General features: G+C 39.8%; 3 protein-coding genes and 2 long non-coding RNA genes across 8 annotated transcripts; all 5 read right to left on the bottom strand.

Moving 5' to 3' along the window:
- Window positions 1-18,108: 18,108 nt before the first annotated feature.
- LOC111570233 (alpha-amylase-like) lies at window positions 18,109-26,075 on the bottom strand. Of its 4 annotated transcripts, none has more exons than XM_055014307.1 (9): window positions 25,875-26,074; window positions 25,396-25,542; window positions 24,961-25,158; window positions 24,410-24,640; window positions 19,927-20,060; window positions 19,502-19,724; window positions 19,304-19,425; window positions 19,047-19,172; window positions 18,109-18,613 (listed from the first exon to the last, which is right to left on the bottom strand). In XM_055014307.1, exons 1-9 carry the CDS (start codon window positions 26,040-26,042, stop codon window positions 18,424-18,426), a joined length of 1,539 nt encoding a protein of 512 aa, XP_054870282.1. In that variant the 5' UTR covers window positions 26,043-26,074; the 3' UTR covers window positions 18,109-18,423. The 4 variants fall into 4 exon arrangements, with proteins under 4 accessions (XP_054870282.1, XP_023128654.2, XP_035805156.2 ...); XM_023272886.3 differs by lacking the exon at window positions 25,875-26,074 and adding an exon at window positions 25,723-25,868; XM_023272878.3 differs by lacking the exons at window positions 18,109-18,613; window positions 19,047-19,172; window positions 19,304-19,425; window positions 19,502-19,724; window positions 19,927-20,060 and adding exons at window positions 21,957-22,216; window positions 22,653-22,778; window positions 22,910-23,031; window positions 23,108-23,330; window positions 23,533-23,666 and having other exon boundaries at window positions 25,875-26,075.
- A 5,541-nt stretch (window positions 26,076-31,616) lies between these two features.
- On the bottom strand, window positions 31,617-35,671 carry LOC111570226 (alpha-amylase-like). The gene is made up of 9 exons (XM_023272864.3): window positions 35,475-35,671; window positions 34,873-35,019; window positions 34,277-34,474; window positions 33,785-34,015; window positions 33,254-33,387; window positions 32,785-33,007; window positions 32,572-32,693; window positions 32,340-32,465; window positions 31,617-31,850 (listed from the first exon to the last, which is right to left on the bottom strand). Exons 1-9 carry the CDS (start codon window positions 35,640-35,642, stop codon window positions 31,661-31,663), a joined length of 1,539 nt encoding a protein of 512 aa, XP_023128632.2. The 5' UTR covers window positions 35,643-35,671; the 3' UTR covers window positions 31,617-31,660.
- A 10,296-nt stretch (window positions 35,672-45,967) lies between these two features.
- LOC129349816 (uncharacterized) lies at window positions 45,968-47,156 on the bottom strand. The gene is made up of 2 exons (XR_008602949.1): window positions 47,083-47,156; window positions 45,968-46,617 (listed from the first exon to the last, which is right to left on the bottom strand). It is a non-coding gene; the product is annotated as an uncharacterized LOC129349816 (long non-coding RNA).
- A 191-nt stretch (window positions 47,157-47,347) lies between these two features.
- LOC129349815 (uncharacterized) lies at window positions 47,348-49,142 on the bottom strand. Its single transcript, XR_008602948.1, has 3 exons — window positions 47,900-49,142; window positions 47,609-47,714; window positions 47,348-47,481 (listed from the first exon to the last, which is right to left on the bottom strand). It is a non-coding gene; the product is annotated as an uncharacterized LOC129349815 (long non-coding RNA).
- Window positions 49,143-56,677: 7,535 nt separating this feature from the next.
- LOC111574172 (alpha-amylase) lies at window positions 56,678-64,131 on the bottom strand. The gene is made up of 9 exons (XM_023278605.3): window positions 63,926-64,131; window positions 61,715-61,861; window positions 61,232-61,429; window positions 59,510-59,740; window positions 58,409-58,542; window positions 57,940-58,162; window positions 57,727-57,848; window positions 57,470-57,595; window positions 56,678-56,911 (listed from the first exon to the last, which is right to left on the bottom strand). Exons 1-9 carry the CDS (start codon window positions 64,091-64,093, stop codon window positions 56,722-56,724), a joined length of 1,539 nt encoding a protein of 512 aa, XP_023134373.2. The 5' UTR covers window positions 64,094-64,131; the 3' UTR covers window positions 56,678-56,721.
- Between the last annotated feature and the right edge of the window lie 7,958 nt (window positions 64,132-72,089).

Here is a 72,089-nt window from a genome sequence, read left to right as displayed (position 1 = left end):
ATATGGCTATTAAAATCCCTTGAAAATGCCTACATTACCACTTATCAAAGCATGTGAAGGTAAATGTTGACTTGCTGTGAACAGATCAATAGCAAGCTGACCTTTGTCACAACCCACAAACTACACAACGTTTAGCACCTTGCTTTAAGGTCATTGTCGGAGATCCTGGTTGCTGCTGCCCCATTTGATCTTTTATTGTGGTCTTTGATGAGGAATATTAAAACAGGTCATTTGCTTTATGTCCCTCTCTGTCCCATCAGCAGGCGGATGATGTTGGCTCCACTAAAACTCAAGCCAGAGGTCGACGTCAGTGAATTAATTGTTGGGTGCAAGAGACGCTATCCCCGGTCAACATATTGATCCCAGGATGTTGAATATGCTAAGCATTTATCTGACAGAGGTGCTTTGAAAATCAGTGATACTAGCCCCATAGAATACCAGGACCGAATCTGAAGGGAACAGTGTTAAATTATACTACTAATAAAGGATGCAGAATTTTCATCATCAAGCATTTAATCATTTGTTCCTTTGCTTTTGTCAGCGGCAGTTACTATGTTAAATAAGTCCATGATTAAAATTCTTAATACCACCATTATTGATGTTTGCTTTTGTACTGAACAGGTCTCAAAATGGCTTTTCTGTCTGAGACATGTAATCTCATAGGGAAGATGTGTGCGCACACATTCTGCTATTATTATACATATACTAGTGTGTATACACAAACTCTCCAAGAAGCTCAAAGAATCTAGGACCCTGTAATCACGCCAACTTTCAGGTTCTTCATCTTGTTATAAGATAGAACTTACCAGACAGAGATGGCTTTTAACATAAATTCATTCTCCTTAAGCATTTAATTTTCTCTGTAGTTCCCTTTGAGTAAAGACTGTTGCATCTAATGGCATTCAATTCAATTCAGTTTTATTTATATAGCGCCAATTACAGTCAAATTGTCTCAAGACGCTTTACAGAACCCATATGCCTGACCCCCAGAGCAAGCCCAAAGGCAACAGTGGCAAGGAAAACACCCATTTAACATAAAACACACAATTTGATACATGCATGATAAGACAGATGATACACGCAAAGTGACAACTGACATGGAAAGTGATTATAGTTTACTGCTAGGGTGTACGGCTCTGGCATTAAATATACTACATATATAGCTGGTAGTAAAATTCAAAAAAATGTAGATGAGCATATCAAGTATAGTAAGGGCAATGCAGAGTAGAATGGTGGAAATGGGCAGCTGGAAGCAGTGGGCTGGAGGAAGGTCAGCAACAGCATCCCACAGGTGGAGACTAGGCCAGTTGGTGGGAGAACAACCACAGATCTGAAGCATCCAGCTCTGGGACCAGGGACACTCAGAGAGAGGACACAGGGAGAAACAGAGTGAGTGTAATGCAATAGCGGTATAGAGATCTGAGCATTCCTCGCTGCATTTAACTGCATACACCAGGTTGCTCTTCTGACTGTGTGGTGTGGGGTCTTTTGGTGGACCAGTCTTTGTCTGAGGGTGTTATTTGGCTTAAAAAAGACAGGGATCTGGTGTTTGTTGAAGATCCTCCTGAGTTTTTCAGACACTTCAGGCACATACGGGATCACTATGTTGTTTCGCCTGTTCTCCTTCGCTTCAGTCCTCACTGGGCTGTTCTCCTTTCTGGATCTTGTGTGAGCCTTCACAAAGGTCCAGTCAGGATATCCACAAGTTTTCAGTGCCCCTTTCAGGTGTTTGTGTTCTTTTTCCTGGCCTTGGGTACTGGTGGGTAACTTGTTGGCCCTGTGTTGCAGGGTCCTGATGACCCGTAGCTTGTGCTGCAGTGGGTGGTGAGAGTCAAAACGCAGGTACTGGTCCATGTGTGTTGGTTTCCTGTATACCCCAACACTCAGACTTCTGTCCTCTTCTATGTGGACCTCACAATCCAAAAAGGGCAAACTGTTGTCCTTTACATCCTCTCTGGTGAACTTGATGTTGCTGTCCACAGAGTTGATGTGTTCGGTGAAAGTTTGCACCTCATGGATTCTGATCTTGACCCATGTGTCGTCCACGTATCGGAACCAGTGGCTCGGTGTTGCTCCATTGAACGAGGTCAGGGCCCTGTGTTCATTTCAACGACCCCCATTGTCACTCCCTGGCTCCCAACGACCACCGTTGAGGAGCTGGATGGGCCTTGGCAATGGTCATCGGAATATGAATAGCGCACCTCACAGAGGTTATAAGCTGAGGCAACATCAACCATCACCAGAACTGAAGAAGCCTCTTGGATGAGAGGTGAAACGTCTTCAAGGAACTTTCTTAAAGTCCAGTTGGATTGATTTAAACAACTTTGGATTGTGCAATGAAGACTCCAGCTGACCCCCTCAGGGCCCCCCAGCCAGCCCTAACTGTAAGCTTTGTCAAAAAGGAAGGTTTTAAGCCTGGTCTTAAAAATAGAGAGAGTGTCCGCCTCCTGAACCCAAACTGGGAGCTGGTTCCACAGGAGAGGTGCCTGATAACTGAAGGCTCTGCCTCCCATTCTACTTTTAGAGATTCTAGGAACAACAAGTAAGCCTGCAGTCTGAGAGCGAAGAGTTCTGCTAGGATAATATGGTACTATCAGGTCTTTAAGATATGATGGAGATTGGCTGTTAAGAGCTTTATATGTCAAAAGAAGGACTTTGAATTCTATTCTAGATTTAACAGGAAGCCAATTAAGAGAAACCAGTATAGGAGAAATATGAGCTCTTTTGCTAACTCCCACCAGTACTCCGGCTGCAGTGTTTTGGATCAGCTGTAGATGTTTGAGAAAGCTATTGGGACAACCTGATAATAAGGAATTACAGTAGTCAAGCCTAGAAGTAACAAATGCACGGACTAGTTTTTCTGCATCACTCTAGATGTTCCTGATTTTTACAATATTTCTCAGGTGGAAAAAGGAAGTCCTACAGATTTGTTTTATATATGAGTTAAAGGACATGTCCCGTCAACGATGACACCGAGGTTCCTCACAGTAGTACTGGAGGACAATGTAATGCCATCCAGAGTAACTATATGCTTTGAAAGCGAGTTTCTAAGATGTTTGGGGCCAAATACAGACTTCAGTCTTGTCTGAATTTAGTAGTAAGAAATTACAGGTCATCCAGGTCTTTATGTCCTTAAGACAATCTTGCAGTCTTGCTAGCTGATTAGTTTCATCTGGCTTCATAGATAAATAGAATTGAGTGTCGTCAGCATAACAATGGAAATTAATACAGTGCTTCCTAATGATATTGCCTAACGGAAGCATGTATAATGTGAACAGTACTGGTCCTAAGACAGAACCCTGAGGAACTCCATGATTAACCCTAGTATGCTCAGAAGAGTCATTGTTGACATGCACAAACTGGAACCTGTCTGAAAAGTAGGATTTAAACCAGTCCAATGCTGTCCCTTTAATGCCAATACAATGTTCTAGTCGCTGTAATAGAAGTTTGTGGTCGATTGTATCGAATGAAAGATCCAATAAAATAAGTATAGAGACCAGTCCATTGTCTGACGCTATGAGAAGGTCATTTGTAACTTTCACCAGAGCTGTTTCTGTGCTATGATGCACTCTGAAGCCTGACTGAAACTCTTCAAACAAGCTATTCCTTTGTAAATGTCCACATAACTGATTTGCAACTGTTCTTTCTGGAATTTTAGAGAGAAATGGGAGGTTGGATATCGCTCTATAGTTAGCTAAAACATCTGGATCCAGAGTGTGCTTTTTAAGTAAAGGTTTGATTACAGCAACCTTAAAAGCCTGTGGTACATAGCCTGTTACTAGAGAGAGATTAATCAGATCTAACATTGAGGAATTAATTAAAGGGAAAGCCTCATTGAACAGTCTCGTTGGGATTGGATCTAAAAGACATGTTGATGGTTTGGATGTGGAAACTGTTGAAATTAGTTCAGAGAGATGTATAGGAGTGAAAAATTCTAAATATCCATCTGGTCTTACAGCCACTTCTAAAGCATCTGTATTTGATGATACATCTGTGACATTTGTAGGAAGGGCCAGATTAATCTTTTCTCTAATCATGACAATTTTATCTGTAAAGAAGCTCATGAAGTTGTTACTGCTCAGAGCTAAAGGAATTCTGGTGCTGGACATTTGGACATCTGGTGCTGAGTTTGTGGAAATTTCACTGAGTGACTGGGTGTTTAAGAAGTGATCCCTGCTGGAATGTGTCCAGCTGTCCATCATGAAATCTTGAGCAACACATGCACAGAACAACATGAACACTTAATGTGTGAGCCCCCCCGCCCCCCAAAAAACATGACAAAAAAACAGCCTTGTATTTCAATAAACTAAAGCATTTTCTCTAGTCACAAGCCCTGCAGGATACCTTGTCCGTTTTTGATGTTTAACTTTGTCCCGTTGACCTGAGTACTCATCAGTCTGCAGTCCATAGTTTGTCTGAAGTCTGAGTGAAAATGTTTTCAGGTTCCAGCAGTGTGGAATCAAATAATGTAAAAGCTGCTTAATTAAGTCCAGCTCATCCAAGGTCTGTCTCAGGACTTTTGTTCCACTGCAGAGTTGGGCGCCCCCACACTGTGCAGCCTTCTGTGATTGAGAAGACATGTTTGATACGCAGTCATAGCAATGCTTTTGGAATCCCTGGGAAGGAAACGTGACAGTTTTCTTTTGATTCCTGGAATCAGAGTATCAAGAAATGTAGATTTTTAAGATCTTGTGGAATTTTAATTAAAACTCCCTGCAGTTTATTTCAGTGTCAAACAGAACTTAATAATTATTGTTGCACATGATGACACCAAAGAAACACCTGCCAGTGATTTCAAACTAATCACATATGTACAGTACCTAGTTATGGTGTTTTTGATTTCATGTGTTGTTATTTCCAAATCCTGAGAAATATGGTAAAACAGTGCATTTGCTCTGACTAAAAGGGTAGTCCTATGATTTTTCCTGCATTTCTAAAAACAAACAAACAAACTAACAAACAAAAAAAGCTCAATTGTAACAGGACAGGGTCAGACATTGATCTTAGTGCCTAGAATGGGTAAACCACCAACCTTTGCTCCATCTTTATTTTGTGACCCAGGTGTTATGTCAGAAGTGGGCAGCTGAAATTTAAACAGGAATTATATCACACTTAACTATTGACTCTACTGGCAAAGTTTCTTCTGAGCCACCGAAGACAGGACGTGCTGTCATATGCTATTGGTACTTAATGTGACTATTAAATTGACGCCTACAGTAGTAGCATTACCCTTTAAAACATTCACCACACTTTGTTTAATCGTAGTGATTTGAGGATTTGGACACCGGACAACTTGCTTTTACTACACCAATGTGATGAGGAAAAGTGACTGCATTGTACATACTATGACATTGGCCCTTCAGTTATGAAGTTTTTAAAGTAGATGAACTCTGAACTTGCAAAAAATACCAGACAATTCACTTGACTGTTTGTGGCCTACAGTAACTGTGTTGACAAAGTCACTTCCGCATTTTACCAATCCAGTTACATCTAAAAAGTTTTTCATTTGAGTCCAAAAACATGCTGAGGTTAATTGGTACTTCTAAATTGTCCGTAGGTGTGAATGTTAGCGTGATTGTTTGTCTCTATATGTGATATAGATATCTGTGGTAGACTGGTGACCTGTCTAGGGTGTCTCCTGCCTTCACCCTAAGTCAGCTAGGATAGACTCCAGCCCCCCTGCAACCCTACAGAGGATTAAGCGGTGTATAGATAATGGATGGATGAATGTTTCATTTGAATCCCTCTTGGATTTACAGCCCACCCACATATCGAGTTACTCAAAAACACAGTATGCCCCATTATGAAAGCGGAAGATGCTCTAAATTGTTTGTTCACTGTTAGTTTGATGTGAACTGGTTAGATTTTCTGCATACCCGAACAAAAATCCCCCCCCCCCAAAAAAACCTTGATAAACATCAACCTCTAAGCAGCCCCCTCTACTGTTTGTAACCACAGCTTTAACTATGGTATGTTAACAGCTAACTAATAGAGAAAACTGAAATTCTTTTGTAGATAATGGCAAAATACTGTCAAGCACAGGTCAGAACTAATGAGAGAATAGACCTAGTAGCATTAGCTCATTATGCTTTTCCTACAAACTGGGCCAGAATCAAAGGTCTACTGGGGAAAGAGTGCTAGCCACCCAGATCAGAGTGGCCAGACCACAATCTCTAACATGCCTTTGAGAGACCTCATTTGCCACATACATCTGAACTCAGATCTGCAACATGTACTAAACTTCAATTTTTAAAATATCTGAGTCAAGGAATGCACACCAGAAACAGAAACAGAAATGGATGCTGAATGAATTGTATGATACACAAGCTCTCTCAAAACACATACATACACTTAAATAGGAGCCTTTGCCCTCCTGCTGGGAGAAATATTCTCAAGTACGCCAAGATAATAATGTTATCTTTCCTCATGTGAAACGCTACATTAAAATTTACTGGAAAGCTCTAATATGTGTTCCATTTAATCTTGGAATTCATGGTAAAAGTGGATCCTTAGATTTTCAGAAATTCTTCCAGTAAATTAAACTGCCATGTTTAGAATGACAGGAATCCTCACTGAATCATAATTGTGAGCCTGTGCTATGTTTTTATTTCTTTATCCTGTTCTCTCTTCTCCTATTTCATTATGCATTGCGCGTCCCAGTGACTACACAATGCAAACTATCCATTTCTCCAACTAACATCATTGTCATGCAGCAGCTCCCAGTTCAGTCATATTCTCCCCTCACATCTCTGAACTAAAGCCCCCTCACAAAGCCTTATAAAAATCTGTGCCCCGGGAGAGAGCAAACTGCGGAATACCAAAGCATGCCAGGTGCTGCGTTTAAAAAAGCAGGACTGCTTAAACAGAGATGCATTATTTAAAAGACAACTGAGAGGCATAAATAGAGTGAATGCATGACAAGGTCCCACAATCTGTAGCCCCTAATAGGCCCCTGGTGGTCCTGGTGTGGTCTTCTTGTGTGAGATCAGTCGACTTGGTTCCCCTCTGGCTCAGGATAACATGCTGTTTGTCTTAGTTTGACCTTGAGCGGCAATTTCCCAGTCATACCATGATAATTTAGTTCATTCAGGCTGCAATGTGAAATCACAGAGCAATGTTGAATGGCAGTAACAGCCACTGCAGTTATTGTATTGCGCTGAATGAACTAAATGCCATGCCACAGAGGAACTTTGATCCTTTCCTTCAAGACATCAAGGTCAAAACAGTTATGTATACAGCGCTGTGCTGTGTCTGAGCTTTCCCCCACACACTGCACATTATTATTCCCTTTGATCTAACAAAGATAATTAACATTTACAGATTAAACTTCCATTTAGACTGTTGTGCAGCATCCCTCTGTCGGTGACACAGTACCTGTAATGTTGCTATCACCATTGCTGACTCAAACAATTACAGCATTGTCATATGACAAAAGTGGTCCAAAGGCAGCTAAGTGAAGCTGCAGGCACATGGCAGAAATAAATTGCTCGGAGTCAGCCATGTGGAGGGCAAATGTCCAACTAGCTACTACCGAGGTCCAGATACAGATGCCGTGAGCCACAATCCACTTGAGGCCATATTCAATCTGTACAGCATCCTACTGAAAGCCAAATGGACGTCAGACACATAAGAAAAAAAAAACATTAAAAATAACACCTGATTAGTTTTCTGTTCTTCATCATGAACAGAGGGAATGTCCAGCTTGTGCTGCAAATCAGAACTTTAGTCTAAAGCTGTTAGGTTATTGCACTTACTACAATAGTTCATGAAGTCAGGGCCACAATTTAGTCACTCTTGGACTTTTCTATTGCACTTTACACAGACTTGTCCCCTTCTAGGCTCTAGTGAGCAATCCTCACAGAGATCACTAGAGTGCAGGTGTACCACAGAGACTCACATCTCATTAAAACATGCATCACCCCCATCTTGTCTTCCTATCTCCATTCCTACCCTGCCCTGCTGTAACCATATGGACCACATACTGACTCTCATTATACGGTATGAAGGGAATTCATTCCCAGGAACACAAGGAAGGCCCACAAGCGTTTATGTGGTCAGAGTGCAATGTTTATAATCAGATCTAAATCTGAGAGTGGAATAGCTGTTAGGCTGACTCATTAAATTGTGTCTGATAACAGGATGGTATTTCTTATTATAGAAAACAGGAATGTTTGAAGACGTACATTACCTGACTCTAGTGTCACATAGAGTAGACTGATTACTATCAGGTTATTACTGATGTCATTTATCCACAATCATTAGGTTTCAGTTAAAAATATATATTGCAAGTAGCAACCACTACTGGCAGAGTACTGTAGTAGTTTAACTGTGCCGCCATTGTTATAGCCAACATTTAATGAAATGGGACTAAGCATGTGTTGACAGCTTCTTTTATCTTCTCAAAAAATTATTGTTGCAACAGTATCTGCTGACATTTACTTTACTGAAGCTGTTTTATTGTTGTTCACAGTGATTAAGTAAAATGCTATATTTCTGCTAAGGTAGGTTAGGTCACATTGACTCAAAATATATTTGCATATACTAGTAGTTGAAAATATATACACTACCATTCAAAAGTTTGGAGTCACTTAGAAATGTCCTTATTTTTGAAAGAAATTTTAAATGAAGATAACACTAAGTTAATCAGAAATCCAGTCTAGACATTGCTAATGTGGTAAATGACTGTTCTAGCTGGAAACGGTTGATTTTTAATGGAATATCTCCATAGGGGTACAGAGGAACATTTCCAGCAACCATCACTCCTGTGTTCTAATGCTACATTGTGGTAGCTAATGGTGTTGAAAGATTAATTGGTGATTAGAAAACCCTTGTGCAGTTATGTTAGCACATGAATAAAATGTGAGTTTTTGTGGAAGACATGAAAATGTGTGGGTGACCACAAACTTTTGAATGGTACTGTATGTGAAAGCACAGATACATTTACATTTTAAAATTTATAACACCCCATCTCTAAACATGTTATTCTGAAGGAAAGGCGATACAGACAACATGCAGGTAAACAGATTGCACAGAGTGCATATGGCTTTTAAAAATTACCCATGCACATACATGTACCACTCAGTCCATCCCTCTTTTTTAATCCATTACACACACTGAAGTTGCATGTCCCACGAGGCGGGGGTGCACCAAAGCACTCTCAGGCCTCAGTGATTAACCCCCTCTCCATTTGCTGACATAACAAAGTGAACAACTGCATAATCAGATGACAAGTGATGGAAAGAAATGAAGAGGGTAGAATGGGCAGTGCAGGGAAGAAGATTTCTTGAGCTTTCCTTTAAAGACAGTGAGCAAGAGGCTGCTCATCAGGAAATTGGGGTGTCAGCTAGCTGTCGAGGTGCATTGACCTAACAGAGCAAGTGTGCCGTGCAGCTGTCGTTAACATGTCAATCTTGCTCTCAGCCAATCAGTCTTTGGCAGGAATGGTAGCAGGGCAAAGGAGAAGACCTGCCACTGATCCCATCATGTATGCTTCAAATAGTATCAGTATCTTTTTTTAAGCACAAAGATGAATAAGAAACAGAGCTCCAGACCATTTCAATCACTATAATTATTGACATATACACTACATGAACTTTACTTACTCTTCCAAATAAGCAAAGTTGACTCTTTTCTCTCTTCATCTTAGCCCACCAACCCTCCTGTTCTCCTTGAACGTCCAGCAAGTGCTCTGGGAAAGTGTGTGCTGATCCAGAGCAGAAGAAGTGTTGCATGTGTTCAGTTTTGGCTCTGTCTGGGTGACCACGAAGCTTCCCATCTCCCCCTATTGCTCTGCTCCCCTCAGCCTGGTCATGTCAGCTTTCTGGGCCACAGCCGCCTGGCTCCCCAGGGAGAGGAGACAAAGAAGACGGAGGGGGAGAGGGGGGAGTTGGGTAAGGCATAAATAAAATAACACTTGTGTTTCACCTTGGAGAGGCCGATTGCCTGTTGTTGTTTTCTCCTATGCAGATTTAAATCCCGAAAAATTCATGAATATCCCCTGGAAATGTGACTTCCTCCCTTGGGGTTACATGTCTTCAGCCCATGGTTTGGTCATTGTTTGGAAGTCCTGCACTGTGACAGGCAACTTGTCAACAACTTTTGATTTGCAGCAGTTTTTAGAGTTGACAGGTAAACTTACAAATGTAATTTTCATAGCAACATACAGTACAGTAGTAAAGGACATTCTTAGTGAAAAGCAGTTGGAGCAAATGTGGTAACCAGTTAACACAAGATGCTGTACTCTGTACATAGGAAGCTGATCATCAGATTCATGGGGATATAAAAGACAATGAAAAAAATGATGCAGAAAAAAGTAGGACCTGATTTTTGTTAGTAGAATTTTTCTGTATTTTGGAAATAACCTTACTGCCTTTTTTTCTACTAAGTTTGACATGGATCAGTTATGTTCTTATATCTGTATTGTAAAAATGCAACTAGGATAAATTAAGCTGTCATTAGCTTTAAAAAAAAACGGAGCTGTAAACATGCTTATAGTTGTTGTAAATTGGTGCTGTATGGTGATTGACTGCTTGTTTTGGAAAAAGTTTTTGGAACTTGACTTTCAGCCCTGGAGGTAGCCATAAACATTATATTCTTTATGCTAGTTTACCATGTTACCACTTGCTAATTATCCCTAAACACAAACTATGACTGAGGCTGATGGGAATGTGTGTGGAAAAATTAAAGGATCACTAAAGGAACATGAAAACCTATAACAACAATCATGACAATCCATCACAATAATTGTCAAGACATTTCTATGAAAACTGAAAATGTCTCCCTCAGATAGAGGAAAATTCAGTCAGATTGCTTTGTGATCTGTGGTCCATGAATGGCTGTAGAAAATTACAGATGGTCATTTACATCCACACATGCCATACTTAGAATCCATTGCACCTGGGTGATATTTTGCTATTTATGGGACAAAGCAGTCTTAATTCTGTAATATAATATATTATTTACCTTATATTCTGCTATATATCCTAAATCTGAATCTGAATATTCATTGTAGTATTTTCAAAACACATATGATTTCTATTCTCTAAATGTTCATTAGCATGCTCTGAGCTGCTTTTGACAGATGGCATGTTTTTTAGATCATTAAACTTTTCTTTCTGAGTGAACATATGCAGCGTGCACACCAGTGGATACGGGCTCCAGAAACAGTTGTTGTAAAGTGATTGTTAAGCAGATTGACTATTAAACATCAATGTAGAAGGTATAGGAATTCATTTATGACACAGGTTCATCCTTTCCAAATGACTTCAACGGTTTTTGTAAATTGGGCAAGGAATACGGTAGCAGAATATGGAGCTGAGCTGGGGTCACAAAACAGATTCTGACATATTCTTTCTAAACCAAGCCATACAAATTTAATGTTATATGTTGCCCAGGGCTGCCATGTATAATTAAGATGTTTCTGTGGGCTTTCCCCCCACCTCCCACCAGTAGAGAGATAGGGAATTAGGTGGGAGATGAGTTTTGGAGTCACTTGCGGAGAGGAAAATATGTGCTGATAGGTGTGCAATTGTGATGTTAAAATGTAATCCTAATAAGATTTGAACTAAACTCTAGTTGTAGAACTATAATACGTATATATGACCAGGTGACTGATTTATAACCTTTATTTTTCACAAACATAGCCCGCAGTGACACACAGAGACAAACATATCCAGTATAGCAGTATTCAAGAAGTCCACTCCTCTTGAAGAAATCGTAGACCATCATTACCGGATATTCAACTGTCAGAGTAGCAGTAATGACCTTGATGATTCTGCCACTCTGCAAAATCCACTGATGATGGTGCCATTTCAGCACATCAATTATGAGAGGCATTTGTTGAGGTAATGTGCTGCACGCAAGGCAATGGGCGGGGGTGGAAGGGACCTGCTGCACTATTCATGTCACCATCTGCTCCCTTTCACAAAGTCTTGCTCCACAGGTCTGTGGGCTCTGGAACCAGGCTGTGGGCTGTGTCCCTGGTCCAGTTCCTCCAGCAGTGCATGGAGTCACTGCACAAACATGTGATTTAGACCAGCCAGTGTCGCTACCGTCACTGTTTTGGTGTTAGCTACACCACCATGTGCAGTACAAACAACCAGGCAGCGCACCTCTGTGACTGGAATCTTCTGGAATTGGGGGAAAATGTGAATTAGCAGATATAAGCGGCAGGGGAGTTCCACAGCAATAACAGGGATCAATAAAGAAAGCCCTAGGGTGAGAGCTGAAAAGGGTCATCACATAAGATTCCAAAGTCAACACATGAAATATAAATGCTGCTGAAATAGACTGGATTTCTTTTTGGAACAAACTGTCGTAGATTAGATGTTTCTTTGCTATTTCTGGTCAGTCTGTTTGGTACGTCACTTCGTATAGCAACAAGACTCAGGAAGCTGTTAACCCACTGCCCAATTTGTTTTGGTGGTGATTAGCCCCTGGTAATGGCCTCATGAAAAGCCTTAGTTTGCATTTCTCTGAGTGTGTTTGTAAAGTAAATCCATGCTCTGATTAAAGTTAATATCCACAGTGAATGTCTATGGGAGGGGGCTATGTAATCTGATGGAGGCATCTTATCAGTATGCAAATTGAACAGCTCACTTCGCTCATTATACTAAATGAGCTGAGACTGAATGAGTTTGTCTCAATTATTTCAAAGTTGTGCTGGGTGCCTGTTTCTCATAGTGATATTTTAGCTGTGTATTATATTCTTGGTCTAAAATTCAGGGTTAAGAAGGGCTTGTCACACTCTACATTTAGGATGCCTGGGGTACAGACCCCACACAACCACAGAACTATACACACACAGACACACAGACACACACACACACATGTGCACACATATCACTCTGACTAAATATTGGCCACCCTGTGGGGTGTCAACTATAAAAGATGACTTAGCTAGGCAATGATATCATTAAAGAGTAAAGCAGAGCAATGCATGAGGATACAAAAGGCCAACCTTCACACTGCTCTGTGTGCTGCTGTATAATCTGTTGGTGGGGGGTATGAATAAGCTCACTGCAAGGACAGCAAAGGTGTTGGAAAAGGGTAACTGTGACACATACCCATGTACTAATGGATATTTCCTAATTCTGAGGATTAACTGGTGAAGGTGATGTGTATGAGGAAAAAAAACTTCATCAGTCTGATTCTATTCATTTTTTTTAACATCTATGATCATATGATATATGATTTTTTTTTTCAAAAGAGTGAGCCTTATGTGTGCTGTACAAGTGAAATCTGAGTACACTGTCGCATACTGTGAAAAAAGGTTCAGCATACATTTTGTAATGTTTATTGCATGTCAAACTTCTTTTTTTTGCATTATGTAAACATATGACCGAAACAATTCTACTGCATGAGGAATATATCAGCAAAGAATTTATTGTCTCACAATCAGACCTGCAAGAAGGCAGCGTGAAAACATTGTTTCAGCAGTAGGATAAGATAAGACAACTGCAACATGCTGAAGACAGTATGAATGACATGCCTTTCCAAAACTATATAAAAAATGTAATAACAGCACTTTAGAAATATCCTTGTTTGTATTCAGACAACATAATATTCATTTAAAGTCTCGGGACAATAAATAAATAAAAAAAATCAAACCACTGTTGAGAAAACTCAACTAAGCCAAAAGAATCCCTTAGGAAAGTAAGTATGTTTAAAATGTGTCACACCACGTTTCATGGTTTTGAATGATGCCATTGCATTTTATGATTAAAGAATGTCAGAATCAGAAAGACATAATTGATCCTCAGATCTTCAACATACAGTCATGAAAAGAAGGAAATAATGAAGCAAAAAATAAAAATAGAGCATAAAATGTATTAATAGTAATAACAATACACTCACAGTAAGTGCCAGTGTTTGAAGATAATGTACAAGATACAATCACAGCAAAGAGTCTTTTCTTGGAAGATCATGAAGAAAGCACTGAGGTGCAGTAACAATATTTTTTATTATAATTAAAACAGTTTCTTTAATCTATAAACAAATGCACGACTCCTTTCTATTCTGGAAAATCAAGTAACATATTTTTGTCCAGATAAGATCAGCTACAAGAGACATGTGAAATCTCATTTCTAAATCTTTCTGAATTGTCTTCAAGGTACTTCCAGGCTGCTGATTTGTAGATGCACAAGTTGCCATAGAATAGTGCCATGCTGAAAGTGCCACAACACCGAAAACATAGAGTGACAGCTTTAGGGTGAGAAAGCTGGAAGGTTGATGGGACTCACCAATGACCAGAAAATAAATGAAGATTCTGTCAAGCGCTTGGGATCGATACCTTTCTGCACGGAGTTCTTCATCCGAATGACATGATTTAATAAATTGACATTAATATCACACCAATGCAAACAATGGACTCCTTACATTATTGAAAACTAAACTGAGAGCAAAACACTGACAACAATCTGCAGTTTTGCATATTTTAAGCAGTATGTTTACATGTCATCTGCATCTTTCACTCTGTCATTTACAATATACGGTACATAATACAGCTCAGTCCTTCTTCTTATCAATACTTTCTTCATCTTGAATAATTCTAAATTAAATTTAAATCTGAATTAAATTTAAAATAGGAGAGAAAGCGCACAAAGAGCAAGATGTACTGTGGACCTTTTAAATCTTAGTTGTTGTATTTTTTTTTTTTTTTTTTGATAAGTTCAAATCGTATTGTTTTTGTTTCAACACTGCCCCCAAGTGATAGGACGCAGAAAATAACCAGGTACACACTGCATACAAGAGATTTCATATGTTCTGAAATATGTTCTGAAATAAGTGAAATACGACCATGTTAAGGTAGTCATTTAGACTTAAAAATGTGAGATTTTTTTATTTACTATATTTAAACTGACAATGTTAAAAATGATTATTCTTTTTTCAGTATAGCATGGACCTCAGTGTGGAATACTGTGGATCCAAAAAGTCTGTTGCTTTATCTTTAAGTTGATAACTGTCTTTCTCCTTGGGTGATGTGACAGGCAGGTCTGGTGCACCATATGAAATATACAACAGGATGGGGACGCCGTTGACAGTCATGTCACAAGGCATCAGTGAGGATGACAGGACCAAAGACCCTAGCCTGCTACACTGACATCTCTGCAGCTAATCGGAAGGTACAGGTCCTCACAGCTGCCGGACCAAAAGATGGAGAGAAGGTCAATAATTTAGCAGATGCAATATGTTGAGGCTAGTCCAATGTTAAGGTCTCCTTCTATCCCTGTCTGCCATGCACCGTCTCTCTGACTTTCTCTCCCCTACATCTTGTGAACAAAGATGCATCACCTGCCATTTAGTGAGTTACATTAAACAGCACTTGACAACTTCAAAAGACCACAGAGCTTAAGCTGCATTCTGAGGTGAGGTGAATGTTTTCATTGTTTTCTATTATAAATTTCATGATTTGAAAAGTGGTTAAAGTATCGATGTATTGTGAAATCACACACTGCACATGACCTCTCAGTGCTCACACTGTACGTACCAGCTAAATTTCACTCTTTTTTTCATTCATTTTCTCTTTTCTTTCTGTGGATTTTTTTCCCCCGTTTTTCTCCGCTCATGTGCTTTGTTGCCATGACAACTGGGATGAGCTGAACGTTCTGGTAGGTATCACCTCTGCTGTCTCACCTCTGATGGCTGGCACTCCAGAGTCACAGGTCCAGGTCTGCTGATGGGGACTTGGTCGATAGGCTGGGAGAAAGTGAAGGTGATGGGACATGACAATGGCGAGAGAGATAGAGTGAAAGACCTAAGGATGGATGGTTAGTTCATTAGCCCACAGCTACTAATGTGGTTAATGATTATAACTATGTATGTTTACTTAAAGTTACATTTTGAGTGCAGGACTTTTTCAGTGTGGTATTTGTTACTTCTACTTAAGATAAAGGATGTGAGTACTGCCCATGTCTGTCTATGAAGGTAAACAAACAATGAATATTATTAATATTAATTATATGAATTAAGGGCTGCACAGTGGCTGGGTGGTTCCCGCCTTCCCGAGATCTTTCTGTGTGGAGTTTGCATGTTCTCCCTGTGCATGCATGCATTCCTCCGGGTTCTCCAGCTTCCTTCCACAGTCCAAAAATATGCTGAAGTTAACTGGTGATTCTAAATTATCCCTAGGTGTGAATGTGAGTGTGATTTTTTGTCTCCATATGTAGCCCTGTCTCCATATGTAGCCCTGTCTCTATGTGTCCCCTGCCTTCACTCTAAGTCAACTGGAATAGGCATCAGCCCCCCCGCAACCCTAATGAGGATTAAGCAGTGTATAGATAATGGATGGATGGATATACAGTATGAATTAATAGCTATCCTGTTTTATAACAAGTGAGCTGAACATACCTTCAGCAGTGCAGTACATCCTCTGCAAGGAATGTGCTGATGCAGACGACAAGCTTTGTTGTTGAAGTGAGTCCGTCCTGGAGTGTGACAGAGGAAGCAGCACGCTCCTGCAAAGTGTTATTAAGTATTAAGCGTTAAGGGCAGTTAAGTTACTTTAGTCTGCTGGACTGTGTGTGGATAAACTGTACAGTTACTGAAAGACTGTGGTCTTCTGTTTCTGTTCATATTACTATGGTCCTCCTGCATTCCGCATCATAGCATTAGCGATTATGGTCTCATTTCTGGTTTATCCATCCATCCATCATCTATACACCGCTTAATCCTCACTAGGGTCGCGGGGGGGGCTGAAGCCTATCCCAGCTGACTCGGGTGAAGGCAGGGGACACCCTGGACAGGTCGCCAGTCTGTCACAGGGCTACATACAGAGACAAACAATCACTCTCACATTCACACCTACGGGCAATTTAGAGTAATCAATTAACCTCAGCATATTTTTGGACTGTGGGAGGAAGCCGGAGTACCCGGATAAAACCCACGCATGCACAGGGAGAACATGCAAACTCCATGCAGAAAGATCCCGGGAAAGCCGGGACGCGAACCAGGGATCTTCTCGCTGCAAGGCGAAAGTGCTAACCACTACGCCACTGTACAGCCCCATTTCTGGTTTATATTTTCATATTTTTATGCTAGTCGGATCTGGCTCTAAAGTAGCATTTGCTGAATTAAGGTGATTGTTACGAGACAATCACACAACTATCCTGAACAGGAGAAGAGAATAATCTGTCAGGAAACAGAAAGGCCTGCAGGCATTCAGCTTGCAAAGTGCAGACAATTATGTTTTAGCCGTTAATAAACTAGAGTGAGTGAGAAGAGCTGAATCTAAATTAAATGCTCCTAATGATCCCTTCAGAATGGGAACTTTGGTACCAATTTTTCATGTCTAACCCTAGCAGTGGCAGTGTAGCACTGTAGTTATTTACAGATACCCAGAGAGCAACAGTTTATAACTAGTACAACAACAAACAGATCAAGAAGGTGAGTTTGACCTCAGGCTTCCTCAAAAGGTAAATTGTGTAGCAAACATGGACATTAAATTGGTACCTGATCACACAGACAAATTGGGCATTTAATCTGAGTAGCAGAGGAGAAGAATGTTGTAAATTGTTTTAGTTTAAATGCTAAAATTCATACATTCATTTAAAGAGAAGATTTTTTTTCTGGTAAAGTTCATGTGAAAGTTCATTTATTTAACGCGCTTTTATTTTGAAGTGAATGGGAAGTAACTCTTCCCCAGAGAAGTATGAGTTACTCAAAGTAATGTGCAAGTATTCTTCTGTAACTGCAGCATCTAATGTTCAGTAAAAATGAGTAGAGTTCTGCGCGGAGCCTCTCTGGATTCATTACTCCGCCAAGCAACATGGCAGAGTTATGTGAAAATCGGCATTGGTTTGTCTGTTTGTCTGTCTGTTTGTTTGTCTGTCTGTTAGCAACATTACTCAAAAATTGGCTAACAAATTTGGATGAAATTTTCAGAGAAGGTCAAAAATGACACAAGGACCAAGTGATTAGATTTTTGCAGTGATGCAGCTTATAGTCTGGATCCATGGATTTGTTAAGGATTTCTGTATCATGGCGAGATGGCAGCACGGCGTCACTGTAACTATGACTATAAATGAACACTACGTCATCTGCCTGTGTAGCGGTTATATACTCTCTCTCTCTCTCTTGTGCTGTGTTAAGAATCAAGCAGAGCATTCTCTCTTTGGCATCAAATCCAACGTTTATTTGCAGGAGCTGGTAAAACACTGAAGTTAAATCGCTCACAGTCGCACTCGTGGTAACAACTCCAAATAATACACAGAAACAGGATACAGCAGACTGAGAATAATGAATAATGTTGCATATGAACATGAAACAAATGAAACTTTTTTCAAAGTGTCTCTAAATGGCTTTAAGTTCCATTGTTCTTCTATGTCAAAGTGAACTTGAAGTCAATGGCAAAATAATATGATTCAGAGTGTTTTTAATTGTGTCAGTAAAGTATCAAGTTCACCATTCAAGCTATACAGAATATTATTACAACTTGGATTCAGCATGGATGGCAACAAAGGGGTCTTCATCTCTGTTGCTGATCCTGAAGTGGGCACGGCCATCACCACCAACTTGGATCTGCTTCCCAGTGCACCTGTTTCCTTCCTTCTGGCCAGAAATGATGTCACAGTAGGTACCACCAGGCATGCCAGTGCTGAGGGTCACATCCAGGTCCCTGGACGATGAAGACAAGGGACATATTGTTGTTAAAAACCAACCGCATTATCACACCAAGTCAGTATTTTGAGTAAACCTTGGTTACTTTTTTTGCTATATTGTTTACTGTAAACATGCATAGGATATGAGCTGATGAGATATTGTGACAGACTGACACAAGGGGGGGGAATGTTAAAATTTTTTTTAAAAAAGACCTAGTTGGGAGTTTTGTCAAGCAATGTTTGCAGCTTTCAGGAAATAAAACGAAGAACACACAAGCTATAAAACATGTTTTTATGTCAGAATGTAGTTGGATTTGATCATACTATTTTTCTTCATTGCTGATTGTTCATGAGTTATGTTTTAGTACTTTACTAAATCTTGCTGTTACACTTAAGTGTCTGAAACTAGTTTTCAGTCAAGAACTACCAGTTACATTGTCAAGTTCTTACCAATCATCATTGTTAAAGATGATGAAACCACGATTACCACGTCCAAAGGCAACCTGGTTGCTCTGGTTGTCCCACCAGTTGGACTGAGGCTGTCCATTGACCACATTACGGAAAATGACCATGTTCCTAAACAGGAGATACATCAAAATAAAATCCATCTTACTTCAAACTTTTCACATCCATGTGACCAAGCAGAAGTGAATCATGTTCTGTGTGTAAAGTCAGCAGTATGCATCTCTTGCTTTCTGTCAACTCACTTGATCTGACGCCATCTGTGCTCACACACCCATCCATCTCCACATGTCTGGTCAGGGTTGATGGGAACAGGCTTGGTGGATCCATTACCATGGCTGGGAGGGCCCATCCAGTCATTCTGATCCTACAACACAATGATGCATAAAAGGATTTGACCAAAAATGCTCCCAAGCACATTGGATCTGCAACAAAGAACATACTTTTCCATTCACGATGTTGCGGTTCCATCGGTAGCTAGACATGACCCTGGTTACTCCATAAGGGTGAGCAAGCATGTAGCCGACAGCCATCTTGTGGAGTCTGGAGTCCCAGAAGGTAAGAATGGATGCACCACCAGCACCATGACCTCTCTGGTTGTCGTGGTTGTCAACAAACACCAGAGCATTGCCATTAGGCATGAAGCCCCATCCCTCTCCCCAGTTACTGTGAAGAAAAACATAAATTAGTGGTTTGCCTTAGAATATTACTATCATATTGCTATTGAATAAGCATTTAATTAGGAAATTCTACATTTCTATTTTCAATAAGACTTTGTCATCACTTAGTTATTAGACACATCCTTAACATGTAAAAAAAATCTCAGTATCAGTGTGATATATGATTTAGGCAGCAGAAATACACATACTTGGTGTAGCACAGCTTCTCATTGTCCCATTTTCTGAAGACAGTTCCCAGTTTGGCGCCATATTTGAACTCAGTCACTCTTCCCAAATGGAAATACTCGCTAGACGAGATGGCCTCACCTCCCAGATCAATAACCTAGAGCAAAAACAGCCCATAACCCATATCATTCATGCTCTAAACTGATTTAGATTAGCAGTAATATATCAGTGATATAGCATAACTGTTTAGTTCTATAGTGACAAGAATCATATTTATACTGTTAAACACTCATGTCTCTTAGGAAGTCAGAGGACACTTTTTATATATCACTAGTGACTGTTTTATTTCTGCATCGTAGATTACAATATTTCATATTATAACGTGCTATTTCAGCACTTGTCAACTAATAACTTCGGTAACATATGCTCCCTGAGTGTTAGAGTTTGCCAGCTTGATTTCTGGGCTTCTTTTCCCACAGCCCTGCAGACTGCTGCTTTGAATTATCAGTAATAAATACTGGGTATGAGGGTGTTTTACTCATCCAATCACATGCTTACATGTAGATTACAGCTGGGGCTTGACCAATCATGCCATTGAACACAAGTGTTCCTGGCAGCAGTTTGTTTTCACTCTCTGCATGTTTCCCTGAAAATCAAGTTCAAATAAGTTCATCTAGCCTGCTGGCACAGCAAGATATATTTCTGGTTTATATTTTCATATTTTTATGCTAGTCGGCTGTGGCTCTAAAGTAGCATTTGCTGAATTAAGGTGATTGTTACGAGACAATCACACAACTATCCTGAACAGGAGAAGAGAAGAATGCATCAGGAAACAGAAAGGCCTGCAGGCATTCAGCTTGCAAAGTGCAGACAATTATGTTTTAGCTGTTAATAAACTAGAGTGAGTGAGAAGAGCTGAATCTAAATTAAATGCTCCTAATGATCCCTTCAGAATGGGAACTTTGGTACCAATTTTTCATGTCTAACCCTAGCAGTGGCAGTGTAGCACTGTAGTTATTTACAGATACCCAGAGAGCAACAGTTTATAACTAGTACAACAACAAACAGATAAAGAAGGTGAGTTTGACCTCAGGCTTCCTCAAAAGGTAAATTGTGTAGCAAACATGGACATTAAATTGGTACCTGATCACACAGACAAATTGGGCATTTAATCTGAGTAGCAGAGGAGAAGAATGTTGTAAATTGTTTTAGTTTAAATGCTAAAATTCATACATTCATTTAAAGAGAAGATTTTTTTTTCTGGTAAAGTTCATGTGAAAGTTCATTTATTTAATGCGCTTTTATTTTGAAGTGAATGGGAAGTAACTCTTCCCCAGAGAAGTATGAGTTACTCAAAGTAATGTGCAAGTATTCTTCTGTAACTGCAGCATCTAATGTTCAGTAAAAATGAGTAGAGTTCTGCGCGGAGCCTCTCTGGATTCATTACTCCGCCAAGCAACATGGCGGAGTTATGTGAAAATCGGCATTGGTTTGTCTGTTTGTCTGTCTGTCTGTTTGTTTGTCTGTCTGTTAGCAACATTACTCAAAAATTGGCTAACAAATTTGGATGAAATTTTCAGAGAAGGTCAAAAATGACACAAGGACCAAGTGATTAGATTTTTGCAGTGATGCAGCTTATAGTCTGGATCCACGGATTTGTTAAGGATTTCTGTATCATGGCGAGATGGCAGCACGGCGTCACTGTAACTATGACTATAAATGAACACTACGTCATCTGCCTGTGTAGCGGTTATATACTCTCTCTCTCTCTCTTGTGCTGTGTTAAGAATCAAGCAGAGCATTCTCTCTTTGGCATCAAATCCAACGTTTATTTGCAGGAGCTGGTAAAACACAGAAGTTAAATCGCTCACAGTCGCACTCGTGGTAACAACTCCAAATAATACACAGAAACAGGATACAGCAGACTGAGAATAATGAATAATGTTGCATATGAACATGAAACAAATGAAACTTTTTTCAAAGTGTCTCTAAATGGCTTTAAGTTCCATTGTTCTTCTATGTCAAAGTGAACTTGAAGTCAATGGCAAAATAATATGATTCAGAGTGTTTTTAATTGTGTCAGTAAAGTATCAAGTTCATCATTCAAGGTATACAGAATATTATTACAACTTGGATTCAGCATGTATAGCAACAAAGGGGTCTTCATCTCTGTTGCTGATCCTGAAGTGGGCACGGCCATCACCACCAACTTGGATCTGCTTCCCAGTGCACCTGTTTCCTTCCTTCTGGCCAGAAATGACGTCACAGTAGGTACCACCAGGCATGCCAGTGCTGAGGGTCACATCCAGGTCCCTGGACGATGAAGACAAGGGACATATTGTTGTTAAAAACCAAGTGCATTATCACACCAAATCAGTATTTTGAGTAAACCTTGGTTACTTTTTTTGCTATATTGTTTACTGTAAACATGCATAGGATATAAGCTGGTGAGATATTGTGACAAACTGACACAAGGGGGGGGAAAAATGTTAAAAATTTTTTTAAAAAAGACCTACTTGGGAGTTTTGTCAAGCAATGTTTGCAGCTTTCAGGAAATAAAACGAAGAACACACAAGCTATAAAACATGTTTTTATGTCAGAATGTAGTTGGATTTGATCATACTATTGTTCTTCATTGCTGATTGTTCATGAGTTATGTTTTAGTACTTTACTAAATCTTGCTGTTACACTTAAGTGTCTGAAACTAGTTTTCAGTCAAGAACTACCAGTTACATTGTCAAGTTCTTACCAATCATCATTGTTAAAGATGATGAAACCACGATTACCACGTCCAAAGGCAACCTGGTTGCTCTGGTTGTCCCACCAGTTGGACTGAGGCTGTCCATTGACCACATTACGGAAAATGACCATGTTCCTAAACAGGAGATACATCAAAATAAAATCCATCTTACTTCAAACTTTTCACATCCATGTGACCAAGCAGAAGTGAATCATGTTCTGTGTGTAAAGTCAGCAGTATGCATCTCTTGCTTTCTGTCAACTCACTTGATCTGACGCCATCTGTGCTCACACACCCATCCATCTCCACATGTCTGGTCAGGGTTGATGGGAACAGGCTTGGTGGATCCATTACCATGGCTGGGAGGGCCCATCCAGTCATTCTGATCCTACAACACAATGATGCATAAAAGGATTTGACCAAAAATGCTCCCAAGCACATTGGATCTGCAACAAAGAACATACTTTTCCATTCACGATGTTGCGGTTCCATCGGTAGCTAGACATGACCCTGGTTACTCCATAAGGGTGAGCAAGCATGTAGCCGACAGCCATCTTGTGGAGTCTGGAGTCCCAGAAGGTAACAATGGATGCACCACCAGCACCATGACCTCTCTGGTTGTCGTGGTTGTCAACAAACACCAGAGCATTGCCATTAGGCATGAAGCCCCATCCCTCTCCCCAGTTCCTGTAAAGACAAACACAAGTTAGCAGTTTGCCTTGGAATATTGCGATCATATTATAATGAAATAAGCATTTAATTAAGAAATTCTACATTTCTATTTTCAATAAGACTTTGTCATCACTTATTTATTAGACACATCCTTAACATGTAAAAAAAATCTCAGTATCAGTGTGATATATGATTTAGGCAGCAGAAATACACATACTTGGTGTAGCACAGCTTCTCATTGTCCCATTTTCTGAAGACAGTTCCCAGTTTGGCACCATATTTGAACTCAGTCACTCTTCCTAAATGGAAATACTCACTAGACGAGATGGCCTCACCTCCCAGATCAATAACCTAGAGCAAAAACAGCCCATAACCCATATCATTCATGCTCTAAACTGATTTAGATTAGCAGTAATATATCAGTGATATAGCATAACTGTTTAGTTCTATAGTGACAAGAATCATATTTATACTGTTAAACACTCATGTCTCTTAGGAAGTCAGAGGACACTTTTTATATATCACTAGTGACTGTTTTATTTCTGCATCGTAGATTACAATATTTCATATTATAACGTGCTATTTCAGCACTTGTCAACTAATAACTTCGGTAACATATGCTCCCTGAGTGTTAGAGTTTGCCAGCTTGATTTCTGGGCTTCTTTTCCCACAGCCCTGCAGACTGCTGCTTTGAATTATCAGTAATAAATACTGGGTATGAGGGTGTTTTACTCATCCAATCACATGCTTACATGTAGATTACAGCTGGGGCTTGACCAATCATGCCATTGAACACAAGTGTTCCTGGCAGCAGTTTGTTTTCACTCTCTGCATGTTTCCCTGAAAATCAAGTTCAAATAAGTTCATCTAGCCTGCTGGCACAGCAAGATATTCTAACAAAACAAACAACTGTCAAATATGGACGTGAACTGAAGTTACATCTGTATTTGACAAGGAGCTTTTACTATACAGTGGTACCTAACTGATACCGATGTATAATAATAGTACTGACTCCATACATTTTCTTCTGTCTTTTTGAGATATTCAATCACTATATTTGAGGGACTTTTATAAAAGCATTTTGGGAAAACTACCTCCTGGAAGATGAAGGATCTGGAGTCACCAGGGAACCAGCTGGTATTAAGGTTGTGCAGACGACTGTAGACAGCCTCCAGGTCACCAGGCCACATGTGCTTGGTGGCATCTACTCTGAATCCAGCCACACCCATATCAATCAGGCTGTTCATGTAGTCAGCCACCTTGCTCCTAACATAATCTTTCTCCAAGGCAAGGTCCAACAGACTAACCAGACGACAGTCACGTACCTGGAGGAATTGATTATCGCACCGTTACACATGTTTTAAATGTCTTCTTGCAGATATAATTTACCAAATTTCCATTTTTATGATAACACTTTTCCTGTTACTACTGTCATCCTGATTACTCAAAACATTTATATGATAGTGGTCAGACTTGTGCACTGCCAACTAAATCATAGGGTTCAGTGTGAGTAACTCAAACTGTGGTTCTGAGTGAACTTATGAATACATTTTGCTGTATGGATTCCTTAATGACATGGAAAAAGTTTTACAGATAAAACTGTAAATTTCACTGTTCTGACAGTGCTTCTCTGTGACATTATCACCTGATATTTGTCACCATAGTTCTCAATGTTGCCACTGGCGGTCCTGCATTTGTAGTTGTTGAAGTCCAAGTGGGAATAGGGGACACTGGGAAAATCTTTCTTGCTGGCATTGAACCAGCTTCCACATGAGGAGTGGGTTCCCTCTCCACCACCAGCTCCACACATATGGTTGATGACAACATCCACATAGATGTTGACCTATTGCAGTAAATAGTGTTGAAAGTGCAACCCAACAAATCAACATTTATCTTCTATCATTAATCACTTTTTCTTATTTTATTTTTGCATTAAGTTCACTCTGAGGTGATTTGCTAAATTGAGGCATTGTGGATCTTCACTCTTTTTTCCTGTAATTCCAGGTGTTGTTATATTATTGTTGTCCGAAAACATTTTGATTCTAATGCAAAAAGCATGAAGTGGCAATTTGTTGTTTACCCCAACTTTGTTGCATCTGGAGATCATGTCCCTCAGCTCGTTCTCACTGCCAGATCTGGAACACAGCTTGTAGCTGATTGGTTGGTATCTCTGCCACCAGGGTCTCCAGGGATCGTTCAGCACAATGTGCTCATTTGGAGGAGAGATCTGTTAAAAAATAAGGAGAAAAAACATTTTGTTATCATCATTTTTCAAACAGAAAAGTTGGAATTGTGTGTCATCTTAATATTTTACATTCTTTTATTACATAACAACAATTGCTTTTCCTATAATGTACAGAATACATAGTAACTGCACATTAAACAATTTTAAAGGACTCTTTCATACCTGTAGTAGCAATCTGTGTGCAAACTTCTTGTGCATCATCAAAATGCAACTTGAATATTGTTTATTAATTTATTGTAAATTTGGAAAAGTAAGCACTACTCCCCTTCTACAGAACTAGAATAAACCCCACACTTATGTTCAGCCATACATGCCTGAACACCTCCAAAGCCATTGGGACCCAAGAAGCGTTCACACTCTGCAGCGATGTCGGCCCAGCGCCACTCAAAGAGATGGACGATGGATGTCCTTCCATATTTGAAGTGGGGGTCATGCTGGGTGAGGCTGAGCCCAAACACAGCGACCAGAATGACCAACTTCATGTTTTCACTGGGTGAGAGAAAAAAACACACTCACCTTCTGTTGCACCAGTAATATTTATACTCCCTCTGCTGGACCAATGAGAAGCTGGTAAATATCAGCATGGAGATTAAACAGCTGCATTTTATCAGGTTTTTCACCTTTTTTTTTTTTTTTTTTTTAAACCAAGCAAGACAAATAGCTTCAAGGCAGGTGCTGGCTGGAAACATAGAGACAAGAGGTGTGTATAATGTCTTTATCCAAAAATAAGCTATAAATAACTGAAAGAGACTGTTGAAGATCCCAATGTTTGTAATCAATCTTTTGCACTGGTTTTTGATTCAGGATTTCTGTGCAGATCAAAAAAAAAATTAAAGCAGAGCTAAAATAAAAAGAAAAAAATAATCAATGTTTAAATAAAAAAAAGCAGATCTGTGATATATCTAGCAGTGATTCTAATATGAAGACAACTCTTACCATTCTGAACATGACAGTTCAAGTTAATCCTGCTTTAATATTTGTTCACTCAGTTCAATAACCAGATGATGTTGTAACATTGTCTGGGGACAGAGCAAACAAAAGTGCTTTGGACTTTCAAGTTATTCAAAGTCAGTGTTTTTTTTTTTCATTTTGTGTTTGTGTGTTGTGTTTTTGTTAGTAGGTTATAGTGGCACATGTGTGGGAAAGAAAACACATTCATTAAAATTGACTTTTTCACATGTTATAAATTCACACTTAATCCAGCCTCAGTATCTATGTAATGGAGGGATTGTCCTTGACAGTTTGGGTATTAGCCTACATTGGTAGTGAGATTATGTAGCTGTGTTTCTTGCAAGGACATCTTCATTTATTTACTAAGCATGAGTAAGAACAATGTGAACAATATTCCTGGCAGAAAATTGACTTTTATGTGGTCTATATATTAGTTCTTGGTCTTGTTTTAAGAAATTTACATATTACTTAGCTACAAAATATGCTACATCCTTGTGTAGCTTCATATGGATATCCTTTGTGCATCAAGAAAAACCAAAACAGCCACTTTCAAATGAGAAATGTATAAATGAGTATGTAGAACTAAATAAGGCCTGACAAAACACACACACAATACAGTACCAAGCACCACGGGATCTCCTGGAGAACTGATTGTGCCTTGAAATATTACCTGCATCAGGTGACCCTAGGCAGATGTGCCTGGGGTCCCAGCTGGACGTTCACAGAAAACTTCCAAAGGATGTCCCCCAGGGAGCATCTGAATCAGATGTCCAAACCACTTTAACTATCTCCTTTCGACGTGAAGGAGCAGGAACTCTGTTCCGAGCTCTTTGGATGCCCAAGCTCCTCACCCTATCCCAGCACTGGTGAACACAATACCGCAATACTAAAACTCCTTTGCTCAGGAACGGAGACGAGGGACAGCCTTGATGGAATTCAACACCCACAGGGAATGTGTTTGCCTTTGTATGTGAGCACAACTGTCACTTTGGATGTACAAGGACAGAATGGCTCAAAACAAAACCGCAGAACTCTACACTCCTACAGGACTTCCCACAGGGTCCCCTACAGGGACACGTTCAGAAGCCTTTTCGAAATCCACAAACTACATGTGGACTAACTGATCAAACTCCCAAGACCTCCACAGCAGCACTGATAAAAATTTACAGGATGAAATCCACATTGTTCCTCCTGAATCCAAGGTTCAGCAATTGGTCAGAGCCTCCCTTCCAGCACCATGAGGAATTTTTTTCAGGGAGGCTGAGTAGTGTCATATCAGCAAAACTGAACACATTTTCCTGCCCCCCCCCCCCCCCCCTTTTTTATTTTTTTTTTTTATAAATGGGAACCATCACCCCAGTCTGCCACTGCACAGGCACCGTCCCCAATGACCACATGACAATGAAGAGACATGTCAGCCTAGACAGTTCAACAATGTACAGAGAATTCAGCCCTGCCTCCCTGAGACACCAAATGGTTTGCCAGAACCTCCTTGAGGCCCCAAAGAAGTCCTTCTCCATAGCATTTGAGAACTCCTTCAACACCCGAGGTTTTCCCAACTGCTACAGCTGCAGTCCTTTTTGGCTCACTGGTACCCGTCTGTCACTGCAGGAGACCCCCGAGCCAACCATGTCTGAAAGGCCTCATTCTTCACCCTGATAGCCTCCTTTACCGCTGGTATCCTCCAGTGGGTTTTTAGGTTGCTGACACCAGTGACCCTCTGGCCACAACTCCTAGCAATTGCTCCTGCAGTGAAGGCTTTGAACATGGCCCATTCAAATTCCATGTCTCCACCCTCATCCAGAATGCAAAATTCTCCTGAAGTGGGATTTGAAGATGTCATGGATGTACCCCTCCACCAGATGTGTTCAGTCCATCCTTACTAGATATTTGGGTTTACCGGGTCTGTCTGGCAGCCATTCCCACCATCGGATCCAACTCACCACCAGGTGATCATCAGTTAACAGCTCTTCTCCTCTCTTCATCCGAGTGTCCGAGGCATACGGCTGCAGGTCTGATGACATGACTGCAAAGTTGGTCATTCGCCTTTGGCCTAAGGTGCTCTGGTACCAGATAAACTTAAGCCTTTTATGCTTGAACATGGTGTTTATGTTTCTCATGGCTAATCTATTACTAGCACAGAAGTCCTATTACAGAACACTACTCAGGTATAGATCAGACAGGCCATTCTTCTGGGTTTCTCCATCATTGCTCAAATGAGTGTAACACAGTCACAGAGAGATAACCCTCTCATTCTCTGGGGAAAACTCCAATACAGTAGCCCTCAGCTAGACACTTGTGAGTATCCCAACACTTGCCAGGTACTTTAAATATTGAGCAACTCCGGAAAAGGAGAGTTCAACCCCTCTCCGGGATTTTGCTTCCAGAAGTCGAGTGAGGTCAGCTATATGTAGTCAGTACCACTCCACTTCCTGCATCAGCCCAAATTCCTTCCTCGCTGTCAAAGTGACATATTACCTCCCCACCACTGGTCTACACTACCAGGTGAAATATGCCTTGGTGCTCGCTCTTGTCCGCTGCCTGGTTGGCATGGCACCCAACCCCAGTTTCCAGCCCTGCAGGTGGTGGATCCATTGGGCCAAGTTGCTGTTTCAGTCTATGCCAACTGTGGGACAGCACAGGACAAGGCTCAGCCGCCAGATGCTCACTGGCGAGCTCCCTCCTGGGCCCGGTTCTAGGAGGTGCAAGGTGATGCCTTTCTTTACTTGGGATTTCATTGGAGTTTTATGAATTGCTCTTTGTCTGCTCCTCCGAAAAGACTTTACCTTGGGCGATCCTACCGAGGACTATTGCCCCAACAGCATAACTGAAGTATATATACAGTGCTGTGATGAAGTAGTTGCCCCCCAACAGATATCTTCTATTTTTGCATATTTGTCACACTTAAAAGTTTCAGATCATTAAACTAATTTTATTGTAAGAGAAAAATAACCAAACAAAACACAAAATTCTGTTTTTAAAGGATGATTTAATTTATTATAGGAAAATTATTGTCCACCTATACCATGCCCAATGTAAAAAAGTAATTACCCGCTCAGCTACAGCCACATCAACATATGATTGTTACCAGGCTTACTGAATCTGAGCATCACATAAATAGAACCTGTCTGACTGTGAAGTAAGCTAAAGGTTCTCAAAATATGCTGACAGTTATTAGTCTGGAAATGGTTACAAAGCCATTGCTAAGGTTCTGGCCCTCCAGAGAACCAGAGTGAGAGCCATTATCCACAAATAGAGAAAACATGGAACAGTGGTGAACCTTCCCAGGAGTGGCAGGCCTACCAAAATTTACCCAAGAACATGCCAACATCTAGGCGGTCACAAAAGAACTCAAACAAACATCATAAGAATGGCAGGCTTCACTTGCCTCAGTTAATGTCAGTCTACATGATTCCACAATAAAGAAGTCACTGGACAAAAATGGTATCCATGGGAGACCTTTACAACTTCTCATAACTGATGGAGCCATGAATTCTGCTCTCTTTTAGAAAATCCTCTTGGAGAATATCCATCCATCAGTTCATGACCCTAAGCTCAAGTGCAAATGGTTTATGCAGCATGAGAATGACCCAAAGCACACAAGCAAGTCCACCTCTGAGTGGCTCAAGAAGAACAATATTATTTTTAGAGTGGCCAAGTCAAAGTCTAGACTCGATCTAATTGAGATGCTGTGTCAAGAAGGTAAAAGGATAGTTCATGTTAGAAAAACATTTAATGTAGCTGTACTACAACTATTCTACAGAGTGGGTCAAAATTCCACCATGGCGATGTAAGAGTAATGACAAGTTTTGGCAAAAATTTAACTGCAGTTGTTGCAACAAGGGTGGCCCAACTAGTTATTAGGTTCAGAGGGGAAATTACTTTTTCACAGGGGTGACATAAATTTTCAAAAAATCCTCAATATACTGTATGTATTCATTTATTTCATTTAAGAGCTGCATTTTATGTTTTGTAGATTATTGTAAGGTTCATTGCAAGCTCACAAACACACGAAAATCCTTATATTTAAGTGAGTAGAAACATTCAGTTCAATTCAATTTTATCCATATAATGGCAATTCACAACATATGTCATCTCATAGCACTTCACATAGTAAGGTCAAGACCTTACACATGTGCTTATGAAAATTATATTCCATCCATCCATTTCTATACACTGATTTATCTTCTATCTCAGCTGACTTAGGGTGAAGGCAGGGTTCACCTTGGATGAGTCACCAGTCCATCATCAGTGAACCAACACAGAGACAGTCAACCAAGCAGTGTAGTTAAACCAATTAACCGAAGCATGTCTTTGGACTGTGGGGAGGAAGCTGGAGCACCTGGTAAAAACTCATGCTGGCAGAGGGAGAAGATGGAGAATATGCAAACTCCACTTCATTGAAATCCAGTACTTTTTTGCTGTGATGTGACAGTGTTAGCAACATAGATGGTTAGTGACTGTAAACCATGCTGTCCCATATCACGAATAAAAAACTCTATATATTTACTGTTATGGAATTTTGCGATGTTGAGAGACGAACGAGGAGGCAGATTCAGAGACACTCTGGAGACTCAGATGGCTCATGTTGAGAATAAGGTTTACAGATATAAATGATGCAACGAGCAACACAGGGATGTGAGCACTGGCAGTATCAATTCTGAGGATTCTCTTCAACCTTGGGTATATATTGAGTTGGGAGGAATGCCATATTTAGATTGCGGCCCACTATGGAGACAACTTTCTACTCCGTAACGTCAGACTAAACAGTATCTAATCTCAACCAAGTCATGTTTTTGTTACAGCATTTGCCTCTATCTCATGGATCTTCTTTTGCAGCATTTGCCTTTCTCAGGCTCATATTAGGGACAGAGAAGGTCTGAATGTGCTCCAAGCCTCAGTTTGGAAGAAGCAAATAGGAACAGAGGTCAAAGGTGACAACCTGTAGGATAATTTCAGGTGACCTATAGGTTCTACAACTTCATTTAAGGTGACTGTAGTTGACAGATGCAACCTGCATGATATTATGGGATGTCTTCAGCCAACAGCTGCGAGGAGATATCTTGATAAGGGGAAAGAGAGCAATTTTTCCTTCACATTCACCATTGAAGTTTAAAAATTGTGATTTATTTCAACTTTAACAATGTGTTCACAACTTAGATTCAGCATGGATGGCAACAAAGGGGTCTTCATCTCTGTTGCTGATCCTGAAGTGGGCACGGCCATCACCACCAACTTGGATCTGCTTCCCAGTGCACCTGTTTCCTTCCTTCTGGCCAGAAATAACGTCACAGTAGGTACCACCAGGCATGCCAGTGCTGAGGGTCACATCCAGGTCCCTGGACGATGAAGACAAGGAGCTTGTTGTTAAAACCACTCCAACGTCAAAATAAAAATTTTCTGTGAAAATCTTGCCTTCCTGCTTTGCTTATTTTCTCCAAAACACAAGCATAAATTGTAAGTCAGTAGTATATTGGTTAGAGGGGGACATCCCTTGCATCATGGAAAGAGAAGTGATAAAAATACCGTACATAAATGAAGATAAGATGATATTACTTTTTGAAAATTCTGAAAGGTGTCTTTTGTTCAATAACAAGACAATTATATTTTCACAACTTTAGATATTGGTTTTGGTCACAGAATTTTGGGTTGGGAATTGGTTATATCCCAAATGTTGGTGATGTTCATGTGAAAAATATTTTGCTAAGGGCCCCAACAGTCTGGTAGATGTTGCCATGTACCCGCCTCCAGTTCCATACATTTGTTTAACCTCATTTTCATATGAAATGTATTTTTTTTGCAAACCAGTTACATTGCCAAGTTCTTACCAATCATCATTGTTAAAGACGATGAAACCACGATTACCACGTCCAAAGGCAACCTGGTTGCTCTGGTTGTCCCACCAGTTGGACTGAGGCTGTCCATTGACCACATTACGGAAAATGACCATGTTCCTAAAGAGGAAATACATGAAAATAAAATCCATCTTACATCAAACTTTTCACATCCATGTGACCAAGCAGAAGTGAATCATGCATCTCTTGCGTTCTGTCAACTCACGTGATCTGACGCCATCTGTGCTCACACACCCAGTCATTTCCACATGTCTGGTCAGAGTTGATTGTAACAGGCTTGGTGGATCCATCACCATGGCTGGGAGGGCCCATCCAGTCATTCTGATCCTTCAATGATCAGCAAACATGTTTAACAAAACTGTTCCACATACACACTATTGCATGACTGCATTTCGACATTACCAAAGAGACAGCATACTTTTCCATTCACGAAGTTGCGGTTCCATCGGTAGCTAGACATGACCCTGGTTACTCCATAAGGGTGAGCAAGCATGTAGCTGACAGCCATCTTGTGGAGTCTGGAGTCCCAGAAGGTAACAATGGATGCACCACCAGCACCATGACCTCTCTGGTTGTCGTGGTTGTCAACAAACACCAGGGCATTGCCATTGGACATGAAGCCCCATCCCTCTCCCCAGTTCCTGGACACATGAATACAATTTTACTGATAACTATTATTTTTGACTAAGTATTTCCATACTATTTCATCTCAGAACCTCTTAAATGCACCACTTCTGGTCAAACAGGACTGATGCAAGTAAGAAATTATCTGTTAAATCTAGCAATTAATTGACAATATATAATTATGGCCATGGTTAAATAACTTCCTTTGTTACATCACTGTGTTATACTGTAGGATTTGGGCACACTGACACAAACTCACTTACTTGGTGTAAGACAGCTTTTCACCATCCCATTTTCTGAAGATAGTTCCCAGTTTGGCGCCATATTTGAACTCAGTCACTCTTCCCAGATGGGTGTACTGTCCAGATGTGATGGGCTGACCTCCCAGATCAATAACCTAGGGCAAAAACAGTACCTAACTCATAGCATCCATGCTCTGTAAATAGGTATAGTTTAGATTAACTGCACCATATCAGTGAGTTGTGAACTGACAAAGTCTGAGACACCAACAGATAAAAACCATGTTTCTGTTGTTAAACATGAATTTCCTTCATGTTTTTAGCAAAGACATGGCATATATGTCTATATTCTAAAGATCACAATCTGTATTCTTAAAATTTCAGGCTGTTTCTGAGCTTTATTTTCATTGATTTTGACTTGAGCACCCTCAAAGTGAATCTTTTATTTTATGGCACCATCACAGCTTCAAAGCTAAAATGAGCTAAAGACAGTGACTATTGAAGGAATCATTAAACATAGATAAACATAACCATAACCATAAACTGAAAAACTACCTCCTGGTAGATGAAGGGTCTGGAGCCACCAGAGAACCAGTTGGTGTTGAGGTTGTGTAGACGGCCATAGACAGCAGACAGGTCACCAGGCCACATGTGCTTGCAGGCATCCACTCTGAATCCAGCCACACCCATGTCAATCAGGCTGTTCATGTAGTCAGCCACCTTGCCCCTAACATAATCTTTCTCCAAGGCAAGGTCCAACAGACCGAGCAGACGACAGTCACGCACCTGGAGCAGTAAATGACTGTTTACATCCAATCTACATCATCATTTGTCACGATCATCATATATTAACTATAATTTTAATTCGAATGTATGTAACATCTGTATGCATAGGTTTTATTCATAAATGTTGTCACCGTTACCAAAACAGCTTAAAAACTAGTTAGTGTGACCTTTGCATTGAAAATTTGTGAACTTCAACTTGTGAAATTACCTAAAGGGAAAACAGTAACAATCTCATTAGTTTTTCTCAGTGATATTCATTACCTGATACATATCGTCATAGTTCTCAATATTTTCACTGCCAGTATAGCATTTATAGTCATTGAAGTCCAGGTAAGAAAAGGGGACTGTAGGGAAGTCCTTCCTGTTGGCACTGAACCAGCTTCCACATGAGGAGTGGGTTCCCTCTCCACCACCAGCTCCGCACATATGGTTGATGACAGCATCCACATAGATGTTGACCTGTGGTTACATACAGGATGGAAGATTCTCACATCACAGATACATGCCAGAAGTGCACTGTCCACTGTTGGTTTGCTATGTTGGTGGTCCAGTAACTCAAACATTTTACAAAGCAGCAACAAAATGTGTTACATAAAAGTGTGAATGAATGCTCCCTATAAAAACAACATTAATTTGTTAAATTGTGGGTTTTTCTTTATTTTGTCCTAAAATACCAGGTGTCTGTTATCATGAAACACTTTGGTACTAATGCATTGTATGTCAAGTATGCGGTTTCCTAAAATGTATCTGATAAGAATTTGTGGATTTTTACAAGCCTGTAGAGTTACAAGGAGCTGTCAAACATTATACAATATTGATCCTAATGCTCACAAAATCATGGCTTTAATGTCGTTTACCCCAACTTTGTTGCATCTGGAGATCATGTCCCTCAGCTCGTTCTCACTGCCAGATCTGGAACACAACTTGTAGCCGATTGGTTGGTATCTCTGCCACCAGGGTCTCCAGGGATCGTTCAGCACAATGTGCTCATTTGGAGGAGAGATCTGATAAAAAAGGAGAATAAACATTAGTTATTATTATCTTTATGATACCAACAGAAAAACTGGAATCGTGTGTTATCTTAATATTTCACTTTTTTTAAAAATTTAATAAACACAATCACTTTTACTGTAATGTACAGAATATACAGTGAATACATGGTGATTGGAGCTAAAATCTTTAGCTGAGGTTCACGAGCAGGACCACACCTCAATCACTCCCCTTTCTGTCGTACGTCTATACATACCAGTCTGCCCTTTTCACTTGTTCAAATTAAGGGTGTGGTTCTTGCTAGTGAAATTATTTCAAATAACTCTTTTATAGCAGTTGTAGTAATCTGTGTGCAAACGTCTGGTGCAATAATTTTGCTTATTATTTTATTGTCAATTTGGAAAAGTAAGCATTACTATCCTTCTACAGAACTAGAATAAGCCCCACACTTATGTTCAGCCATACATACCTGAACACCTCCAAAGCCCTTGGGACCCAAGAAGCGTTCACACTCGGCAGCGATGTCGGCCCAGCGCCACTCAAAGAGATGGACGATGGATGTCCTTCCATATTTGAAATGGGGGTTATGCTGGGCGAGGCTGAGCCCGAACACAGCGACCAGAATGACCAACTTCATGTTTTCACTGGGTGAGAGAAAAAAACACACTCACCTTCTGTTGCACCAGTAATATTTATGCTCATTTTCCCCCCTGCTGGACCAATGAGAACCCGGTACATATCAGCATGGAAATTAAACAGGTGCATTTATCTCATTCTTTTTCTGCTTCCTTTTAAAACAAGCAGAAACAAGAAAAGCACTCAGAGAGCGCAGTACTCTGCCAAGGCTGTTCATTCCCCCATATGGCATTGTCAGAAATGCAGCATTTGTTTATTAGTTATTGATGATCAGAAATTATGGCAACATAGAATGTGGCCATTTAGTATAGATGTACCCACAAACAAAATGACCTTGCATTGAGCACAGGCATGTGTTATGCATGTGTATGTTATGTATGGATACCAAATCACATGATCTAACTATGTAGCTCTGTGGTGGCGGGAATTGATGGTTGGTCCTCACGTAATTTCTGACCTTCTCTGAAAATTACATCCAAATCTGTTAGTCCGTTCTTGAGTAATGTTGCTAACAGACAGACAGACAAACCAACGGTGATCGTCACATAACTCTGCTGCATTCCTTGGTGGATTAAAAATAGCTTCATGGCATGTGCTGGCTGTTAACAGAGACGTGAGGTGTGCATAATGTCGTTTTCAAAACAGAAGTTACAAATAGTTTAAAGAGACTGCTAAAGATCCTAATGCATGTAATCTATCTTTTGCACTGGTTTTGGATTAAAGATTTCTGAACAGCTCAAAACAAACAAAAAAATTAGAACTCACACTTGCTTTGTCAAAATGAACATTACATCTAGCTATCAACAACAATAACCCTCAAAAGCATGATCTCATTGACAGAATCTAATATGATGTGATTTATCTTGGAGTGATTCAAACATGAGGACAATTCTCATCGCTCCAAACATGACAATTCAGGCAGCTTACAGTTTTTCTCAGTCACTTTGTTACATTTCTCGAATCATCCTCGACATTTGCAAAACAGGAAACGCATTTCTCAAAACAATTCATGCAAATAGCAGAACACCATGGAATACCTGCAAAAGCAAGTCTCTTGCTCAAAATCCTTAGTTCATCTCTCAAAAGTAAATATCTGAACATATCAGTGCCATCAGAATGACAAGTCCTTGTGTCATTGTGTATGGATAAGACAGTCAAATTGCTTCATTATGTTGTCATTATAACTGTGTAATCTGGAGGGATGTTCTGATGTAAACTATGGCTAAAGTTTTGATGGCAATTATTGTAAATTGTAAGTTACACCTTAGTGTATGTGGGAGATTGATTGCAAGAGACTGGACAAGATTCACATTTACGCTTTTACTGGTTGTATTGTAATTTGTTGACAGACCACATCATTGTGATACAGAAAGAAAAACAGTCCTGCATAGCACAAAGAAAAAAAAAGTAGAAATGTTAACATAGAACAATCTCCTGAGGGAAAACTGTACATGCAGTACTGTAAGAATTACAGTGCAGTCTTCCTACACCTCCTGATGTTCCTGTCTGTTGGGCCACAAATTCTCATCCACATCACGAATATCTTCTCTTGCGTCTTTGAGCGATTTCAGAAAACCCTAACCCTTCACACATTTCCCTTCGTAGAGAAAGTTAAGATTCACCTGGGAGCAATTTACCCATTCAGGACAGATTTAGGAAAAAAAGTCTAATGGAAATGTATAGAAATATCCTTGACATATTATGACAACTTGTTCAAGCATTTTGATGTAAACACTTAAGCGATGAACTAATGCCTAAATGTTGTGGGTTTTGATCAACATGACGTAAGCACTTGATAATGTAGGAAACAGCAGAACATTGTACATAATCATTTGTATGGATGTACCAAAGCATTTGCAACTTGTTCAAAGAAATGAGAAACTGCTTTTTTGATTCACACAAGTGACACAATGATGTGAAGATTGAACAAGTAGTTTTGAGAATTTCCATTCTGATCTGAGAAATGTACCAATGCGACTGAGAAAAACTGTAAATGCATAAAAGACTTTGATCGAGGAGAAATTTCTATTTAGGGGCAAGGCAAAAAAAAAGCTGGGTCAGATGACATCAGCATTTTTTTTTTATGTTGTGTTAGTGTGTGTTTGTTAGTGGGCTACGCATGTGTGGGAAAGTCAACACATTTATCATCATTTACTTTTCCATGTTTTAAATTTATGCCCTCAGTGTTTATATAAAGGAGGGACTGTCCTTGACAGTTTGGCTATTAGCCTTCATTGGTCATTGGTAATGAGATTAAGTAGCTGTGTCCACTACAAAAACAACAGTTCGTTCTTATCTCACGGTTTTTCTTTTTTGAAATTTTTTTAATTTTTTTTACTAATTTCACTATGGCAATGAAAGGATTAAACTGGATGTCTTGCAAAGATGTCTTAATTTATCTAACAAGTATTGGTTAGAACAATGCAAACAGTATTTGTGGTATGAAATTGACTTTTTATGATCTGTATATTAGTTTGTTGGTCTTGTTTAAGGAAACTACTGTATTGCAGTAGCCAGTTTTATTTAGAGTGACTGATTTTGTCATTGAAGTTGTTGGCAGTTAGAAAACTTACGAAACAGGTCACATCCTTCTGTAACTTCACAGGGTTATCCACTGGACATCAAGAAAAACCAATACAGCCACTTTCAAGACAGACACATAAAAGGTCAAATAGACTATGTAGAAGTAAATGAGGCCTGACAAAACACGACAAAAATTTCTGATTGTACAGACAGGATTATTTTTAAGGTCAATCATCAAAATTATTTTAATTACACACTTGTAGTTACCAGTTACACTTAGTATTTAAAAGTACATTTTTAGACTAGGTTGCTTTTGTTTGACTATTTTTATACAGAATACTTTTTACTTTTAGACTCATTAAATTTTTAGTGAAAAATGAATGCTTTTACTGTTACTGCTACATTTGATTGCATTCCTCATTTTATTTTCTTTTTTTCATACATTTATGCACATGTCATTAAGATGCTGAATAATTGAATTTCCCTCGGGATTTATAAAGTATCTATCTATCTATCTATCTATCTATCTATCTATCTATCTATCTATCAATCTATCAATCTATCTATCTATCTATCTATCTATCTATCTATCTATCTATCTATCTATCAATCTATCAATCTATCTATCTATCTATCTATCTATCTATCTATCTATCTATCTATCTATCTATCTATCTATCTATCTATCTATCTATCTATCTATCTATCTATCTATCTATCTATCATGCATTTATTGTTCCTCTACAAAGTGCAACAAAATTTAAAAAGCCAGTCCCTCAGTGCACCAACAATGTATGGTATGACTTACAAAACTAGCCAATGTAACATTTAATACTTGAGTTGGATCATCCTGAACTAAAACTACAGGTATTACCAAAATCTTTTGGTTAGTCAGTCTTACACTATGACTTGTTTGAATTTGTATTGAAGACATCTATAATATTATTCTGACCAGTTTAAACAGTTAGAGATAATTAGAATTCAGTTTTGACTAGTCAAAATATTAGCTGCAGATTTCTCATGCATAAGACAAAATATAAGATAGGATAGATATTAGTACCGTGTGTGCCATGTGCTAAAAATAGAAATAATATAACCATAGCAAATGTCATTAAACTGATGAGTACTGTTAAAACAAGTGTGAAATATGCAATTATGAATATTGTTGTGACTCAGTCTGCCTGCTAAGGGTCGGTGATGATCAGACAGCTTTGTCACACACATAGTCAAAAGTAAATTCTGGATCAAAAGTTGAGTCTTCAAAAAAGTTTTCAAGAAAGAGTCCTCAAACAGTCTTCAGAGTCTGATGCGAATAATGTTTATTCAATGCAGAGGCTGTAAAAACAAACGAGCAAAATCTCGAGATTTTAACTGACTACACAAAGCATTACATCATCTTTTATATCTATGCAAATTCCTTCTAAACACACCTCTTCTGTTCTGGAAAGCCACAACCCACCGTCTTAAGACCCAATCATGATGCCCATGAAGTGATCGTATCAAAAGTTAGACCACCTCCTCTCTTTTATTTCTGATAGGTTGGCATTATTTCTGCGTGGCTCGCCCTAGGTTTTGTCAAAGATAATAGAGGTATGAGATCCCCGAGTCAGCCATAGGTGTGGGCTTCTGGCAGAATAACAGACAAATGAGGGGGCACAGTATGATATTATAACCTGTGATTTACCATTAATTCATGCTCTAATGTAATAAATGTGTGTAAACTAACCAAATGCTTATATCTGTTAAATATATACACTCTTTATTTGAAACAGCGTAGAAATCAGAAGAGTATCTCACTGTGAAAGGTGATGAGTTGATTATTTTTTGAATGTCTTTTTTATACAATCTTTATTTGAAACAGCGTAGAAATCAGAAGCGTACCTCACCGGGAATGGTGGTGAGTTGATTATTTTTGAATATGTCTTTTTTATGCAATCTTTATTTTGAATAGTGTAAAAATCAGAGGAGTGGGGAGTTGATTATTTTAATACTTGTCTTTTATAATGTTGGTATAGGGAGTAGCCACATGGGGGCAGCAACTCACTGTAGGAAGTGAGGCCTAGGGTTGCCAAGAGAAATGACGTGTTAAAGGTTTTTATTACTTTGAAAATGGAAATGCTTTTAAGGTTTTGATTACTACGAAATAGAGATGTTTACAGAAGAGTTTGATCACCCTGTGAAATTGGGAGGTTGTTGACTTGGAGGTGAAGCGAGAAGACGAGACAAACTTGGGTCACCGCACAAGTTAATGACCTGTATATATTTTATATATTTTGGGGGTTTTAGCGTAAGTCTGTGCGCACTGTGCAGAGATGTACAGTGTGGTGTCAGTGATTATTAGGCGCTGACATCAGCTACTCCTGTTCCCCGACCGGAGGCCTGCTCTTAGCTGTGGATGAAACAAATACAGTAATAGAAAGCTGAGACTGGGTGAAAGGGCCAAACAGTCCAAGGTTTTGGTTCCTCCAGAGCACGCAGAGGCCATGAGGTCGGTGGATGGGAGCAGTGCACGAGTGAGGAGGGGGATGAATGCTGTCATCACGTATGTAAATTAAAAGTGTACTGTCATCACGTATGCAAACTGGATGCTGACATCGCATATGTAAATTCTGGAGAGAGAAGTTTGCTATAAAATGCACCTGTTGGAAAGAGTTGTTGGGAGAGTTACGAGGTAGTCGCAAGGATGGATGCAAGCCAGGCAGCAATGCTCTGAGCATGGGGGATTTTACCACGTAACTTGGAAGAGAATTCAACATGATCTGAAAAGGAATAACTTTTCCACGGGAATTATGGATTTAAGGACTGCTCTTTCTGCACTGTTGGAGGATTACAAAAGACTGTGATCTAAAAATAACGCTGACTGAAGGAATATTACTGAACTCTATTATTTCCAAAAGGATTAACACCAGAGTGGATTATAACAAAGTTTTTATTGGGCCAAACAACGTAAAGGATACAAGCAGATCTAAATCGGGACTGAACTCTCTCTCCACCTCCTCCCTGGAGCAGAGCCCCAGCGGGGCGTCGGTCTTCAGGTGAGCAGCCGGTTCTGATCACACCGTCTGCTCTCTCCCTCCAAATTACATAGTTTGGGTGATTATCGCTCTTCTTAGATAAAACCATAGTTCCAGTTAGGGGTCATATTAGAGGATTGTTATAGAAATTAATGTTTAATTGGTTGTCTGATGATTTATGGGCTATTGCTATTTTCCTGCTGAAATTTTATAATAAAGCATTTATCCTGCAATTAAAGTTAACAGATTGGAAATTCTATTTATTTTTATCATGTTGATGAATTAACCACATATATCTTCTCAGTCTGTAAAAAGTCAGGTTATTTTGTGCATTACATCTAAAACTGGTTCTGTCAGATTACCCAATCGTTGGGGCCGAGGGTGGCCTTTTCTAAACTTATCCTTGGGGATATCCATTCCTTAACCTCTAAATTAAACCTAGCAACTTACCAAGTGCAGAATCCGATGAGAGAAAAGCTGCCGTTAACAGACGTGACTGGTAATTAATTTGACCATTCGAAAGTGGCTACTCAGTTGAGTTAGTTATCAGAGGAAGCAGGATAGGCGTCTGGATGGAGGCAGTTAGAAGCTAGGCGAATTTTCTCGCTTACCAGCTTAAACGTTCCTCAGATCCCATCTGGGTTGTACCATATGGGCTACGGGAACCGGACCCGTTAGATGGAGAGCTGGTCCAGTAATTCTCTGATAGTTAATTAATTAATTTGATTGATTTAGGAGGTTACTGGCCCTAGGATTCGACAGTTTCAACTCACGAGTGCAGACGAAGAGAGGGCATGAACTTCCTGTCTATATGGGCTCCATAGGCTTCCGTTGGGTTCCACAGGATTTTTCAGTGTACTCATAACTTCAGTTGACATGTTAGGTCTTCCCATCTTATCTTTGTTAGCTCTTAAATTTGATTCACACATTCCATTTGTCTAATTTTATCATTTGTTCAATCTTAAAATGCCACAACAATATTCTAGTAAACAACAATGTTTTGATGATAATCAAATGATTTGTGTGTGAAGAAATGTCAAATCAAAATGAGAACTATGAGGGTCTGGAATGCAGGTGAAAAGTCATGAAGTAAAATATTTATTTTTGATGTGAAAAGAAATCATATACTTTTAAAAACAATGTAACGTGAAGAGTTCAAAACTTAATTGTGTCTGCTCAAGGTAATATAACTTTTGAAAAATTGTATAAGGAACACAACAACACATAATGGTGTAAAATGTATGAAGACTGCTATAAAAGCATGAAGAGAGGCCAGGGAGAGGCCAGGATCTCGACATGTTCTCTGTAAAAGTTTAGAGGCATGACCTAATGCTGTAATATGATATGATGATCTGACCAATGGTTTTAGAGAAGTATAATGGTGTCAGATTATGTATCCAATGATGCAACCTATAAGTGGGAAGAAGTTACTAGGTTACATCAACATATATCACACTAATTCAAGTTAGATTTTATGATGTTCTGGACCTTTGCTTTAATAAAATTTATCTGACTGGACCTCTTTGAATTTTAATTGAATACCCCTGCTATAGAGTAAGACCTGGCAGGGTGAAAGATAATCATCAACAACTAGAGGCTTTTTAGGCGCCAGCATCTGCACCTGTAATGTAGAGAGAAATCACACTTAAACCTTCTATAACTGATGTAAAGAGTGAAATCACTGAATGAAAGCTCTTTACAGTGGTTTATTTCATTCACTCACTTTAAACATCTACCTTGGAATTCTAGAAGTTGAAGCACACTCTTTAGATCTTCTTTTAGAGTGCTCCATGCACATCTGATTTGCTGATCTGGTATCTCCACAGCAAGTTAATGGTTGATGTGACATTTCATTATGAACCGTGGTAACTTCTTAACCTAAGGAGGACCATCTGTGGTTGAAGCCATATAAAATAAAAGAAATTGGAAAAGGCAGTAATATGCCACATTTCTTTCTTGAAAACAACAAAAAAAATATTTTTCTCAGTAGATTTTTTTGGACACTAGCTCCAGTATATCTGTTGTTGTTGCTGCTGCTGTTGTTGTTGATGGTGATGATTGACCAGTTTTATTTGCATTTTTTCTTGGGTACAGCTTTTGGCTTCTCAGACCACATCTGAATTTATTAACCCTACTGAAGTTGTTTAAGGAGAGACCACCAATTTATGGTGGATTTAATTAAATGATGGATGTATGACACACCATCTATGGTTCAAATTAAAGGAGAACATACACTGGCCTTATTACATTATTCCACATTTGTATATTTTAGATTTTTAATAGGAAACATGTTCAAGAATGGAGGCCTTTGTGCAAATTCATTGAAGGCAATAAGCACATAGATTAGCTTTACATTTATATTTATCTTTCTTTTCGTTGGAGGTGGAATGTTGCAATTTCATTATTTTCATCACTTTCCAGTGCACCTCTAACAGTCACGGAAATGCTTAACTATGTACTTTAGCTTGTCTAGACTGCTAGTGGTTCTTTCAGATCAAGATTTAACAAAGCATTTAATGAGCTCATGAAACTTGTGTTTTTATACATTAAAAATGAACTCTGCATCAGCAACATTAAAAAGCCTCTTAAAGATCCAGTGTGTAGGATTTAGTGTCATCTGGTGGTGAGGTTGCAGACTGCAACCTTCTGAGTACCACTGGCCTCATTAATTGCCTCCAAACACATAGGAGAACCTAGAGTTGCTGGAAATAACCAGAGGCCCTCTCTAGAGTGCAACATGGCAAATTTAGCAGCAGAAGACCTGTGCCCACTGTAGATATGAAGATATGTCAATGGAAGCGAACACAAACACAATAGTTCTTATTTTTATTGCGTTAGACATGAGTACTTATGAAAAGCACATTCCATTTTGCCAAACGATCTTGTTAAACCCTAAACATTCAAGTAAAAAAACTAAAATCTTGCTACTTTACGTTTGCTGGAATACTGTTTGAAACATATGTTTTACATCTATTGATACTACTTGTCTTCGTACTCCTGTGTGCCCTGGACCACAATATTGCCCATTCTGTAGTACATAATGGTCTGGTTGCACTTGATAGGATTAAAAGTGCTCTGGCTTGTCTATTCTTCTTTATACCCATAATAATGGGGCAGAGATAAGGTGCAGCTTCAGTTTTCCCTTAAAAGAGTGATAAGTCAAATTGTGCAACAACAAACAACGAGCTGTGCTGCCTTGCTGCAAGATCAAAATTCTCTGTAAAACTGGTCATTTTCACTGTGGTAGGTCGTTGTTGTCGTTTCCTGTAGTAAAGTGGATTTTGACAACAGTAGCATGCATTCTGCTAGAGCTGCTGGACAGTCTTCAGCTCCATTGGTGTTAGATCTGTCAGCTGCTTAACCATCAAATCCTCCTCTCCACTGAACTTGGGATCTCAGGATCAGCCCTCTGCTGGTTCATGTCCCACCTCTCAGGGAGATACTTCAGAGTATCTTGGAGGGGAGAAGTGTCCAAACTGCAAAGCCTATCTACAGGGGTCCCCTATGTTCAGTGCTTAGTCCCCTCCTCTTTTCAATATACACTACTGGTCAAATGTTTTAGAACGCCCCATTTTTTCCAGTTTTTAATTGAAATTCAAGTAGTTCAAGTCCAATGAATAGCTTGAAATGGTACAAAGGTAAGTGGTGAACTGCCAGAGGTTTTTTGAAAAAAAGGTAAGGTTACCCAAAACTGAAAAAATAATGTACATTTCAGAAATATAGACAAAATGCCTTTTTCAAGGAACAGGAAATGGATTAACAACTTAAAGCTGTTCTGCAGCAATGGAGGTTGATCAAGTCTTGAAAGTTAGTGCTACTAATTCTTACATGTGTCCCAACTTTTCTTGATGACTTACAACCCCCTCTGTCTGCATAAAAGTCGTGTTGGAACACAGTGTGGCACCATACCCTCCAGAGCATGATTTGAACTGTATTGTACAGCAGAAAGTAGTGTGTTGCTATAAAAATGGTGAGGAAAAGGCGACTAACAATAGAAGTGAGACAGACCGTCATAACACTTAAAAATGTAGGTCTTTCCTACAGAGAAATTGTGAAGAAAGTCAAGGTGTCAGTGAGTACAGTTTTCTTCACCATCAAAAGGCACTCAGAAACTGGGGGAAACTGTAACAGGAAGAGGTCTGGAAGACCCAAAGCCACAGAATAAGAAGACAAGTTTCTGAGGGTCCTTTTCTGAGGTATAGAGGTCGTAGCAAGCGAGTCTCAGTTTCAACTGTGAAGAGAAGACTTGGAGTTGCAGAATTGACAGGTGGAGCAAGAAAGCCCTTGTTAAGGCATCAGAATAAGAAAAAGAGGCTTGCTTGGGCCCTGAAACACCACCAGTGGACTACTGAAGGAGGTATTATGGACTGATGAATCAAAATTTGAAATATCTGGTTCATCATGCAGGACTTTTGTATGCCGTTTAGTAGGCCAAAGGATGATTCCTCAGTGTGTGACATCAACTGTCAAACATGGAGGAGGAAGCGTGATGGTCTGAGGCTGTTTTGCTGGATCCAGGATCAGTGACTTGTACAGAGTGAGAGGAACCCTGAACCAAAACAGCCAACTCAGCATTCTGCAGCACCATGCAGTACCCTCTGGTATGTTCCTAGTTGATCAGGGGTTCATCCTACAGCAAGATAATGACCCAAATTGTAAGTCCAAGCTATGCCACAACTACTTCAGGAAAAAAGAGCAGGATGGTCAGCTTGAAAACATGGACTGACCAGCACAGTCTCCAGACTTAAAAAGAGGCTCTGAGGACCTTCAGTGATTCACACACGTTGGATGATATTTGGAGCATTTTATGAAACGTGGCCCAATCGCCATCTTGTTTCTTAAACATCTGACACCAAGTTATACAGAAATTATTTACCATTTTTAGTCCTTAATGTGCAGCAAAAAAAAGTCTAATTTTACTGTCAAACATTTACTATCTTGTGTATTTACTCCAAGTTATTACACACCCAGCAGTATGTTCAAATGCTGTGTAGTTTTAAGATGGAGTCCAGGTGTTTTTGAGAAACCTGTGGTTTGAAACCATGTTTTTTAGACTAATATAATTTTCTAACCACAGAACACGTTGTCCAAAAATAAGCATAAATGGAAGGGTTCATTATGTTACACTTTTAAACAAAAAGATACAGTTCTATTGTGTTGTTTTGATTTTTATTTGAGGATTTCTCTTTTTGCAGTATGATCAAATCAAGCATGTGGTACCAGTGTGGAGGAAAAAAAAAACTTCCTGTTGTTGGGAAGTACAAAAAAAAAACTCCAATTGGGGTGAGGAAAAAAAAAACCTCCCATCTGGGAAGTAAAAAAAAAAAACAACTGTGGTTGGGTTGAGGGTAGAGAGGAGGAAGAGAACATGAAGACTGTGGAGGTCGCTGAGGCCAATAACAGCAGATAAGAAACATGCAGCTCCAGATCCAGAGAAACCTGCAGAGGACAAAACACCAAGTCAGTGACATACAAAGGTGGCGTCTAACTGTATGAAGAGATATAGAGGAGAGGAGAGGTGCTCAGTGCATCATGGGAAATCCTCCAGCAGCCTGGGTTGGAATATTAACATTTTGAGAAAAACCGACTGAGTCTAACGATGAGCTAAATGCAGTTGAAGCTGTCATTCACAGCATCTACATGGATATTTAAGTCATCTGTTATAATGACTCTGTCTGTATTGAGACTAAATCAGTGAAGAACTCCGAAAATTCAGACAGAAACTCTGAGGGACAGGCAGATGGGAAATGAACAACTAACAGAACTTACAGACATTACAAAGCTTACCTGCAACCAACAGGACTCATTTTAGTGTTCAAAGTCACCTTTTTCGTTTGGTGTAATAAGAAAAATATCAGGATATCAATTACTTATCTGTAAAAGCAATGAATTTGGGGAGTTTACCATTGGAGAAATCTGGAGCTTGCTCTTCTTCTTCTTCTTCTTGTCCATTTGGGGCTGGTCTTCATCTTCTTCATTCTTCCTGGCCTGGTTCTGCTGTCCTGGGGCTCCTCCAACCATCTCCTTATCTTCTTTAGTTTTGAGTCACAGTGATGGAAGAAACAAATCACAGACGTGTGTTGTGAGATTCAGATTCGAGGTAGCAGTCTGAACAATTCACTATCACAAGGTACATTGTATTACATTGATACCAACCTGGCTGCTCAGTCTGGTTCTTTCTGTTCATGTTCTCTCTGCGACTGTGTGGGTTTCCTCTGGGTGCTCCGACTTCCTTCTGGGCTGTTCCTTGTCTGGTTTGTTTATCTGATCTTTCATTAGATTGAGGATCTTGGAGAGAGAGCTCTAAAGACAGCAAAAAGAGAGAAAACTTTTATTGACTCGAGATAAATAATTACATTTGAGCTGATTTACTGCATATGCTCATTTTAACATAAAATATCTAATTAGCCAGTTTATTTCATGAACTTACCTTGTGTTAACTGAATGGTCTTGCGATGGTCATGCACTGGTCCTGGATCTGCCTCCCATCATCTCTGTTCCATCCTGTCTGAATCTGCTTGGTGTCATTGAAGCACCTAGTTTTTTTTTGTTTTTTTAAAACAAACAAACAAACAAACAACAAACTGATACAGATACATTTTTCTATTGATTCTGACAAAAATAACTACGTTTTCTCAGACTGTGATATGCTACATACTAAACCCCTGTGTAACCATGCAGTGTCTGTTGGGTCATTCTTTCTCAAGCACATTTAAATTACCAGTGCATCCAGTAAAGTCTCAGTAAAGTTGTTCTTTTTTCTCCTCACAGGCTGGTCGTCATCTCTGGCTTCATCTCTGTTGGGGCTCGGTCACTCGTCTTTAAGTCGTCTTTTGGGTTCATCCTTGTCTTGGTCTTGGGTCCCGGGGTCATCAGTCTGAAAGAAATCAAAAAGAAAAACGCAGCAGAATCTTCTCCAAGTGTTACTATTGTTGAGATTTCAAAATATTAGATATACGAATGCAAAATCAAAATCCCAAACTCACCTTTTCATACAGCAGCATTCACAGGGATCCGTACGTACCTTTTTTTCTGGAAACTTCCCTCTGGCAGCGAGACCTTCACCCTCACACTACATTTATTATCTTAAATAAGACATTTGACCCCCCTTTTAAATCCCAGTGTGACTCTCCTGAACTGTGATCTTGTCACTGTGGACTCCACTGTGGGTCCAGGGTGGGATACAGACATACATGTTACTCCTGTGTAACATGCCGTCTGCATCCTGTTCACCTTCTGACAGAGTGGAGCTTCACTGTAAGGGGGGGACCACTGGAGGTATCCCACGATCCCTCCCAGATCCACCCACACCTCTAACAGGAAACCCTGACCAGAGTTCCACCGACAAGAACCGAGCTCCGATAGAATCACACAAAATACAATCCAAGAAAATCCATTCAAATAAAGTTGGAATAGATCTGATCAGACATAATCACAACAGACTGATTCAAATAAAATCTGATCAGATCACATCCAGAAAATCACATGTAGCTAAAATGTTGAAAATAAAACTAGGTAAATTTAATGAAATGGAAGATTTGCGAACCTTCTTAAATGGAGACTGGCCAGCAGGAGGTCCAGCAGCCCTCTTAGGTAGGGCAGGAGGCTTCTGGGGAGAGAAACTCACACATTGGTTAGTAAAACATAGTTAGAGGGGTCCTCCTGCATGTTTGTCAGGAGGTCGCTGACCAGAAAAAGTTGGAGGGGAAGGAGAGTGGAGGCAGCCTCCGAAGGAAGATTTAGTTCTCATCCTCCGAAATCCTGCAACTCCAGTGCTTGGTCAGTGGCAGTGGAGGAGGATCTGGGGGGAGGAGAACAAGGGAGCTGGAGGAGACTGGAGAGAGAGGGGGAGGAATGGGAGAAAAAGAAGAGCGTGAGGGAGAAGAGGAGGGGGAGGAGAGGGATAAGGAGGAGGAGGAGGTGGAGGAGGAAGAGAGACGTGAGGGGGAAGAGGAGGGGGAGGAGAGGGATAAGGAGGAGGAGGAGGGGGAGGAGGAGGAGAACAAAATCTCCCTCACTCTTTCCTCCTCATCCCTCTCCTCCCCCTCCTCTTCCCCCTCCCGTCTCTTCTCCTCATCCACCTCCTCCTCCTCCTCCTTATCCCTCTCCTCCCCCTCTCATTCTTCCTTCTCTCCCATTCCTCCCTCACTCCATCCTCTTTCCTCTCCCTCCTCCTTCGGGAGGAGGAGGAGGAGGGGGAGGAGAGGGATGAGAAGGAGGAGGAGGATGAGGAGAGATGGGGGGAGGAAGAGGAGGAGGAGAGGGAGAGAGCGGGATAAGGAGAAGGAGAGACGGGAGGAGGAAGAGGAGCAGAGACGGGGCGAAAGAAGGGATAAAAAGAAGAGCAGGAAGGGAAGGAGGAGGTGGAGAAGATAGGAGAGAATGGGGGAGGTAGGGAAGAAAAGGAAGGGTGAGAGGTGGAAGAGGAGGGAGAGGAAAGAGGAAGGAGTGAGGGAGGAATGGGAGAGAAGGAAGAATGAGAGGGGGAGGAGAACAAGGGAGCTGGAGGAGATTGGAGAGAGAGGCAGAGGAATGGGAGAAAAAGAAGAGCGAGAGGGAGAAGAGGAGGGGGAGGAGAGGGATGAGGAGGAGGAGGTGGAGGAGGAGGAAAACAAAATCTCCCTCACTCTTTCCTCCTTATCCCTCCTCCTCCCCCTCCTCTTCCTCCCCCGTCTCTCCTCATCCACCTCCTCCTCCTCCTTATCCCTCTTCTCCCCCTCTCATTCTTCTTTCTCTCCCATTCCTCCCTCACTCCTTCCTCTTTCCTCTCCCTCCTCCTTCGGGAGGAGGAAGAGGAGGGGGAGGAGAGGGATAAGGAGGAGGAGGAGGGGGAGGAGGAGGAGAGACGCGAGGGGGAAGAGGAGGGGGAGGAGAGGGATGAGGAGGAGGAGGAGGATGAGGAGAGACGGGGGGAGGAAGAGGAGGAGGAGAGGGAGAGAGGGGGATTAGGAGAAGGAGAGATGGAAGGAGGAAGAGGAGCAGAGACGGGGCGAAAGAAGGGATAAAAAGAAGAGCGGGAAGGGAAGGAGGAGGTGGAGAAGATAGGAGAGAATGGGGGAGGTAGGGAAGAAAAGGAAGGGTGAGAGGTGGAAGAGGAGGGGGAGGAGAGAGGAAAGAGTGAGGGAGATTTGGTTCTCATGTTCCGAAATCCTGCGACTCCAGCACCCAATCAGTGTCACGGGAAGAGGACCCGGGGGAGGAGAAAAAAGGAGCGGGAGCAGATTGGAGAGAGAGGGGGAGAGAGGGGAAAAGAGGAGGAGTGAGGGGGGGGAGGAGGGGGAGGAGATGGGAGAGAGAGGCGGAGGAATGGGAGAAAGGGAAGAGTGACGGGGAGAAGAGAAGGGAGAGGAGAGAGATGAGGAGGAGGAGGAAGGGAAGGAGGAGGGGGGGACGGGAGGGGGAAGAGGATGAGGAGGAACGGGGGGGAGGGGGAGGAGGAGGAGGGGCAGAGGGAGAGAGGAGGATTAGGAGAGGGAGAGACGGGAGGAGGAAGAGGAGCAGAGACGGGGCAAAAGAAGGGATTAAAAAAAAAGTGGGAAGGGGGTGAGGGGGGAGGAGGAGGAGGAGGAGGAGGACGGGGAGGAGATGAGAGGGAGAGGCAGAGGAATGGGAAAAGGGAATAGTGAGGGGGAGAAAGGGAGGGGGAGGAGAGAGATGGGGAGAAGGAGGAGATAGAGGAGGAGGAGAGACGGGAGGGGGAAGAGGAGGAGGAGGAGGAGGAGGAGATGAGGATGAGGAGGGACGGGGGGGAGGAAGAGGAGGAGGAGGGGAGAGAGAGAGGGGGATTAGGAGAGGGAGAGACGGGAGGAGGAAGAGGAGCAGAGACGGGGCGAAAGAAGGGATTAAAAAAAGAGTGGGAAGGGGGTGAGGGGGAGGAGGAGGAGGAGGAGGAGGACGGGGAGGAGATGAGAGGGAGAGGCAGAGGAATGGGAAAAAGGGAAGAGTGAGGGGGAGAAGGGGAGAGGGAGGAGGATGAGGAGGGACGGGGGGAGGAAGAGGAGGAGGAGAGACGGGAGGAGGAAGAGGAGGAGGAGGGGGAGAGAGGGGGATTAGGAGAGGGAGAGATGGGAGGAGGAAGAGGAGCAGAGACGGGGCAAAAGAAGGGATAAAAAGAAGAGCAGGAAGGGAAGGAGGAGGGGAAGGACATAGGAGAGAATGGGGGAGGGAGGGGAGAAAAAGAAGAGTGAGAAGGGAAAGAGGAGGGGAAGGACATAGGAGAGAATTGGGGAGGGAGGGGAGAAAAAGAAGAGTGAGAAGGGAAAGAGGAGGGGAAGGACATAGGAGAGAATGGGGGAGGGAGGGGAGAAAAAGAAAGAGTGAGAGGGGGAGGAGGGGAGGAAAGAGGAAGGAGTGAGGGAGGAGAGAATGGGGAAAGAGGAGGGGGAGAGGGAGAAGAGACAGGGGGAGGAATGGGAGAAAAATAAGGGTGAAAGACGGAAAAGGAGGGGGAGGAGAGAGGAGAGAGGGGGGAAGAACAGCAAGGACGCTTGGAGGGAGGGAAGGAGGAAGGAGAGCATGGAGGTGTACTGCACCTGAAGCAGTCCGGCGAGGAGCTGCAGTCCGACGTCCTCTGGAAGAAGAAACAAAAGAAACATTTCAACACAGACTCTCAGGAAACCGGAGCAAAGAGGTGAAGCTGCTCAAAGAGGGATGCTGAAGAGAACCTCAGAGGAACTCAGCGAGGAGCATCAGAGGAGAACATGTTGCTGCACATGGAGTCTTTGATCGACTCCAGTTTCAGGATTTCAGGAAGATGTTTCACATTTCTGCTCAGAGATTGATTCAGAATGAAATCTTCTGAACTTAAATCCTGACTTTGTTTGTCTTTAGTGAGCAGAGACTAAAAACACACAGAGCTCTGCAACATCACAAACCAGCTCTCATGAATGTTCCTCGATTTATTTCTCCCTTGTTTCATATCTATTACACTTATTTTAACTCCAAATTACATATATACTGTACATCAAAATGTAAAACAGTAAATCTATTTTTTTTTAAAGTTAAAATCGGTTAAAAATAGTGAAAATAACAAGAAATATCTGTGAAGTATTTAAATGAAAAACAATGTAAAAATATAACCATAATAATTCTTATTATATTTTATATTATATTTTCTGTAATACTACCACTACTACTACAATTAGTGAAATTATTATTATTATTATTATTATTATTATTATTATTATTATTATTATTATTATTATTATTATTATTATTATTATTATTATTATTATTATTATTATTATTGTTATTCCATCCATCCATTATCTATACACCGCTTAATCCTCATTAGGGTCATGGGGGGCTGGAGTCTATCCCAGCTGACTCGGGCGAAGGCAGGGGACACCCTAGACAGGTCGCCAGTCTGTCGCAGGGCCACATACAAAGACAAACAAGCACTCTCACATTCACACCTACGGGCAATTTAGAATAATCAATTAACCTCAGCATATTTTTGGACTGTGGGAGGAAGCCGGAGTACCCGGAGAAAACCCACGCATGCACAGGGAGAACAAGCAAACTCCATGCAGAAAGATCCCGGGAAAGCCGGGACGCGAACCAGGGACCTTCTTGCTGCAAGGCGAAAGTGCTAACCACTACTCCACTGTGCAGCCCTATTATTGTTATTGTTATTATTATTATTATTATTATTATTATTATTATTATTATTATTATTATTATTATTATTATTATTATTATTATTATTATTATTATTATCGTTATTGTTATTATTATTATTATTATTATTATTATTATTATTATTATTATTATTATTATTATTATCGTTGTTGTTGTTATTATTATCATTATTGTTATTATCATTGTATTTCAAATTAATTTGGAAAATATAAATACTGATATTTGCTGTTGTTTTTAATTTGGACAATACAGTATTTCACTTTTTTTTTTAAACAATAATAATACAATAAAAAACTGTGATTATATGTTAAAAATATTGGAAATAACAGGAAATATCTGTAAAGTATCTAAATAAAAATAATAGCAAAATATAAACACAATAATAATTATTGTATTCTATATTATATTTTCTATAATACTACTACGACTACTACTATTAGATAATAATATAATAATAATAATAATAATAATAATAATAATAATAATAATAATAATAATTATTATTATTATTATTATTATTATTATTATTATTATTATTATTATTATTATTATTATTATTATTATTATTATTATGACAATTACTGTTTTTAAAAACCCACATTTTTGATGTGGACATGATTTACAGTTTCCCCTGTTTCCTGAACCATGCACAGTGAAATATTTAGCGTTTTAAACATGGTTTTACTAATATGTCTACATATATATATATATTGTTGTGAATATGTATATATATATATATATATATATATATATATATATATATATATATATATATAAATATATATATATATATATATGTATATATATATATATATATATATATATATATATATATATATATATATATATATAATATGTATATATTCACAATCCACAATCACATTTATTAACCACATCTGCTGCATAACATCGTATTAGATTGAATTTTAAATGACAAAGTTGTAAAACAGGGTCTTATGGTGCCACATTCTCCATTAACAGCTGTAAAATACATTCCATGGTCTCCATGGTCACCAAAGATACACATTTGGAGCATTTTATGAAAAATGGCCCAGTCGCCATCTTGTTTTCTAAACCTTTGATTCTAAGTCATATAAATTCTTTATTTTACTGGTCTCAGCACATTTAAATCAATATCCACATCATAATAAATTGAACTTGAAATCGGAAACTTTAAAAGGAGGCTCTGAGGACCTTCAGTGGTTCACGTTTGCAGCATTTTATGAAAAATGGACCATTTCCATGTCCCCCAAAACTTTCCATGTTAAATTAGACAAAATTCATGATTCCAAAACAAAACAACAGTTTTATCAACACATGTCCCCGTACTGCTATACAGTAAAACGCAGAAATAACAAATTTACAACAAGAAATCCATCAAAAATTGCGTTAATTAACTAACTTTACATTCAATAAATTTTTTTTTTTGGAATGAAAGTGTTTTTAAAGTGCTCAGAGAAGCTGATGAGAAAATCATGAACTGAATTTTCTTACCTTCATGTTGACGGTCGATCTGGCAGGTCTCTAGGTGGTAAAGGAGCTTCTTCTTCTTCAATCCGCTGAGTTTCTTCTCTTAACTTTCCAGGTGTCCAAAACAGCTAGCTTAAACAGCAGGCTTGTGAATTTGCAGAGGGTCAAATCAATGTCCGAATGCAAAAGGGGAACGTATGGAGGTCAGCAGGCCTTTTATAGGTGCGCGTCACCTTCTGTTGCCATGACGATGCACGTCTGTGCTTGACCAGTTCTGATATGGAGCTAAATCAATAATCCATATTGGCAATTTCTTTGTTTTAAAAATGACGTTTTTCCACGTATGTGCGTGAGTTTCCATCACTTGTCAGAAATGTAGGGAGCCTCAAAGCTAGCTGAATCTTTCCTGATAAGATCAGCCTCGGATTGAAGCATTTTAGTGGGAACAAGATTCCGACAAGCAAATTACTGTACTAAAATCATGTTGTAGTCCTTCAGCAGCTGATGCGTCCACACACAGCATCACTGAGGTTCATATCATGTCCAGTCAGAGCTCAAGCACTCCAGTAGTCTGTGAACGAGTGTAATATTCAGTCAGACATTAAGAGGAACCGAGGTTTATAACTGTAATTTTGTGCGTAATCTTAATAAAAGTGTCCTGGCAGCATTGATGTACCTCAGGATTCATCCACACAACACAAATAATTAAACCATATAAACCTAGAATCTGTGTGGAACAGCTGTCATGTCTGGTGTGACTGAATATTATTGATCTCACATCGTAATGAAGTCGCCGCTGCCGTGCCACGTGCTGAAATGCGCATAGAGAAGAACTGATAGTTTTCCCTGCTACGTGATGCTGCAGGTGTTTATTAAAGTCAGAGGGAATAATCTGACAATCAGCAGCTGTGGGCAGGACTGAAGTACCGTAGGTGTAATAATGTTTCTTCAAAATTCCACAATTACATTCAGGGCAAACTGAGCATTATTGTTTCAGACGTGAATCTAACACGTATCAGATTTGAGGCACATTAGTATCTGGACTTTGACAGACATTAAGTCTACAGTTTTTCTCTGCTCTTATGTAAATACCTCAACCCGTGTTTTAACGATGCCTTTTTAAATCAAATCCATCTTGTCATTTTGTGCTTTTGTTTTTATTATTACAAGGCTTTATATATATATATATATATATATATATATATATATATATATATATATATATATATATATATATATATATATATATATATAGATATAGATATAGATATAGATATATATATATATATATATATATATATAGAGAGATATATAGTATTTTGCACTGTATGGCCTGCACCTTACCTTTCGTTGCACTTGTTGCAATGACAATAAAGTGAATCTGAATCTGAATTTCTGAATATGTTATGTACTAGGTACCTGTGGGGGCGATGCGACACCTGGACACAACTTGGGCCTGATACTCTGCCTGGGTGTCCTGGATGACAGAGTGTGATGTTGAAAGAGCCGCATCAGCACCGACCACGTCTGCCCTGCTGCCGGACTCGGCGTCTCCGCTGCACGCCAGCAGCCACTCGTTCTTGGACGTCGTCGTGTGCTTCTCTGACTGCCGAGCCTCCGAAGCCTGCCATCCTCCTCCCTTCCCTCCTTTAGCGAGTTTCTGGCCATAGTGGCCAATTATTGGTTTATTCTGAATAAAGAAATCTGACTACACCCACCGTATTGCCACTCTGTGCATTCTCACGTGGATTCACAAATTTCCACTTAACGTAACACATGCATATCTAGACTGATGATACCTTGCTCGTCCTGCTGTTCCCCTCGGACGACTGCACTGTCTCTGCCTGCATCCGATCGTGCCTTGCAGATATCTCGGCATGGATGAAAGAAAACGGCTGAGTCTTCAACTCAACCTCTCCAAGACTGAGCTCCTTGTCATTCCAGCCAGTTCCTCTATACAACAAGAAATCAACATCCAGCTTGAATCAACTCAACTCAAACCCACAAAGTCTGCCAGAAACTTGGGTGTCATGATGGATGACCAACTAACCTTCAAGGCTCATGTGGCCTCTGTTGCTCGATCGTGTCGATTTGCCCTTTGCAACATCAGGAAGATCAGACCATTCCTGCCTGAACATACAGCACAACTCCAGGCTCTTGTATTATCACCATCAACTACTGCAACTCCTTACTGACAGGCCTCCCTGCATGCACGGTCAGGTCTACACTCCCTCCCGCTCACTACGCTCGGCCAATAAAAGGTGCCTGATACAACCACCACAACAGGGCCAGTCGATAGGTAGAACCTTCCAGCTGTGATGTGACAGTGCTAGACATTACCCCACCTTGCCACCCCATATCATGAATAATTAATTCAATATGTTCACCATTCAAGTTTAAAAGTTATGATTTATTTTAACTGTAACAATGTGTTCACAGCTTAGATTCAGCATGGATGGCAACAAAGGGGTCTTCATCTCTGTTGCTGATCCTGAAGTGGGCACGGCCATCACCACCAACTTGGATCTGCTTCCCAGTGCACCTGTTTCCTTCCTTCTGGCCAGAAATGACGTCACAGTAGGTACCACCAGGCATGCCAGTGCTGAGGGTCACATCCAGGTCCCTGGACGATGAAGACAAGGGACATATTGTTGTAAACAACAGTCCAATGTCAAAATAAACATTTTTGGGGGGAATCTTGCCTTCCTACTTTGCTTATTTTCTCCAAAATACAAACATAAATTGTAAATGAGTAGTATATTGGATAGGGGGAGACAGGCTTTGCATCATGGAAAGAGAAGTGATAAAAATACCGTACATAAATGAAGATAAGATTATATTACTTTTTGAAAATTCTGAAAGGTGTCTTCTGTTCAATGACAAGATAATTACATTTTCACAATTTTAGATATTCTTCTTGGCTATAGAAATTTGGATTGGGAATTGGTTATATCCCGAATGTTGATAGTAAAGGATTTTAAGAGTCAGCAGGGGCCACCCTATTACAACATATTACATACCATCATATTGGTGATGTTCATGTGAAAAATATTTTCATAAGGGCCCCAACAATCTGGTAGATGCTGACATGCACCCGCCTCCAGTTCCATACATTTTTTTTAACTTCTTTTTAATGTGAAGTTAATTTTTTTCACTACCAGTTACATTGTCAAGTTCTTACCAGTCATCATTGTTAAAGACGATGAAACCACGATTACCACGTCCAAAGGCAACCTGGTTGCTCTGGTTGTCCCACCAGTTGGACTGAGGCTGTCCATTGACCACATTACGGAAAGTGACCATGTTCCTAAACAGGAGATACATCAAAATAAAATCCATCTTACATCAAACTTTTCACATCCATGTGACCAAGCAGAAGTGAATCATGTTCTATGTGTAAAGTCAGCAGTATGCATCTCTTGCTTTCTATCAACTCACTTGATCTGACGCCATCTGTGCTCACACACCCATCCATCTCCACATGTCTGGTCAGGGTTGATGGGAACAGGCTTGGTGGATCCATCACCATGGCTGGGAGGGCCCATCCAGTCATTCTGATCCTTCAATGATCAGCAAATATGTTTAACAAAACTGTTCCACATACACACTATTGCATGACTACATTTCGACATTACCAAAGAGACAGCATACTTTTCCATTCACAATGTGTCGGTTCCATCGGTAGCTAGACATGACCCTGGTTACTCCATAAGGGTGAGCAAGCATGTAGCCGACAGCCATCTTGTGGAGTCTGGAGTCCCAGAAGGTAAGAATGGATGCACCACCAGCACCATGACCTCTCTGGTTGTCGTGGTTGTCAACAAACACCAGAGCGTTTCCGCTGGACATGAAGCCCCATCCCTCTCCCCAGTTCCTGGACACATGAATACAATTTTACTAATAACTATTATTTTGGACAAAGTATTTCCATACTATTTCAACTCAGAACCTCTTAAATGCACCACTTCTGGTCAAACAGGACTGATGCAACTAAGAATCTATCTGTTAAATCTAGCAGTTATTTTAATTAATGATTGTTATCTCTTGGTTAATTAACCTCCTCTGTTACATCACTGTGTTATACTGTAGGATTTGGGCACACTGACACAAACACACTTACTTGGTGTAAGACAGCTTTTCACCATTCCATTTTCTGAAGATAGTTCCCAGTTTGGCGCCATATTTGAACTCGGTCACTCTTCCCAGATGGGTGTACTGTCCAGATGTGATGGGCTCACCTCCCAGATCAATAACCTAGGGCAAAAACAGTACCTAACTTATAGCATCCATGCTCTGTAAATAGGTATAGTTTAGATTAACTGCACCATATCAGTGAGTTGTGAACTGACAAAATCTGATACAAAATGACATAAATGATATTTAAAAAAAACATGTGTCTGTTGTTAAATGTGAATATCCTTCATGGTTTTTAGTGAATACATGGCATATATATTCTAAAGATCACAGTCAGTTTTTGAGCTTTACTTTTATTGATTTTGACTTGAGCACTCTCAGCTTGAACCTTTTATATTATGGCACCATTACAGCTTCAAAGCTAAAATGAGCTAAAGACAGGGACAGTTATTAAAGGAATCATAGCCTTTAATACAGTGTGAGAAACAAGTTCTTCAATTGTGACTGAAGCAAAAAGTGTAAAACCTTGCTTTTCTTTCTCTACATGACGGTGCACATAAATCTAATGATCCAAATTATGTTCCAAATTAAGTGTCATGAAATAAGTTTGCAAAATTCTGACAGAAGTTTATTTGGAATCGATGCATAGATTAAATAATGTCAGTGACTCAAGTAATTCACTGAGTACACAGCACAATGAGTTCATGGTTTTAGGTTGGTGAAAAAAGCAGATATGCTGATGCCTTCATATTTATCTGTATTACTGTAATCAAGAAATGTTAGAACATGGCATGTTCCCCTTGTGATTTTTATTCCTGATTTTCTTAGTTTGGTTGATACTCAAACAGCCTTAAGAGGTTGTAACTGTTTCGCATTCTGACTCAAGTAGTTTTAATTACTACAGACACCATAGTGAGATGCAGCCACACAGCGTGATGAAATATGCACCTACAGTTTCCTGTATATCCTTTATGCTACAATATGAATATGTTGTGTATGTTGATGGTTTTGTCCTTGTTATTTTTCTTGTTTATTTTCAAGAGTCCAACATTGCTGTGTGAATATAAACTTAAATGAAAAAACTGACCTCCTGGAAGATGAAGGGTCTGGAGCCACCAGAGAACCATCTGGTATTAAGGTTGTGTAGACGGCCATAGACAGCAGACAGGTCACCAGGCCACATGTGCTTGGTGGCATCTACTCTGAATCCAGCCACACCCATGTCAATCAGGCTGTTCATGTAGTCAGCCACCTTGCTCCTAACATAATCTTTCTCCAAGGCAAGGTCCAACAGACCGACCAGACGACAGTCACGCACCTGGAGCAGTAAATGACTGTTTACATCCAATCTACATCATTTATCACGATCAACACTGATACTAATTCTAATTTTAATTCTATTGCATGGACCATATATATATATATATATATATATATATATATATATATATATATATATATATATATATATATATATAGGTTTTATTCAAAAGTTACCAAAACAATATACACTCCATATTCAGACTTGTAATACAAAAACAAACACACAAAACAATAATCATAGCTAACCCGTTTAATCCCAAATTATTCCCTGCAAAATAAGTGCATGTATTTCACTCCTTAGACCTCCCTAACACATAATATGAATACATTTTTTCATTTCATGTTGGTTTTGTTTGTGAAAATGTAGGTTTTATACTCGACAGCAATTGTTGCCGATTGGAAACCGCATAGTCTAAATTTACACAAAATCTTCAGTTTGACCTATTTACACATTTTTTTAAAAAGTAAGAATAACACTAATAAGTGTAATATATGATAACTAGGCATGGTTATAAGTGTGTTCACAACTTTATAAGATACATAAAGATACCATGGCAATGCATACTGAAGAGAACTAAAATTGACAACATTGCAATTACTGCATTTCACAGTCTCATAAAAAAGTTAAATAATTGTAGAGCTAAGAGTGTTTGATCTTACAAAATAAGAACTGACCATAGTTTACAAAATAAAATAAATTAACATTGTGGCAGTAGCTTAGATTGACTATTTACTGACCACTAACATCATGGCCAGAGGATGAGTGTACATAATGCTTTCATGCAATTGATAGCTGCTTTGTGTATGGAATCATCTTGTGAGCACCTTTAGAGTTAGAGGATACATCAGCAGGAACAAATCAACAGGGTCTGCTTTAGTTTGTTTCATGCAGTCTGCTGCAGTTCCTCTATAGGTCACAAAACCTGGTTTATTGGATGGACTATGTATTAACTATGTATGTATGTATTGGACTATGTATTATGCTAGCGGCAACAAATGTTGCCATGCTTACGTTTACTCTTATGATCAAAAGATGCATGCAGGCATAAAATTCTCATTATATATCAGTAGTAGACCCTTTTAAAAATGTACGTACAAAATATTTCAGTTCTATCTGTTAATTAAGATATTTAAATAAATTCTTCTTGTACAAGTTTGAGGCAGACATCTCCTTCTATCATCTATCATCTATCTATCAGGAAGTAAAGAGGCCTATTCATGTGACCATTCACACTAGTTACATGACACTGATGAAATTTACAGGAGACAACCTATTCTTTGATTTTAAAACTTGCATTAGCTGTCCAAAGTCAAAACAACACTTTGAGAGAGTAAAAATTAAAAGAAAAATGAGCGGCAACAATTGTTGCCAGTGGGATTAAACGGGTTATGTTACCATTGCAGTGAAAACTTGTGAAAAATGAAATGACAGTAAGGAAAAAATGTCATTGCTGTTCCATTAGTTTTTCTCAGTGACATTCATTACCTGATTGGCATCACCATAGTTCTCAATATTTCCACTGCCAGTCCGGCACTTGTAGTCATTGAAGTCCTGGTGAGAAAAGGGGACTGTAGGGAAGTCCTTCCTGTTGGCACTGAACCAGCTTCCACATGAGGAGTGGGTTCCCTCTCCACCACCAGCTCCGCACATATGGTTGATGACAGCATCCACATAGATGTTGACCTGTGGTTACATAGAGGATGGAAGATTCTCACATCACAGATACATGCCAGAAGTGCACTGTCCACTGTTGATTTGCTATGTCGGTGGTCCAGTAACTCCTAAAATAGCAGGTGTCTGTTATCATGAAACACTTTTGTACTAATGCAAAAAGTGTTAAGCTTCCGAAAATGTATCTGATAAGAATTTGTAGATTTGTACAAGTTCAAGTACACTTACAAGGAGCTGTCAAACATTATACAACGACGTTCCTAATGCTCACTAAAACACTGCTGTAATGTACTTTACCCCAACGTTGTTGCATCTGGTGATCATGTCCCTCAGCTCGTTCTCATTGCCAGATCTGGAACACAACTTGTAGCCGATTGGTTGGTATCTCTGCCACCAGGGTCTAAAGGGACCGTTCACCAAAATGTGCTCATTTGGAGGAGAGATCTGAACAGCGCACAGAGAAAACAATTATCATTTTTTAAAAAGGAATTCTTTGCAGATGGAACATAGTCGCTACATGGGGTTAAATTGAGTTTACAATTTAGTTATTCATAGGACTACAGAGGGTTAATCAGAATTCCTACTCAACAGAACATTTTCTTGCGCCACAGTTTTTTTCAATAAAACAATCAGTTGTGATATCACTTTTTCAAAAGGTTGTAACTTGAAAATGATTAGAGATAAAGGCATACTGTAAATGAGTAAAATCATCAGTATGATCCAAAGTTTGTGATGGGAGTAAATTCACTCATCTAATTTGCATATTATGACGTCACCAGGCGGCGGACAAATGGATTGCATAACTTTTACAGATGTTTATCGATCAAGATGGCATTGCTTGGCTCAGAATTTGTCAGATTCCTGTCTCCACGATACCCAACAGGCTCATCAAAATGTTTGATCCACTTGTGATACTGTTCATCTCTCAAGCAAACAACCCAGCCATCATATCATGATCGTCATTTACGGCGGAGCCGTGGACGGCACGGCGGCCTCCGCTGCTAATATCAGTGCATTTTCTCCCGCGTGTGCTGCTATTTCCGCGGTTTTTTGCATCCCCGCTACCCACCTCACCATTAGCGGTGTTTTGACCACCCCTGCTACACCCACCACAACCCCCACTGCCACCCCGGACACGGTGAAGCAAAGCATCGGCTCCAGTATGTGCTGCTTGTGGACTGTCATGGCGCACGGACTCGCCGCCGTTACGCACAGACGCAGCGTCACTTTCTGTCACACTGGATGACTGAACATCTTCATCAGAGGGTGAATATTCCTCTTCAGAATCTGAGTCAGCCGTTACTTGATGAAATACTTTGTCAACGGTGAACAGACCTCTCGGCATGGTGAGTTTTCTCTCGCTGTCTTGCGCTCTGTTACGCGCCGACTGCGACCCTCGTCTCTTCGACCGGGAGGCGGTTTTCAAACTATATAAACTCCAAAACTTTGAATGAAAACACACCCACAAATGATGCTCAGATTGAAGTCCCAGATGTCCGCCATCTCCTGGTGTAAAGTACTAACTACATGAGGCACTATATTTGCAGCTATGGCTTATGTTCAGCAATGTTGCTTGTCGCAATATTGCGACTTTGGCGCTTGAAGACAAATTGGAAATTTGGTCAAGAAAGTAAATTTATTCTCCATCTGTATTTTTGTTCATAAACCCAAACTACACTTAACAAACATCTCACATCTATTATTACACCTGAGGAAGTTAGAGACAAATTGTGAATGACTGCCTCAGATAAGTGGTGGAGAAAACATGAATGACAAATTGGAGAGCAGACCCATATTTTTTTGGATATGCCCTAAAAAAGGTTTTCTACTATAATCCCAAGATATGAAAATAGACTTTGTGGATGTGCTTCCTTTAAAGCTCTCCTGAAGTACATGCACTAAGTAGACTTCCACAAAGTAGACTTTGTGGATGTACTTCAGGAAAGCTTTAATGGAAGGGCTAAATTCTAATTGAACACATTCATAATGTATAATGCAGTTCCATGGAAATCTATCTAAAGGTCAAATTGAGAAACTATCAAAAAACAGTACTACACTTAGTGAGAAGTTTAAGTTCACATGAAATGTCAGTAACATCTCTTCCCTTTAGTGTTAAATCAAGGGGAAGGCATAGCAGTCAATGAGAGACTATCAAGCCCCCTTTAAAAGACTATTTTTCTGATTATTATAAAGCAATTTGTATCAATATTAATATTATTCCATCACTCAACCCACCTTATTTATCTAAACTGATTAATTTTCTTTGAAATTAATTGTTTTTCATTGACACAAAAAAAGTGATCAAACCAAAACTGAAGTGCACATACTGGCATTTCAAATGTTTGAAGCCATTTGGTTTTACTACCCTTTGTAGCCACTTGTGTGTAAATTTGTTCAACTTCAACAGGCAGGTTGACTGTAGATATCTTGTTTTAAAATAGAAAATAATGATAATATCCTCCTTCTGTAGATTTGTTTCTTACACCACCTGTGGTCAGCCATACATACCTGAACACCTCCAAAGCCATTGGGACCCAAGAAGCGTTCACACTCTGCAGCGATGTCGGCCCAGCGCCACTCAAATAGATGGACGATGGCCGTTCTTCCATGTTTGAGGTGGGGGTTGTGCTGGGCGAGGCTGAGCCCGAACACAGCTACCAAAATGAACAACTTCATGATTTCCCTGGGTGAGAGAGAAAACCACACTAACTCACTTCCTCTCCATAGTGTGTATATATATATATGCATCTTCTCTCACTCCTGAGCCAATGAGAAACTGACAATTATCACCATAGATGTTACACAGGTGCTTCTTTCTCGCGGTTTCCTAACTTTCAAAACAAGCAGAAGGAAAAACAGCTTCAAGGCATGTACAAGTTGGAAACTAAAACACGTGAAATATGCATAATGTCTTTGTTGAAAGAAAATGTTGCTTAAAGAAACAAAGCATATGCCAAAGAGCCCAAAGCTTTTGTTTTTTTTCATGCACTTCCTGAATTGACAGCAACACACTGCATCTGCTGCACGGACTCTGATCGTCTTTGTTGGTCAAAACATACGGAAACTCAAATTTGTCTCATTATATGGCAGCGAAACAAAATTCAAACATTCAGCAACAATATTAACATATTGTGTGTGTGTGTGTGTGTGTGTGTGTGTGTGTGTGTGTGTGTGTGTGTGTGTGTGTGTGTGTGTGTGTGTGTGCGTGCGTGTGTGCGTGTGTGCGTGTGTGTGTATTTTGTTGATGAGCTATGGGTGGCTAGTGTGTGAGCAATAAAAGACAGTCAGCATCATTTACTTCACAAACTGTTCAAAAGTTTAGGGTCACTTAGAAATGTCCTTCTTTTTGAAAGGAAAGCAATTTTCTTCTATTAAGATAACATTGAATGAATCAGAAATACTGTTGAGACATAAGTAAATTACTATTCTAGCTGGAAACTACAGATTTTGAATGGAATATCTCCATAGGGGTACAGAGGAACATTTCCAGCAACCATCACTCCTGTGTTCTAATGCTACATTGTGTTAGCTAATGGTGCTGAAAGGCTAATTGATGATTAGAAAACCCTTGTGCAGTTATGTTAGCACATGAATAAAAATGTGATTTTTCATGGAAAACATGAAATTGTCTGGGTGACCCCAAACTTTTGAACGGCAGTGTATATAATCTCATAGATGAGCTTTAATATTTATTAGGTGACTGTCCTTGTCTTATTTGACATTACAAACCTTGGAAACTCTGTCCTGGAGCGAAATAACACTATTTATCTCACACTCATTTCAATACTAAATTAGAATTGTTGTACTGAAACTTAAAACATATCTAAGATTTCTCCTAACATACTGAATCGATTGGGATGCCTTATCTCTGTTTAAAAAGATTATCTTTACTAAAGAATCAAACCCCACTGTAGGCACTGTAAAAATGTTGGAGGGGCAGCAGTTATAAAACGTGCCTTGCACAACTTCACAAGGTTGTTATCTACCTAGCAACAAGTAAAACCAACACAGATAAAATACACTGGAGTAAGTCAAATATGTTATGTTAAGAAAGTTACTTAAACCAGCCCTGACAAAACAGAAGCATTTTCCCATGAGGGGCTTCAATCTGACCTTGGTTATGTGGGTAAAAGGTCAGGCTGCTAGTGCCTTTATTCTGTACAAGTTGTTTTCTGTATAGACAGATTTTGCAGACATTCATTAAACTATCTAACAGACCGTCTTCAAGGAAAACGAAAGGGGACTCTATACTGGTCTCAATAATTTTTTCCAGTTTTGTTATTTAATAGGATGGATTTCTATGAATTCTATAGTGAGGTTTTTGGTTAGATTTGCCTTATACTTCCATTTGACCTCTTTCGTTTTTTAAAGTTGAATCAGTCAGCCATCCCAGATTTTGTTCAGAGTCTACTTATTTGTTCTTTGGAAGCCGTCTATTAATTATTTTGGCAACATTTTAACAATTTAATGTGTTTTCAGGCCTGTGATTTTTTTTGTATCTACCAATCAGAAAGGTCTTGGTTCATTATTTCCAAAAATATAACTCCCACAGCTATGAAATTGGTGAGTGTATAAACAAAATGGTTTCCAGTGATTTGGCATGTGTTACAGTCATTTAATATGTATCATCATCTTGGAACATGCCATTGATGGAAAGAACTGGTCATTCAGGATTTTCAGGTAGTCAGCTGACCTCATGTTTTGGGCACAAAATGTTGCTGAACCTGACCAACCCCAGATCATTACCCTAACCCCCACAGGCTTGTAGGCACTAGTCATGATTAGTGTTTCACTTCATCTGCCTTTCTTCCTACCATGATGAGCCCATCTCTCTGGAACAGGGTAAATCTGGACTGATCAGACCACATTTGTTCCATGAAGATGATGGTTCACCACTATTCGTCAGGTTTTAATAATGTTTTGGACAGTTCTTTACCTGATTGTAGTAGTTTCAGAAATCTCCTTAGTTGTTTTTTGCTAAGATGCAGGCCAATAATTTCACCCTTCTGAAATAGATTAACATCCTTTCTATGACCACAGGATATGTCTTCCGACATGGCTGTCTAAGAAATGAGAAGCTCCTCATTGCATCAGCCAGGGTTAAATAAGTAAATAAGTTGTTGTCAGCTGAAACACATTCATCACTGCAGTAATTATCCAATGGAATACTTACTTGCTTAGTTAAATCCAGGTGGCGATTTGTTTCTAAAGAAAACCATACAATTGAGTTCGCTTTCATCAACAGATTTACTTTTCATTCATTTGAGGAAATTCTCAAAAGTCATTTTAATGTCTCTGTTGGCCTTAATGTCAAGTTTGTATTGTCTTCTCCTAATAGTTGTACTGTTACTTTCCCCTCAAGTACATGCTTATTAATTAGTAATAATATTATAGTGATATTATATTTTCATAAAGAATATTTTGTTTCTTATTGTGCTACAAATACATCACAATACTTTGGATCATGCACGCCTTAATATTCACCCTGCATACAGTTGCATTAATGCCACACTGTATGAATGCGTACACTGTACACTAATGGAGACTAAGCAGTGAAATATGCCCTAGGGTCCTGCATCCTCAGACACAGTACATAGGTTTTCACAGGGTACTATCTCCTCCCACATGGTGAATAAATTGAATAAGTGTGTTTGGTTTTGATAACAGAGTTTAATATGCATGATAAGTTAGTCTAGGGGAGGCGTTTCTGCTTCAAATTGAGTTTTAATGAAGTTAGAACAGGAATACATTTTTAAAAAAAGTTATTAGCTAAATTTTAAAACATTATCAGCACAGATACATTAACATCCCTTCTAATGTCAGTTAAAGCATCTTATCATATTTATGATGAGATGGACTTTCATGTAACAGCTCTTCAATGTTTCTTCAAAGAAATTGCCTTACTTAAAATGACATAACATAAATATAGACAATTTTGCTTTGACCTCATGTCCTATAAGAATTTTTTGCCCTTGAATAAATAAGCATGTGACATATTGGTATGTAGACATAATTATTTGGTTCATAATATCAAATTAATTAATTAGCTATTGAAAGGGGCAGAGCCGCCTCTTTTGCCTCAGAAGAGTCCGATCAATAGACATCTGTAGTAAAATGTTGCAGATGTTTTATCAGTCTGTGGTAGCAAGTGTTCTGTTTTATGCTGCAGTCTGCTGGGGAGGCAGTATAAAAAACAAGGATGCAAGGCGTCTGAACAAATTGGTTAAAAAAATCTGGCTCTGTGGTCGGAATCAAATTGAACTCATTGGAGGATGAGGTGGAGAGACGGGCACTGAGCAAGATGGAGGCCATTCTGACAAACATGGATCATCCACTTCATATCTGCCTCAATGAGCAAAGAAACATGGGTGGTGGACGGCTCCTATCCCTGCGCTGCAGGACAGAAAGATTTGGAAAATCTTTCATACCATCAGCAATTAGACTGCATAATTCTTAAGTAAACATATGAGACTCCCAGACAATTTAAATTTCCCTTTGGGGATAAATAAAGTTCTTGTATTGTATTGTATTAAAATATCATAGAAGACCTAGGAGGGAGTCATCATAAACCACAGTTTTTGTGCACATCTGGTATATTGATTGAATTACATTGTATTCTGCATTGCTGCAGCAGCAAAGTCATATTTTGTGGGTTATCTACAGACAGTAAAATTAAATGCATGCACTTATGACACTGTAGGTGCTTTGCATAAAAAAAGGGGTAGTAGCTATGCCTCACTGAATGTGTGTTCTTTTGTGTTTAAGCTTTTCTAAATAAGGTTTGCCTCATCCTGCGTCATCCTACCTGCTTACAGTCTGACCCAGCTCCTGCCCCTCAACCCCCTCCTGCAGAGTGTGTCCGAAAGACATCTGACCTGCTTCACTGAGTCCCGTTCCGGGTCAGTCCTCCTGGTGAGTGTGTGGATCACAGGTATGTAAAAGTAGAAGGGCGCCTACACATTTGTGGTGGAAACACACACTAATAACGCTTCTCTATGCAGACTCTGAGTACTGACACTTAAGGACTAAGGGACAAAGATCTAATTTTACAGTGCAGATTTTGTTCTTATAGTTGTGATGCCCTGTTCACAGAAGCAGCTCTTTTTTTTTTCTGGTGATATTTGAAGCTGCTCTGACAGTCCAGACACAAGCACACATGCAGAGGCATCAAAAACATTTAAACAGTAAATCTTCAGTTAAACAGCACAGGCAAAATTTACAGAGCTGAATTAATAAGGATAGATAACATTCCACAATGCTTAAAGGCAAGGCAAGGCGAGTTTATTTGTATAGCACAATTCATACACAAGGCAGTTCAAGGTGCTTTACAATGGCAAAGAAAAGCATCACAGAACCTGTACAGATGATTTAAAAGTAGACATTAACACATTAAAATAATAGAAATAAAACATAATTAAGCAGTGAAAGTGTAGTAAAAGTCAAGAAAATAGATTGAGTGTGTATATATATATATATATATATATATATATATATATATATATATATATATATATATATATATATAGTGCTTTTTCTATGTGCTTGATAGATTAAAAGTGTATTGTCAGATAAAGCCGTCTTCTGCTGGTCACTCATGGGACTACGAATAGTTTATTCTTGTAATATCCACAATAAAAAGTCAGGTCAAGTGTATTCTTTTAGCTCTTTAGAGGAACAGTATTTCAAACCCACAAAAAATAATTGTTTTAGCCACTTAGGGGCAGCAGAAACAAGATGTGAACACAACCTCGATATATGATTACATTTTGAAAACGTATTTGCAAACAGTAACTTATTCTTACATTGTGTAGAAACAGATCATTATCATTTATCTGTTAGGTTGCCAGTTGCGTCACTATATTCACAGCTTGACTTGTCAGTAACAATGCTATAATAATGCTTGATGCTGCACAGGTAGGCGTTTAAAGCTTTTCCCTGAAAACCGTTGGCTACAGCAGCCAAGAGCGACACTATGCCACTCTTGATATTGAATCAAAACTGTAAAATTGTGGGCTGAACAGTTAAACAACAAGCTGAAACTCTTTTGAAATACTGACATGAGGTTTTCACCCTTATGACGCAGCATGTTTTGGGGGAGGAGATGTCAGAGGGGGTGTTCAGGCCTTAACTCACTCACATTTTCCCATGGGCCCCCAAAAATTCCAGTCAGACCAAAGTCCTTTCCTGTAAGGACAACACAGGACATATCTCCGGAGGCGATGAAGGGTTCAGCAGACAAAGCTTCCTTTCACAGCTCAAGCTTGGAGACCAGGTGAAGGAAGAGAAGCTGGTCATTTGATTCCCACCCTTGGTTCTGTCATGGGAAAGTAGAAGAGGCAGAGCAGAGGGTGGGGTGGAGTGCTACCAAGGATGGGAGAGAAATAAAGAGAAAATTAGAAGGAATGGGGTCAGCAGGTTAGAAGAGAAAAGGAACAGGAGAGAAGAATGAGAGATGAATGCGTGGGCTTTTCAGTCAATGATAAATCAGGAAAGTGAGAGAAGAAAAAGTGCATGAGGTGGTGGGGGGATGCTGCTGTGGTTCAGGGCAAATGAGGGAAAGCGCAGAGGGGGTAAGTGGAAAAAGAGACGGGGAGTAAAAACCATAAAAGAAAAAAAAATGAGTTGGGGGAAGGATAAGAAGCTGTATGTACCTCGTCTTCTCACACCTGAGGTCACTCTTTGTGCCAGACAGCTCAGGTTTAAGAGCTATGGGCGAACAGACAGCACATGGCAAGCTGGATAAAGTTCAAACTGTTTAACTAGTGGAAATGATTTTGCAGTCCAAAGACTGAGCAAGTATTTACCACTAAGCTAATCAGGCATAGCTGCATCACTCACTGGAGTTGGAAGCTTTAAAATCTGCACTTAATTGGATGAAGAGGTGTTAAATGAAAACCCTAACCACATTTACAATTTGGTTATAATCTTATGTAAAACGTTTGTCATTTCATTAGGTGCTGCAAAAATTTACAGCCCTTAACTCTGCATGGTGTTAGAATGATTCCAGTAATGCTATCATGTGTACGAACAAGTGTTTCTTGCTCAGGCAGGAAATATGTCCACATTTTTTCCATTTTCATTTTTTTTTTATTCAATAAATTAATTGATTTTTGGAAAGTTTTCAGGTTTCCTCTCCTAAACCTATTAATTCCAGAAAGAATCTGAGTCCTCTAAGGCAAGATCCACGGTCTCTTCCGATGGAAAGTTTCAGCCCAGCGTCCCTCTTTTTTTTTTGCCATGATGATATGTTGTGCAGATGTTGAGAAAAGCTTTCCATCTCACTGCAAAGAATAACAGCGCAGCAGCGGAAGTCCCGCAGGAGAGGTTCACGCTCTGAAACTTGCTAAAACACACACACAGTCAGCCACATACACACACAAATGGGAATGTGGATGCAAACACTCCACTGCAGACACAAACGCAAACACTTTTAAATTTCTACACAAGCCATTGAATCAGACTCTCTCCCTGTTTCCCTCACACGCATGCACTCTCCAGCTAGTCTGAGAAGATGTTTTTTTCACTCATAGGTTTTTGTAGACATATGTTTCTCACATTGAGACTTTAAAGAAATGTGTAGACTTTAATCCTGACCATATATCTTACAGTGTTTCCCAAAATACTCATGTCAGCGAGTCTTTCCTCTTTAAGTATGAGAACAGTAATCTGGTATAAAAAAGGATTACAGGTGGAAGGGATGATTGCTTTGGTTATGTTTAAACGTATTCTCATGTACAAAAAAATAAGAAGATTACACAGATTATAAGAATATCAGTGCTGAGCAAATATATTAGACCATCACTTAGTGTAAGGTGTTTGCCATTGTGGCCCTAAATTAACAGTATTGCTGACTACCAAGGTATTTTTAAAGTTTCTGTAGTATATATATATGTATATATATATATATATATATACATATATATATATATATATATATATATATATATGCTACCAGTTTGAATTCAATAAATCCCAGAAGGAACCAACCTTTGGCCTACTCAACAGCGTACAAACTTTGATTCATCAGTCCAAAACACCTTCTTCCAGTCTTCAGTCATCCATTGGCAGTGTTTTATGGCCCAGGCAAGCCTCCTTTTCTTATTCTGATGCCTTAGCAATGACTTTCTTGCTCTACCTGTCAATGCTGCAATTCCAAGTCTTCTTTTCACAGTTGTAACTGAGACTTGCTTACTACAACCACTATTAAGCTGTGCTTGAAGCTGTTGTCCTGTGAGCTGCCTATCACCAAGCTGCCAACTCTCAGAAACTTGTCTTCTGATTCTGTTGTGGCTTTGGTTCTTCCAGACCTCTTCCTGTTACAATTTCCCCCAGTTTCTGAGCCTTTTGATGGTGAAGAAAACTGTACTCACTGACACCTTGACTTTCTTTGCAATTTCTCCATTAGGAAAGACCTACATTTTAAAGTATTATGATGGTCTGTCTCTCTTCTATTGTTAGTCGCCTTTTCCTCACCATTTTTATAGCAACACACTACTTTCTGCAGAACAATGCTGTTCAAACAATGATCTGGAGGGTATGGTACCACACTGTGTTCCAACACGACTTTTATGCAGACAGAGGGGTTGTAAGTCATCAAGAAAAGTTGGGACACATGTAAGAATTAGTAGCACTAACTTTCAAAGCTTGATCAACCTCCATTGCTGCAGAACAG

The sequence above is a fragment of the Amphiprion ocellaris genome, chromosome 10, assembly GCF_022539595.1.
Source record: "Amphiprion ocellaris isolate individual 3 ecotype Okinawa chromosome 10, ASM2253959v1, whole genome shotgun sequence".
NCBI lineage: Eukaryota > Metazoa > Chordata > Actinopteri > Pomacentridae > Amphiprion > Amphiprion ocellaris.
This window is presented reverse-complemented; position numbering and strand designations above follow the sequence as displayed.

Coding starts and splice junctions, on each gene's coding strand:
- LOC111570233 (XM_023272878.3), bottom strand. CDS start 26,042: ATGAAGTTGGTCATTCTGGTCGCTGTGTTTGGGCTCAGCCTCACCCAG. Junction 23,331..23,532: donor GAGAAGCTGTGCTACACCAA/GTATGTGTATTT, acceptor TTGTCTTTACAG/GAACTGGGGAGAGGGATGGG. Junction 23,032..23,107: donor GCAACATCGTGAATGGAAAA/GTATGTTCTTTG, acceptor ATTGTGTTGTAG/GATCAGAATGACTGGATGGG.
- LOC111570226 (XM_023272864.3), bottom strand. CDS start 35,642: ATGAAGTTGGTCATTCTGGTCGCTGTGTTCGGGCTCAGCCTCGCCCAG. Junction 33,008..33,253: donor GAAAAGCTGTCTTACACCAA/GTAAGTGAGTTT, acceptor TCATGTGTCCAG/GAACTGGGGAGAGGGATGGG. Junction 31,851..32,339: donor GTCTTTAACAATGATGATTG/GTAAGAACTTGG, acceptor TTCATCGTCCAG/GGACCTGGATGTGACCCTCA.
- LOC111574172 (XM_023278605.3), bottom strand. CDS start 64,093: ATGAAGTTGTTCATTTTGGTAGCTGTGTTCGGGCTCAGCCTCGCCCAG. Junction 59,741..61,231: donor ACTATGGTGATGCCAATCAG/GTAATGAATGTC, acceptor TTACTGCTCCAG/GTGCGTGACTGTCGTCTGGT. Junction 57,596..57,726: donor CACAGATGGCGTCAGATCAA/GTGAGTTGATAG, acceptor TCTCCTGTTTAG/GAACATGGTCACTTTCCGTA.